This window comes from Globicephala melas, chromosome 8 (assembly GCF_963455315.2).
Source record: "Globicephala melas chromosome 8, mGloMel1.2, whole genome shotgun sequence".
NCBI classification, from domain to species: Eukaryota; Metazoa; Chordata; class Mammalia; order Artiodactyla; family Delphinidae; genus Globicephala; species Globicephala melas.
The window spans coordinates 48,218,656-48,288,543 of NC_083321.1; the positions used below are offsets into that span (position 1 = coordinate 48,218,656).

A 69,888-nucleotide genomic window follows, 5' to 3' on the forward strand; every position below is an offset into this window, starting at 1 on the left:
GACTCTGGATGGATTTGCTTCTAATTCAAGTTTTTCCTGATAGGTCCAAGGTAATCATTTTAAAAGTTTGCTGCCTCAGAGGGACCCACATTGGTCAAAACCACACATAGCATCCGAGGTGGCTCATAGGCTATTGGTTGCTCTAGAAAGCATCAGAAGGGGGATGTGATACAATAGAGAAGGGATGGATGAAGGGCACAGGTTGACTCCCCACTGATCAGGAGGCTTTGCAGACCTAGGAGATCAGGGATTCAGGAAGATGGTGTGTGGGTCACACTGCACTGTATGTGAACTGCACACTTTACTTTTTTCATCTTAGCTAAGCAGACTCCTCTCCCCATCCTGACCATCCTATCTGCGAACCTCTGATTACCTGAAGAGACTTCCCTGGATACTGAAGCCATTCTGTTCAATGGGACTGGCAAGACAAGTATTCTGATGGGCTGCTTGTAAATGAGCAATATTTCTGGATTCTTTTCATTTGCTCAAGCAGAAATCCGGAAGTCATCCTTCCCTTTATACTACCATAGCCAATCAATCAACTGATCACCAGTTTTTGTGAATTCTACCTCCTGAACATTTATTAAACCTATGCAATTTTTTCCATCCCTACTCCCACCACTATAGTCATCTCCTTCCTAGACTACATCAATTGCTTTCTAACTGGTCCCCACCCTGCCAGTTTTGCTCTCCTCCTATCTATCCTCCACTTAGCAGCCAGAAGTGATCTAAAATGCAAGGGTGAACATGCCCCTCTCCTGCCTCAAACTCTATGTTGATTTTCCATTGCCCTTAAAATAAAGTCCAAAACCCTAAGCCTAACATACAAGGCCCTCCTTGATTTGGTACCTGTCCACCTTTCCACCTCACCTTATGCCATTCTTCTCCACACCCATACCAGCCACCCATTATTGGACTTCCCCTTTGACTTGGAATCATTTTCTCTTCTTTTGGATAACCTCTATCTCCTTCACCCCTTCCCTTCACATAAGTGCCCTTCCATATGAAAGCCTTCCCAAACCTCCCCAGACCAAATTTAGTCCATTCACATAGCATCATGTACATCTTCAAAATACTCATCACATTTCTAATATGTTTAATATCTCTTTCCCTTGTTATTCAAGCTCCCTGAGGGCAAGGACTCAATATTGTTTCTTTACAAGTTCCTAGCACCAAGGACAGTGCCTCCCACATGATGATGATTTGTTGAGAGAGAATGATCAAATGAATGAGGACACCTTTCTTCTTCTGGGTAACTTTTACCTTTCAAGGACAAAGGTCACATGTTATACCCTCCAGGTTGGGTGACAGTCAAATCTGATTCATCTTTGGGTCCCTAGGACTTAGCTTGGGACTTGGTACATGATTCATATATCATAGAAGCTTGTCAATTCATAATAAATTCTTGTCCAGGAGGTGATAATGTTTGAAGCTGAACGATGGGTATATGAGGGTTCATTATACTGTTCTGTCTCCTTATGTTATATGTATTTGAAATTTTCCATAACAAAAAGTTAAAACATTTATATTCACCTCAAATCAAGTTAAAGTGTAGTCAAAGATGACCTTGAGGCTCCTGGCTTAGGCAAGCAGTAGATGGTGGTGCCACTCACTGGGATGGATAAAGTGGAGCTGCATCCAGTCGTGTGTGTGTGTGTGTTTGTGTGTGTGTGAGTGTGTGTGTGTTCGTGTTCGTGCACACATGCACTGGGGAGGGTTTTTTCACCCCAGCGAAACTTCTTAGAAGGCCAATAAAGGGGATGAGACAATGAATTTAGATTTGGACATTTTTAGTTTTAGGTACCTTGAGGGCATCTTGAGTCAGTTGCTCAGTACTTAGTAGTTACAATAAATTAAATCGTCTGCCTTAGAGGAATGAGCCAGGAGAGGGCTTCTGGATGGTAATATTCCCCCTCACTATCTTTGAAAGCCTCTGTGCCGCTGACCTGACCACTGGGAACTATCTCACTATCCAGGGAGTCTGTGCAATATTGGGCCCCATCATTCCTTCCTTCACACTTTTCATCCACATTCCCCCTTCTTCCTTCCCTCCTGTGAATTTCCACCAGGGAGCGATTCATTCTTCACATCTGCAAGGCCTTGGTGTCACAGTTTCATGTTCAGCAGCAGTGGTAGGGTGTTAAGAAACATCTGGGTTCCAGTTTGTCTCCCCCACTTACCTGTGACTGCAGGCAAGTCGTTTTACCTTTCTGAACCTCAGCATCTGCCTCTGAAAACTGAGGATGATCATAGTGGCGACTTCACAGGGCTGATGTGAGGACGAATGCATATAACGGGTTTAACACAGAGCCTGGCACCGTGTAAGCGGCCACTAAATAAGAGCTATTATTATCACCAACGCTGTGCCCTCATCGCTTCTCCACCAGGACGTCACGGAGTGTTGCCGCAAGAGCAGAGCAGGCTGCCTCCTCGGAGCCCCTCCCCGCGCGGCCGCGGCCCTGGCACTGCCACAGCCGCTCCCGCTCCAACCCCTCGGTGAGTCGCCCCGCCGGGGTGCGGGGCCGGGGCCCTGTGGGCCGCACAGGGTGAGTCCAAGGCCTCGTGGTGGAGGGCGGTGCCGGGCTGGGCGGGGGTCGGCGGAGGCTGGGGCAGCGCTCTGGAACCCTGGGACCCGGGCTCAGGGATGGCGGCCGGCGAGGGGCTTTGGGCCGCTGGACTCATCGAGGCCCGAGGGTCCCGCAGGGAGGGGCCCTCCGCTCGGCTGCCACCAGTGACGCCGCCGAGGGGCTCCAGCTCCCCGGCCCGCGTCCGGCCCAAGATGGCGCCCCTCCCCCACCCGCTGCCCCGCGCGCGCCTCCGCTGCTCCGGGCGCGGCCCCGCGGCCCGCGCGCTCCTGGGCGGGGGATGTTGTGATGGAGAAGCCGCCGCGGAGCCCGAGCCCTGCAGCCTGAGCCACCTCCGCCACCTGGGCCTGGGGCCTCCCCGCGCAGGTAGGAGCTGCCCCTGCCGGGACCCAGCCCGGGCGGTCGGATCCCGGCCTCCAGTGGCCGGCGGACCCCGCAGCCCGAGCTCCGCGGCGGCCCGCGTACCCCCGCCAGGCCCCATCCCCGCGCGCGGCCCTCCCACCGCGTATTCCGACTACCCTCCTGTTCTCCGCCTTACAAGGTCGGACTCTACTTCGGTCCTCACACCGTCCCCTCCCCGACCTTTACCTCCTGCCTCTCCGGGATGAATAGGGAGCGAGAACAGGGGAAGGGAAGCGAGGGGCGGTGGGGGGATGGGGGATGGGGACTAGGGGATGGGGGAGGGGAGGTCAAGGACTGGGAAGAGGACGTGTGGTGAGGTAAGCTCAGAGGCTGCACGGATTCCTGCAGGGTCCCAGGCCTGGCATCTGTCAAGCCGCATTCTGTTGCCCTCGGCGACCGAGGGGTGTGCCCTGGGGCCGCTGTGGCCCCCCTCGGCCAGGAGGCCTAGCACTGGCAGGAGCACCCATTAGGAGCAGTTTTCCCGCTGCCAATTCAGAGGATATTTCGAACCTATTGAATCTGCCTGTGCGTTTCTTGCTTTCCCAGTACCTCAGAGGCCCAGCTCTCTCCACTCTTTAAAGCCAGAACCTCGTCTACACTTGATGTCTTTATTTCCTCACGTCCCATTAATTCACTTCACTCCGTCTTCTGTCTCTGGCACCCGCGGAAACTGCTCAAGCCAAGGTCACTGGAGATGTCCATGTGGCCAACTCCAATGGACACTTTCCTATTATCCGCCTTCCATTTTCTAGTATTAGTGGTGTGTGTCAGCTCTCCTTGAAACGTTTTCCTGGTTTCTGTCCTGCAGCATTGTCTGCTCCTCAATCTCATCTGCTACCTCCTTCCCCTCTCTTTAGATGCTGGTGAGGCTCTTGGTTCTTTCCTGGGCCATCTTCGCTCATTCTGCACTTTCTCCTCGGGTCCTTTATTCACTCTCAAAGCTTCAAATTTCATATATATGCACACACACATATATATATATGCGCGCACACACACACACACACACACACACACACACACACACATATATGATTCTCGGATTTATACATCTTGCCCAGATCTCTTTCCTGAACTCCAGACGCAATATCCAACTGGCCTCATGACATCCCCTTGGAAATCCAACAGGAGTTTCCAGACTTACTGATCCCAAGCTGTATTATCTTTCCTATGTTCCCTCTCTACCCCTTCTTTCAAATCTGCTCCTCCTTCAACTCTCAGAAATGGATACTTTCCAATCAGCTACCCAAGCTGGAATCCTAGGCCACATTCTAGATTACTGTCTCTCTCTCTCACTCTGTACATCTTATGTCACCAAGTTCTGTTACGTCCACTACCTAAGTATTTTACAAATCCATTCATTTCACTGCATCTTACCCACTGCTGCCAAACTTAATCTAGGCCACACACCCCCTTTTTTCCTTGATTGCTCTGATAACATACCCTCTTGCCTACCTCCTCTTAATACTCTAACGTAGTGTTTTCCTTAAAAAAAAAACAAAACTATCTGATCATTTATTCATTCAACAAGTATGCTTTGAGCGCCTAATATATACCAGGTACTGTCAGGCACTGAATATATAATTACGAGCAAAATAGGCTGTGTCCTTGTCCCCATGGAGCTGACAGTCTAAGGGGAAAATCAGATAAGAATAAAATTACGAATGTAATAAATACCATGAAGGGAAAGGTGAATGGTGCCTTGAGAACACACAAGAGCACCACCTAAACTGGACTAGGAGGTAGGGAGAGAGGGTCAAGGAAGGCGTCTCTGAGAACATGACATTTGACCTAAGAGGCAAAGGAATTAGACTGAGAGGGTAGGGGAAGGAGGGTCCAGGCAGAAGGGGAATCATGTGCAGACACCTGATGGAAAGAGAGAGCATGATGTCTTCGAGGAATCAAAAGCAGGCCAGTGATGCTGGACAGCAGAGTGCCAAAGCTGGAGAGGAAGGCTGAGCCGGACAATCGAGGGCATGTTAAGAATTTTGATCTTAAAGTCTTTGTCCTTGGTGTGGACTCTTGACGGTAGTGGATGCAGAGAGTCGATCAAGTCCAAAAATTTTTCTTGGATAGAAAATCGTCAGTACCTGGGGATGGATTGAATGTGGGGAGTGAGGGAGAAGGTGGTGTCAAGAATGATATTGCTGGGCTTCCCTGGTGGCGCAGTGGTGGAGAGTCCGCCTGCCGATGCAGGGGACACGGGTTCGTGCCCCGGTCCAGGAAGATCCCACGTGCCGCGGAGCGGCTGGGCCCGTGAGCCATGGCCGCTGGGCCTGCGCGTCCGGAGCCTGTGCTCCGCAATGGGAGAGGCCACAGCAGTGAGAGGCCCGCGTACTGCAAAAAAAAAAAAAAAAAAGAATGGTATTGCTACTTCTGGTTTATAGAACAGAGCTGGTGGTCATGTCATTCCATGAGCCAGGATCCTGAAAGGACCAGTTAAGATGTGGGAGAGAGAAACATGAGTGGATATGTTGGTTTGAGAGGCCTTTGAGACATCCGAGTGGAGATGTTGAGTAGCAAGTTGAATGTGTGTGTCTAGAGCTCAGATGAGAGGTCTGAAATGAAGGTGTACTTTTGGAAAGCATCAATTTGTAGGGGGCACCTGAAGCTACGGGCATGAATGAATACCTGTGTCGAATATCGGGTGAGAAAGAGAAAAGGGCATAAGAACAAGCTGTGAGAAACTCCAGTGAGTAACGGCTGGCAGAGGATGAAGAGCCAGCAAAGGAGTGTAAGAAACCACCAGGCAGTAACTAGAGAGTAGGAAGAAAACCAGGAGATGTAGTGTGTGGAAGCCATGGATGAAAGCTGCATGAGAGGCCCATGGTGTCAGATGCTGCTGAGAGTACAACCAGGATGAGGACTCCAAGGGTCTGTTGGATTAAATGACACAGGGGTCATGTTGACCTTGGTAGGAGCTGTTACTGAAGCATGTTGAGAGTGGAAGCAGGACTGGGAATAGTTGAAGAGTGAGACCCAGGTGAGGACACGGCAGCCATGAGTGAAGACAGCTCTTTCAAGAAGTTTGCGGATGTGGGGGAGAAAAGAGAGTAGCAAGTGGCGCTGGAAGAATGTCAGGTCAAGAAAGACTCTGTGTTTAAGTCGGGAGATGGTGGATCCCGCTGAGGAGTGGTTGATTAGGTAGAAGAAAAACATGGATTAACAGTGGCATACAATTCCTGGAAAGGCATGAAAGGAAGGATTTAAGTGACAGGTGAAGCAACTGGTTTTAGGAAAAAGGAGGTAAAAGGATAGGTGCTGAGTTTGTAGGTTGGAGGATGTTCTCTGGCTGATAGCTGCCATTTCCTCCGTGAACTGGGAGTGCGTTGGGGGTCATCCTCTGAGAGGGAGGGATGGTGAAGGGGGTGGTCCAAGGAGAGTCGTGTTCTTGTCTCAGGCAGGTCTTCGCCAATGTCTCGGTCAAAGTAAGCCTCGGGCTCCTATAGTGCCCTGTTCTTTCCCCATCAAAATAGTCAATCACTTATTCAACAAATAGGGAGTGCTTCGAGTGCCAGGTACTGCCGTTACACTGCATTGTAACGAGGTGTTCAGTGACTGTTTCCCTGCTAGACTGTGAGCTCCTTCGGGGAACAGTCATTTCTTTATTATTCATCACTCTCCCCCCATGCCCAGCACAGTGCCTGGCATATAGTAAGTGGTCAGGTTAGAAGACCATTGACCTTGAGCAGGCCTCGCCTGGCTCCCCGTGTGGTCTCCTATCAGCCCCTTCAGGCTTAGTGGCCACTCTTTTAGCTCCTCCCCTGAGGGCTCCGCCCAGCTCCCTGCCTTGAGCCAGAATCCATTTGTCTCGTTCCATCCTTTGAGAGGCTCCAGGTATGGGTAGCACCAGTGAGAGGGGAGAGGTTAGGTGGTGCCCCTTCTTGAAGGTATTGGGCAGCTGGTCATCCTTTGACCTTAAAGAGTGAGGTGAAGGAGACCGCACTGCTTTGGGCTAGGCGCTCAGGCTTTAGCACTCTTCACACAGCAGAGCTTCCCCCTTCCCTCCCCCAGTGCTTTCTGCCCCCATGACTGCCCTGCAGTCACCCTGGTTCTTCACTGTCCCAGCCTCACGGGGCACGTGCCCTTCCCAGACCACACTTCCAGATGCTAAGGAGGTTGGTCCTGGCCTGAACACTGAGAAACCTGGCTCCGTACACTGCTGCTTCAGAGAAGGGCCTGGCACCCCTGTGATGCCCTGAGTGTGGCAGAGTCATGGGGTCTTCCATCTCCTGAAACTCATGGAGATGCCACTCAAAGGAAAAGCCTTTGAGCTAGGGTATCGGCTTAAGCTAGCTCCCTCCCTCCCTTTTTTCCTAGATCTCAGGCCTCACCTGTCCAGGACCCCATCCTACTTCCTGCTCAGGGACCCTTCATCATTCTCCAGCACCCTCCCTGACACTCCCATCCCCAGCCCATGAGGCCACACAAGCCTGTCTCAGTGTCTATCCCCAATTAGTTCTGAGCTTCCTAGTTCCTGTTCCTCTCACCCCTCCATCCTGACCAGGGGCCCACTCTGTGCAGACGCACAGCACACTCTCTTTGCTAATGGGTGCGAAGTTGAATGAGACAGGGTCTCAGATGTTCGGACAGAATGCAGTACTGGGTATGGTGAGCCAGGGAGGGAATGGGCACGTGAGGATGGGGATAGGGGACTGGACAGAAAAGACTTACTGCTTAGGAGCTTTGACCGCTGAGCCAAGTAGTGAAACATAAGCAGAGGTCCTCACACGGGGAGACGGGATTCCAAGCCGAGGGATCAGTGTAGACAAAGAGCCAGGGCCGTGTGAGTGTGACATGTTCTAGAATCCACCATACTTCCTGTGGCTGGAGTGTCAGGTGGGAAGGAGGCAGGACGGGGAGGAGGCCCGAGAGGTCATAGGCATTGGCTCAAGGAGGCTCTTGGTGATCTGCTAACGAGTACAGACATTATCCTAAAGGCAGTCCTGAGCCATCTGACTTTTTGAGCTGGAGAGTGACACAATCTGGTTTCCATTTCTGGAAGATTACTGTGGTTCTGGGCAGAGACAGGGCCGTCTGTCTTTCTCATTTATGCCGGTGGCCACGAGCTTTCTCATTGCCGAGGTGGAGCCATACTGAGCAGACCAGCAGGTGGTTACACGTGAGGCAGACATGTGGACAGGGACCTTCTCACATTTATTTCACACATGTGTGCATAGCATTGTGCTAGGGTCTGAGGGGCTAGGAGTGATGGAAAGGCGAGCTACGGCCCCTGCCCCAGGACCCGGCACTGCACCCGAGAGACGGCAGAGCTTTGCGGGGCAGCCTAAACACCTCCGGGCTGTCAGTGCTCGGGGTTGAGAGCTGTGCTGTGGAGACAGAGAACACTGGGGCCATGGGTTCAAGGAGAGAAAGAACCCAGGGCACACAGGCAGGTGGAGAGCGCTCAGGTAAGAAACTGAGGAGAAAGGACTGTGCAGCGGGAGTCTGAGGGGAAGGTGTGCCTGGGAGGCGGTCCGTAGGGGAGAGTTGCATGTTGCGGGGAGGTCAGGTAGGAAGAGACCTCTGAGTGAGGGTATCAGGGAGGGGAGGATAGTGTCTAAGAGGGTCAGGCGGAGACACAGTCGGATAACGGTTGGTCAGGGAGAATAAACTGTGAGGGGGTGGCCAGGGAGGGTCCAGGGAGTGAGCACATTATAGCGGGGTCAGGGAAGGAGAGAAGCCTAGCAGTGGAAGGTCAGGGAGATGGGGAGGGTGGAATGGGGCTTTGAGGGTGAGATCAGTCGTTAGGGTGATGGGCTTGGCTGATCGGAGGAGAAGGTGATCCACGAAGCGCTTCTGAGGATGCAGGAGGGGGTCCGAGGGGATAGGACTGGTGGACTTTCACTGTGGGACAGGAGACCTCACCTGAAGGGCAGGTGGAGTTTGGTTGGGGCATCGTGAGCAATGGTTGAGACACAGTAACACGACCGGAGTATGTTTTCTGAAACTGGCAGAGGAGATGCAAAATGGGGCCTGGGGCAGATGGGAGGGCAGATTCCTACACTGATTCAACAAATATTTATTGAGTTCTTGCTCTGTGTCAGCACTGTGCTAAGCCCTAGGCATACTACATTGAAAAAAAAAAAAACAAGAAAGACAAAATCCTCACCACCGTGGAACTGAAATTAGAGTCATGAGCAGACAATCATTGAACGAAGTAAATAATAAATTAGCTTGTCAGATGGTGTTGGGTGCTGGGGGGAGTTTGGGGATTGCTGGGAGGGGCCCCGGTGGCCTGCAGATTTACAAAGGGTATCCGGGGAAGGCCTCACTGAAAAGGTGACATTTGGGCAAAGACCTGAAGGGCTGGAGGGTCCAGATCAAAGACTCCTGCAGTGACCCAGGCATGGGGCATCATAGGGGCTGGCAGAGGAATTGGTACCCGAGGTGCGATACTTTATCGAAACAGTCACCAAAATGTTGCTTCAACTGGTCAAAGGAACCACGAGTTGGAGCTGAAGGCCCTTCCTTTATGACCTGCCTTCCTAGGACCTTGCCCTTGAGGGCTTGGTCTATGCTCATTCTCTCTTGTCCTCATGGTCTCTAGGATGGGGTGGGCTCGGGGGCTGATTGGACCCAGCGATTTATGACGATAGGAACAGAGCGTGGGGAGCTCACAGTGGTGGGGCTGTGCATAGCGGTGTGGCAGGAGGAAGGGGGCAGGCAGTGTCCAGTGTCCAGAACACACGAGCCAGTCCCTCACCATCTGTGCCCCTGGCACAGCAAGCCCCAGTTGGATGAGCTGGGGGTGGGGACGCACAGAGAGCCATTGTGTGGAGTCTCTGCAGTTGGGAGTGAGGGCAAAGCAGGGGCTGGCTGTGCTATCCCAGCAAGCTCAGCGCTGGGGATTTGGGGATGGGGTGGACTGTGGGCCTGGGCCTGGTCAGTGGGGGTGGGGTTTGAGCCGGTGGTGGTGGTGATGGCGGACAGAAGTTGAGCCCAGTTATTCTCCTGGGAAAATAGCTCAGCGGACACAGCGGTGTGTGCTGGTCTGCTGAGAGCAGGGAGATGAGGAGGTGCAGGGCACAGGCCTGGGACAGAAGCAGGGGTGCTGCTATCCTGACCTGGAGGCTCAACATGGTCTCCCCTCCCCGCCTGCAGGATCTGCCAAGGCCATGTCTGTTCCATCATCCCTGAGCCAGTCGGCCATTAATGCCAACAGCCACGGAGGCCCCGCGCTGAGCCTGCCCCTGCCCCTGCACGCTGCCCACAACCAGCTGCTCAACGCCAAGCTGCAGGCCACGGCCGTGGGACCCAAGGACCTGCGCAGCGCCATGGGGGAGGGGGGGGGACCCGAGCCGGGCCCTGCCAATGCCAAGTGGCTAAAGGAGGGCCAGAACCAGCTCCGGCGGGCCGCCACAGCCCACCGTGACCAGAATCGCAACGTGACCTTGACCCTGGCTGAGGAAGCCAGCCAGGAGCCCGAGATGGCACCCTTGGGCCCCAAAGGCCTGATGCACCTGTACTCTGAGCTGGAGCTCTCCGCCCATAATGCGGCCAACAGAGGGCTCCGAGGACCCGGCCTGATCATCGGCACCCGAGAGCAGGGCCCAGAGGAGGGAGAGGAGAAGGCAGCAGGGGAGGCCGAGGAGGATGACGAGGACGAGGAGGAAGACGAGGACGACTTGTCTTCTCCCCCAGGGCTGCCGGCGCCCCTGGGGAGTGCGGAGGTGCCCCCCGGGCCCCAGGCCCTCGCAGACGGCCCCCGAGAGCATAGCAAGAGTGCCAGCCTTCTGTTTGGCATGCGGAACAGCGCAGCCAGTGACGAGGACTCGAGCTGGGCCACCTTATCCCAGGGCAGCCCCTCCTATGGCTCCCCGGAGGACACAGGTACCTTGTGGAGCTTGCTGTGGGGAATGTGGGAGGGCGAGAGGGCGGGGGGGGGGGTCCCTCCATACAGAGGGCCAGCCTGGGCGTGAGTCACAGAGCCTGTATCCTCAGTCCTCAGCAGGCCACGCCCAGGTTTTCCTGAAGGACATGGCCCCTACGTTCAGAGAGTGCTTGAACAAGCACTAGACCCATCCATCCCACACTCCCGGTGGATGGTGGCCTAGGTCTGTGTATGAGGCACTTACCAGGTACTGGCACTGTGCTCAGCATTGTCGTGTGGAATCCTATTTTTTTATGCCCATACTACAGGTGACAAAATAGAGGCCTGGAGAGGTTTAGTCCTTTCCCAGGGTCACAGACAGTCTGAGATCACAGTAGAACTGAGATCTAAACCAAGTCCAAGTGCAGACCCGAGCTCTTGGCCCTACGCTGTCACCGATGCCTACAGCACGATGAGCCCAGGTGCACTCCGGGCTGTTATTTAGAGGCAGCTCCTCCCCACCGAGGTCTATTTGGAAAAGAATGGGGTATTGTGTGCAGAGCACCACACTGGACGTTGCAAGAGTACCGTTTAGTCAGGAATAAGATATTGACTAAAAGTTAGGAAGCAAAGGAAGAATAAACATATGCTTTGTTGGGGTGGGGGGGATAGATATTAGGACTCCCAGGATTGACCATTAAATGTGTCCCATTTAAATAAGTTGAGTCTCTGCATTTGCTAGTGTCACATAGAGATGCAGACAGCTGAGGAGCAAGGGGCAGAGATAATGGGCTGCGGCCACAAGCCTGGGCTGGATGTTAGTGTCAGGAAAGACTCCTCCCACACCAGGCAGCAGGCACCTTACCCAGACCCCAAACTGGGGGACCTTTGCAGGGAGCATGCAGTTCAGATGAGCCAAGGGCAGCGTGTCATCCCCTTTCAAAGAACTTACTATGGACATTTTCAGACATATACAAAAATAATAGAATAACGAGCCTGATTTACCCATGACCCAGTTTCAACAATTAGCAACACGTGGCTAACCTTGCTGCATCTATACCCGCACCTACTCCTGGGCCCCAGCCTAAGTTATTTTGAAGCAAATACGTCCGTAAATGTTTACTCATGCTTTTTTTTTTGTCTGCACCGTGCGGCATGCGAGATCTTAGTTCCCCAACCAGGGATCGAACCCATGCCCCCTGCAGTGGAAGCTCGGAGTCTTAACCACAGGACCACCAGGGAAGTCCCCACTCATTCATGCCTTTCTGAAAGATAAAACTCTTGAAAAAAAATCCACAATATCAATATCATGCCTACGGAAATTTAGCAATAATTCCTTAATATCATCAAATATCCAGTCAATGTTTACATTGCCCAGTTGTCTGATAAACGTTCTCCCCACTCTTTAAAAAGTTTTGATTCATTGCATCAATATCCAAATAGGAACAGACGTTTTTTCTTTTTTTTTTTTTTGGCGGTATGCGGTCCCCTCACTTTTGTGGCCCCTCCCGTTGCGGAGCACAGGCTCCGGATGCGCAGGCTCAGCGGCCATGGCTCACGGGCCCAGCCGCTCCACGGCATGTGGGATCTTCCCGGACCGGGGCACAAACCCGCGCCCCCTGCATCGGCAGGCGGACTCTCAACCACTGCGCCACCAGGGAAGCCCAGGAAGAGACCTTTTGATAGTCAATATGTCAAGATTTCTTTTGATCTATACATTATTCCTCCATCTCTCTATTTTTGCTCGGTGTTTTGTTGTTGTTGTTTTAATTGAAGCCACTGTGTTGTTTGCCCTGGGCTTTCCGTGGTCTGGATTTGCAGACCCTCCCTGTGTGGTGTTGAACATGTTCCTCTTTCCCTGGATTTCCTGTAAATTGACAGTGAATTCTAGAGCCTTGATCAGATTCAGATTTGAGGGGTTCTTTGTTTTTGTAAGAACACTTCACAGGTGGTATTGAGTAATTCTACCAAAGACAAAGTCTGATTGCCTGTCTTTAGGGGGATGTTAGCGGCAGTCAGTGGTCCTCGCCTGGGTCCCTTTTGCAGGGAACAGCTACTACTCCATTCCAGCTGGTTTTTATAGGGTTAGGTGGGGGGAAATGTAGTCTCAATGGAGCCAGTTCATGTAACTTTTCAAGGGAAACTGAAAACTAGATATTGATGTGAAACATCCCAATTTCTAAATGTTAGCAACCAAGTCTGTTTTTTAAAAAAGCACCATGCAGGCCAAACAAAATCTATCTGAGGTTTACATCAGACTGCAGGTTGCTTATTTGCAACCTCTGCCTTAGGGGATGTGAATCTGGGGCCAGATAATGGAGAGCCTGGCTGCTCTGGGGCCCCTGAATGGTCACTGTAGTGGCCGCTCCTATGAGCTTTCTGCGAGTGGGAGGACAGAACTGCTGAAGAGCTGGGAAGGGTATGCTGGGTGTGGGCAGTGACCTCAGCAAGCGAGCTGGTGTGGCGAGAGGATGGGCAAGGATCGAGCTCTGCTGGAGAAGGGGCTGCTAGCGGAAGGGGCTGCGCCACTGCCTCTTTTGTAACTGTGTTGCTATGACCAGGAAGGCCACAGAGGAGGTCTGGGCTCCTGTAGGAATGTGGTAGAATTGAGCAAACATTATTTTCTCCTTCCCACCCTAGGATCTCCACCAAGTTGTTGATTGCATGCATACGTATATGAATGAACGAATGATGACCAAATGATGAATGTTGAATCAATGAACTTTCCTACCTGTGTTGGGTTCATACTGGGAACCCACTGTGTTGGGTTCATACTCATTGCTAGGCCTTGTCCTAAATGCTAAGAATATATACTGCAGGGGTCAGATGTTCCTGCCCTCAATGGCACTCACAGTCTAGGGTGGAGACAGAAGTAAACAGGTTGTTTGGGCCCTGGGGTGGGGGACGTGCAGGAGGGACATCCCGCACCCTGCCTGTGTGCGTGGTTGGGGAGAGGGGGTGGGTCAGTTTTGAGAAGCGACCTTTACATTGATGCTGGAAGGAGGAGTGGCTGGTGCCAGGTCAAGATTGAGGGGAGGGAGGCTGGGCTCAGGGAGGATAAGGGGCGTGTCCCAGGCAGGGAGAGAGAGACCAGAGGTATGGAGGGTGGTCAGAGGTAAGGCTGAGAGGCAGGCGATTAGGGGCTCATAACAGCAAACAAACCTTGTAGAGGAATTTGGGTTTTATCCTGAGGGCAAGGAGAAAACAATTAGAGGATTCAACTGGAGAGAAGGTTAGCATTTTGGAACAATCATTTGGGATGTAGCCTGCAGCTCAGACTGGAGGAGACTAAACAGGGAGAGGGAGACCCTTCGTGAGGCTGCTGCACTGACCCAGGTAGAAGATACTAGTCTGGACTACGGGCGTGCGTGGGGGTGGGGAAAGGAGAGCGTTCCTGACTCCTGAGCAAATGACTGCATCTGGCTTAGCCTGGGAGGCATGCGTGGGTGAATGAATGATACACGAACCTCTGAGTGCGTGAAGGAGCGCCGGAATGAATTGGTGCAGGAGTGAAAGTGTACATTCCTGAATAAATGCGTGCTTGTGGAAGCAAAGGCCGGGGTGGGGCTGTGCTTGGAGGGAGACGTGCCAGGCTCCAGAAGGGCCTCCCAGATGGTCGGGGCGAGAGCGGCCCCTCCAGGACAGATCGGAAGGATGAAGCTCTTTGAAGCAGGAAGGTGCAGGCTGACAGGGATGGCAGATGGATTGGTGTGTGTGACTCAGTCAGAAGATGGTGAACTGGTCCGCAGATTCAAGGGGCCTGTGGCCCTTCAGGAAGAAAGGTGTGGGTCTGCGGAGCGCGGCTGCCCTGCGCGTGGGGCTCCTGGAAGGTTTGGCGGGAGAGCCCTGAAGGCGATGGAGGGTCTCTGGGGAAAAGCGGGCATTCTAATTCCCTAGGGCCTGAGGGGAGGGGAGGGTGGGGGGAAAGAGGCAGTAATGGGTACCTAGAGGCTGGATGGGCAAGAAGAGCCCCTCCTCCGTGGGCCCACCTCATTTGGAAGCTGAGGGCAGTGAGGCACCTCGCTCCAATGACTCTCACATCAGGTATGCAGCCCCCTTGGTGTAACCACGCCCACTCCCAGCCCTCCGTGCCTGTTTGCCCAGCAGCCTGGGTCTGGGGACTGCCTGTCCCTCAGTGCTGCCTCTTGGACCAGTCAGGATTCCTGGTTTCCCTGGTAACGGGAAGCACGTCAGCAGTCTGGGCGCTCCCAGCCGGTCCTGGTGCTGCGGTTGCCGAGGAGACGCTGCAGCCTAGCTGGGCCCTGGCAGGTGAGGGGGGTTGGTGCTGGGAAGCCCCAAGCCCAGCCTCAAGCTTGCCGGGGCCCAGCCCCTGAAGCCCACTCTCCGCTCGAACTGCTGGGCAGGTTCTGGGCAGGGGAGGGATCCCCGGGAGCCTTGAAGCCACACCCTGTTTGTACTGAGAGCTCTAGGCTTTGCAGGGCCCCAGGTAGCTGGGGGATTCCTGAAGGCCTGAGCCTCCTGGTGTCCCTAAGACTGGGCTTGACTGTGGCACCGAGGTGACCGCTTTGGGGTGGGATGGAGATTCAGGACTGGGGGGAGGGGACGCAGGATTAGAAAGAAGAGATGTGAGCAGGGAAGGCTGGGGTCTCATGAGCCCTACCCCACATCCCCACCCCAGTGGGGTCCCCTTACCTGGTGGTCCTGGCCCCTCCCTAGTGAGCTCCAGGCGGGGGAGGATCTTGCCTGGCAGGCGCTCTGCCCTGGTGAGAAGGGGGCGGGATGAGCTTTTCTCTGCAGCCCAGCACCAGGCTGTGAGCCCAGCTGGCTGGGCTGGAGGGGCTGTGAGGAGGGAGGGTGGAGGCAGGAGGGGCTGGGAACAAGCGCCATGTTCTCCCAGGACTTCTTCCTGGCCATCGTCCTGCAGGACAGTAGCCCAGGTGAGGGGCAGCACGGGCCCCGGGCGTGATGTGGGGCGGGGCTGGCAGGGAGCACAGAAGTGGTGGAGGCCTGAGCTGGGCTGCAGGGCCGGAGTGGCGTGGCTCTGCCGGGGGAGGAGGGGCTATGTCACAGGTGCGTGGTGTGTGTGCATGTGCATGGAATGTTCGCCTGCACTCGTGTGTGGCAAGGGTTAGGTTGTGGGTGTCTACGGAATCTGCACACATGTGGCAGAGGCTGACATATGTTGTGTGTCTGAATGTGTATTCAGTGTCTGTGTGGTACCCACACATGTTTTGGGGGTCATTGTGGGTGTGGTCTCTGCACACACATGTGGCAGGGGCTGGACTGTATCGCTGTGTGTGCGCGCTCCTCTGTGTATGGTGGCCGCATCAGTGGATGGCTGGAGTTTGTGTGTGTGTGTCTGCCCCTGCACGTGCGCGTGCACCCGTATGCGATACCTGCTGTCTGCGGGTATCTCCTGTGTGTGTACACCCTTGGGTTTGTGGTGGCTGCACAGGTATGTGGTAGGGCTTGTATATGTTGTATGTCTGTGTGCACCCGTGTGTGCAGGAGCCGCTAAGTGTGTGCACCTGGGATCCGGATATGTCTGACAGGAGGTCATTTGGGGTCACTCAACCTCCTTCCCTTCTCTCTGCCTCCCTCCTTCCCTCTGTTTGGCCATGTTAGCCAGGAGCAGAGCCCAGGAGGAGACCTGAGTCACGTCTCACGCTGGGGGCCCCCCATGCTGTGACTCCAGACTTCAAGCTCTAGGAGGATGAGGAACCTTGTGCTGGAGCCCTTCCCCTGCCCTTCCTCCACCATGGGGTCTTGGGAGGGGACTGGGCATAGCACCCATGATTTGCTGGTTGGGTGGGCAGACCCTCACCAAGACCCCCCACCTAGCAGATTCCTTTTGGAACCCGAACGCCTTCGAGACGGATTCCGACCTGCCAGCTGGATGGATGAGGGTCCAGGACACCTCAGGGACCTACTACTGGCACATCCCAACAGGGACCACGCAGTGGGAGCCCCCGGGCCAGGCCTCCCCATCACAGGGGAGCAGCCCCCGCGAGGAGTCCCAGGTGAGGCTCGCGGGCCTGATGGTTTTGACCGGGGGGGAGGGTGGCGCTGCTGTTGCTAGATGAGCCACCCACCCCTGGCTCCCACCCCTCCTAGCTCACCTGGACCGGCTTCACGCATGGAGAAGGCTTCGAGGATGGAGAATTTTGGAAGGTGAGTGAGGGGACCTCCTTCACAATGGAGGAGCTGGAGAAGGGGCATCATTTTGGTCCTGATTCCTCTCTCCCCTTCCCAAGGATGAGCCCAGTGAGGAGGCCCCGATGGATTTGGGACTGAAGGACCCTGAGGAGGGGACGTTGCCTTTCCCAGCTCAGAGCCTCAGGTAAGTGGGAAGGCATGACACAGTGGGCTGACAGTGGGATGGGTCTGTCTGGAAGGGACCGTGGGACAGCTCCCCGTCTGGGGGCCTGTACCAAGTGTTACCACCTGCCTCCAGCCCAGAGCCGTTGCCCCAAGAGGAGGAGAAGCTGCCCCCACGGAATGCCAACCCAGGGATCAAGGTTTGTTCAAGACCAATGCCCGTTCCCACGTTGGGCCCCCCTGTGTACAGGAATGCCCCTTGGGTCATGTTCTGCGGGCCTCTGTGGTCTCAGTACAGCTTGCCAGGTCCTGAGCTCTTGAAGTCTCAGCAGAGACCCCTGTGTCTGAGTGGGAGGCATTTCAGTTTTTAACTCAACCAGTCCTGTGGCCTGGCAGGGGGCCGTTCCAGGCTTGGCTCAGACGCTTCCTCGACTGGCAGGGGTCTCCTCTGAGACCAGCACCCCTCCTGCAACTATATCCTGTTTGTAGAGCCTCTTAGTCTTATATCCTCCCACCCACTGTGTTCTGAGTCAGGAACTCCTCTGGTCTCAGCAAACCTCCTTGCGTCCTGGGCTGGGGGCTCTTCCGATTTTAGCTCAGAGCCTCTATCTCCCGCCCCCTGTTTTGTGTCTGGCAGTGTTTCGCCGTGCGCTCCCTTGGCTGGGTGGAGATGACGGAGGAGGAGCTGGCCCCTGGCCGCAGCAGTGTGGCAGTCAACAATTGCATCCGTCAGCTCTCCTACCACAAAAACAATCTGCACGACCCCATGTCTGGGGGCTGGGGGGAGGTGAGGGCCTGAGCTGGCAGGGTGGCCGGGCAACGGAGAAGTGAAGGGAACTGTGAGGGCTGGGAGAGCCCAGCTGCCGCCCCAAGGGCTGGGGAGGGAGGTGCACACCCGCCAGGTGACAGCCTGTGAGGTGGACGTGTGACTCCACGTTGGGACCTTGGGAGACGCGATGGGGATGATAAAAGGAGTCTCGTTAGAGGTGACAGGTGGGACCTTTACTAGAGGGAGGCTGCAGGGTGGCTGGTCCGACACCAAAGCAAGGGCCCTCGAGCTGGGGCTCACCCTCCCTCAAGCTGGAAGTGGCAAAGCTCAGCCACCTTCCCAGCTGGGGCACCGCTGAGCGTCCGCTTCCTGGGCCTGCAGGGAAAGGATCTGCTGCTACAGCTGGAGGATGAGACACTAAAGCTGGTGGAGCCGCACAGTCAGGCCCTGCTGCACGCCCAGCCCATCGTCAGCATTCGCGTGTGGGGCGTCGGGCGGGACAGCGGAAGGTGGGAGCAGGGCCAGGGGTCCTGGGGGGGCGGGCAGTCAGAGTGGGGCCCTCCTCCCTAACTCTGCTCTTTGCCTCTCTTGTGCTGCCGGACCCAGAGAGAGGTACTATGCCTACTTTGCCTTGACCGTTCCTCTTCCCACACCTAGACCAGATGCCATGAAGCACCCAAGTTCCCCTATTCTGCCCTGCCCCTTCCTGCCCGCTGTGCTCGCCCGTCCTCCTTGACCTCGGCATGCTTGCCTGTCTATCCTCCGGCCAGGAGGCAGCGCCCGCAGCACCCCATCCCGAGGGCAGAAGCCCTGGAGGAGCTGCGATGGATGGGGAGGGCGTGGGTGGGGCGGAATGAGGCCCGGCACTGGAGGGCACTGGGAGACGCTGAGGTGCCCCTCCCCCCAACAGGGACTTTGCCTACGTGGCTCGCGATAAGCTGACCCAGATGCTCAAGTGCCACGTGTTTCGCTGTGAGGCACCTGCCAAGAACATCGCCACCAGCCTGCATGAGATCTGCTCTAAGGCACGGCCCCCTCCGCACCCTGGGCCAGCTGCCACCTTTGCTCTACAAGGATGTGGGTGGGGTCACTGAGGCGGGGTGGGGGGCTCCAGGGCCGTGAAGCCTAACACACCCTCCCTCGCTCTTCCCCTCCCCCTTTCCCCTTCTGCAGATCATGGCCGAACGGCGCAACGCCCGCTGCTTGGTAAATGGACTCTCTCTGGACCACTCTAAACTTGTGGATGTCCCTTTCCAAGGTCAGTGTCACAACCCTACCAGGTCTGCCTCAGCTTTGTGGGCAAGGGTGGGGTGACCCAAGAAGAGGCACGAGCTACTGGACAGAGTGATAGAAAAATGGAGGCTCAATTCTTTGGGTCAAATAAGTGGAGGGACTTTGGTTAAAGGGAGGCAGGGGGAGGGGGTGGAGGTAGGGCCTTGGCCGGGTGAATGTCCAGCTTATACCCTGGTGGTGGGGACTGGCAGTGAGCAAGGTCTGCCGCTATGATTGATCCTCTCCTTTCTTCCCCGCAGTGGAATTCCCAGCGCCTAAGAATGAGTTGGTACAAAAGTTCCAAGTCTATTACCTGGGGAACGTGCCTGTTGCTAAGCCTGTTGGTATGTGTGTCCCTTTTCACGCAGGGACCACCTCCTTGATCCCCAAACTCTGCTCCCACCCTCTGCCTCCCAGTGCCCCTTCTACCAGACCTTCCTCATGCTGATGTCTCCCTGCCCTTCAAAATGCATCCCACCTCCTGTACTTCTGTCCCAGCTGCACTCCGTACCCTGCCTTCACTCACTGTGAACCAGTGAACCGGGCATATAGGGAGACCCACTCCTGAATCCCACAGAAAAGCTTTGGTTAGGCTGGGAGGCGGGTCTTCGATGACTGGAAACACTGGAGCAGCCGGGGGCTGGGTTGGGTATGGGCTGTGAGCATCTAGAGAGGAAGCAGTGAGCATATCTGTCAACATGCTTTATTGCTTGTAAAGTACTCCCTTATGTGTCACTTAATCCTTGAGGATCCTGTGAGGTTGGGATTATGATGATACCCATCTTATAGATAAACCGAGGCTAGAGACTGTTAGGTCCACTCACGTTTCTAGTGCTTTTACGGTACCTGTTATTCACTTGTTCATTCACTTAGCAAATACCTATGAAGCCTACCATGTACCAGGTCCTGGGAGAACAATGGCCACAGCCCTGCTTTCATGGAGGTTACAGGAGATTACAGTAGAAAAAAAGAGGAATAAATCAAATAATCACATAAATAAATGTCAAATTACAAGTTGAGTCATTCGCTGAAAGAAAGTAGCAAGATGCTATGAAACTGTGTAACAGAGGAGCCTCATTTAGGCTAGGGAGTCCTAAAAGACTTGAGAAAGTGACATTTGAACTGAGATTTAAAAAATGAGTAGGATCTAATGTGGCCAGGTGGCATGGAGACAGGAGTAAAGTGGGAAGGATCGCTCCAGGCAGAGTGGACGGTGTGAGGACCCATCACGGGAGGCACCTTGGTACTTCAAAGGCATTGAGAGAAGGCCAGCCGTGCCAGATGAGGCTGGGATCTCGGCGGCAGTCAGGCCCTGCGAGACCTTGTAGGCCACGTTAGTGATTTGTTCTTCGTCCTAGGAGCGGCAGGGAGTTATAAGAGGATTTCTCTGGAGCGCGCTAGGCATAATCATTTGAGTTTTGTACCGCTCACCTTGGCTATACCAGTGGAGAAGGCTGCTCAGCAGGGGGAGGGGGACGTGGGGAACCCAGGAGGACCTTGCAGTAGTTGTGGCCAGTAATGAGAACATCTTGGACTGTGCTGGGGCTGAAGAGGAGTGTGTGGATTCAAGAGACGATTAGACAGTTAAAGTCAGCAGAGGCCTTGGTGATTGTTTGGATGCGGCGTGAGGGGCAGAGGCACTAAGACTGACCCCTGGCTTTCGGAGCTAACCGGATAGTGGTGCAATTCTCTAAAGGTAGGAAGCACTGGAAGAGGCCAGTTTGGGTTTGGAGGTTTGAGTTCAGTTTTCAGGCATCCTGAGTCTGATGTGCCTTCAGGAAGGTGAGTGGCAAACTCACATTGGCATCTGGATTCACGGAGGAGGGGTCTGGGCTGGAGATACAAGTGTGGGCACCACTGGGTTAGAGAGGTAATCAAAGCCACGAGTGTGAAGAAGATCGAGCCCGGAAAGTGGGCAGCCACTGCGAGAAGGCAAACGAGCCTGGGCCTGGCGGTGAGCCCCTCCAACATTTAATGGACAGTGGAGGAGCGAGGTCAGAGGGGAAAAAAAGAGACGGCTTGAAGAAATGCTTGGGTGTCGTGTCAAAAGACACTTAGGAAGAACTCGACAGTGTTGGGTGAATGGATAAACAAACACACAGATGAAAGAATGCCTCAGATAACGTAGCCCAGGAGATGGCAGACCAAGGACTCTAACCCTGGTCATCTTCATTTCTCTGCTCTTCCTCTCAAACCATCCTGACTAGTGACCAGCACCTTCCATTCAGTGAGGGAACCTTCTTAGAGAGGGTGGGGATTTAGCTGGGGCTTGAAGGAAGGCCTGGATTAGCAGAGAGGAGTGGATTGGATTCCGTGGCACTGCCACCGCAGGCGAGAAAGTCCTGCTGGGGGAGCAGGAAGGAGGTGTGGCTGAGCCCTTCACCTTTGTGCTAGTTTCCTCCTCTCCCTCACCCCCAACTTCATGCCTCTTGCAGTTACGACCCTACTCCCCTGTCCCCCTGCCACTCACATAAGTTCTCACCACGTTAAAGCAACTGTCTGTAGCCCTCGCCGGCCCCTCTGCCGTCCGTCAGCTCAGTGGGTCTGCTCTGCGGAAGCCACAGCTTTCACACAGTAGTCCCTAAACTCACTTCATGCTTTATTTTTGTTTTTTTTATAAATTTATTTATTTTTAAAAATTTATTTTTGGCTGCATTGGGTCTTCGTTGCTGCGCGCAGGGTTTCTCTAGCTGCGGAGAGCGGGGTCTCCTCTTCGTTGTGGAGCACGGGCTCTAGGCACGCGGGCTTCAGTAGTTGGGGTGCGTGGGCTCAGTGGTTGTGGCTCGCAGGCTGTAGAGCGCAGGCTCAGTAGCTGTGGCGCACGGGCTTAGTTGCTCCACAGCATGTGGGATCTTCCCGGACCAGGGATCGAACTGTGTCCCCTGCATGGGTGGGCAGATTCTTAACCACTGTGCCACCAGGGAAGCCCCACTTCATGCTTTATTTGTGCTCCCTTTTTAACCTCCATGAGTTTAACATTGGTCCCTCCTGAAGCTGCAGTATTCACTCATTAATCATTCGTTCATCAACGAATGACTATTGAGTGCCTGATTTGTGCCAGGCACTACTCTAGGTTCTTGGTGTTAATGAGCAAAACTGACCAAGATTCCTGCCTTCAAGTAGCTGCCATTCTATTCAGGATAGATAAAATAAGTAAATTATATAGGATGTTAGAAGGCTACAACTGAGATGGAAAAAAAGTAAGGACATTGGGCTTCCCTGGTGGCACGGTGGTTGAGAGTCCGCCTGCCGATGCAGGGGACATGGGTTCGTGCCCCGGTCCGGGAAGATCCCACATGCCGCGGAGCGGCTGGGCCCGTGAGCCATGGCCGCTGAGCCTGTGCGTCCGGAGCCTGTGCTCCGCAACGGGAGAGGCCACAGCAGTGAGAGGCCCGCGTACCGCAAAAAAAAATCAAAACCAAAACAACAAAAAAATAAGGATATAAGGGGGATTGGGAGCTTGGGGCTGGGTCAGGGTGTAGGTTTCAGTCCTGAGCTGTTACCAAATAGACTTTTTCCGGGCCACCTAGTTCCACTGCTTTCCCCGCCTGCATGCTTCTCCGCATCCTGGGGCCAGGTGCCACCTCCGCAGCTCCATCTGCTTATTAAGCAGTTTGATGTATGGTCTACACGCATGATCTTTGAGCTTTTCCATTGACTGGCATCAATGTCATTCACATCTGAGCCCTCTGCAGGCTGCCCTGGCCCTCCCACTCCTGCCTGTGTTGTCACCCTCCTGTGGCTTCTGGGTTGCTTGGTTATACCGGTTTGGGTGCATTTGCCCATGTTGCCTCGCTGGTGACTTGCTCAAGCATCTGGAATTCCTTCAGTAGATAATCCCTGTGCTAGGACTGGGGACACAGACATGAATGAAACTTGGTTTCTGTCCTTGAGGTGGCCACAGCCCAGTGTGGAGAAAGGGTTCCCAGCAGTTACAAGATATGCTGAGAGTTGTCCCAGCAACACCCTCTCTGCCCTACAGCAGGGAAGGCCTCCCAGGTGGGCCCTGGGGGAACTCTGAGGCGTGAGAATTGGGAGTTTCGCAGACAGTCAAGAGGGGAAGGGCCCTCTAGACAGGCTTTCCCCTCAGTTACAGTGTGTCCTTCAAGGGCATCCTCTTCTCTTACTTTGTGTTCCCCATCTGCCTCGCTGGGCATTCGCCAAGATTAGATGTTAATAATGCTACATAAATCGTTTGAAGCCCACGGAGCAGTAAAATATGAAGCTTGACAGATCGGATGAGGCCAGTTTTTGGAGTCCCTCATGCTTAGGAGAGGAGCTTGGCTTTGATGCAGCCAGAGGTAAGGCTAGCAAGGCCAAGAGGGAGGACTTTCGAGGAAGATCTGTTTTCTGCCCTCAAAGGGTCCATGTGTTCTGCTCCTGGTGGGAGCCCAGAGGCACTGAAAGGGGCACGAGGGCCCAAGAGCAGACCACAGAGGTGTGTGCTTTTGCGTTGGCATCGTTCACCCTAAGTTCTTCACTGCGATGGTACCCAGATGCCACAGCCAGCTCACGAGCAGTGCAGGGAACAGAACCCCTGCCCCACCATGCCAGTGTGCTCCTGCCTTGGTTCTCTGCTGAGTACAAGCAAAAGTGGGGCGCACGGGTGGAAATGTTTAGCAGCAGTTATAAGTAGAGGAGGTATTGTTACAAGGGAAAGTTGATTGATCTAAAGGCCAGGAACCTTGCGTTCCTTGGCTTTTGAGCAAGTCATAGAAATTACTGAGTACAAGTAAGATTTTTTTTTTTTTTTTTGCGGTACGCGGGTCTCTCACTGCTGGGGCCTCTCCCGTTGCGGAGCACAGGCTCCGGACGCGCAGGCTCAGTGGCCATGGCTCACGGGCCCAGCCGCTCCGCGGCATGTGGGATCTTCCCGGACCGGGGCACGAACCCGTGTCCCCTGCATCGGCAGGCGGACTCTCAACCACTGCGCCACCAGGGAAGCCCACAACTAAGATTTTGACAGCACTCTCGTTCCGAAACTAGGACTATAGGCAAGGGGCAGGGGAGAGGCCTGGTTAAGAACCCAGGCCCTGGAATCAGACTGCTTACCTTCAGATCCCCATTTCTTAGTGTGACCTAAGGTTTATTACCTGATTTCTATCAGCTTCAGTTTCCTTATCTATAAAATGGAGATAAAGGGATCTTTTGTGAGATTGTAGATGACATAGTGCACTGTAATGACTTAGCACTGGTATGACACAAGAGTAAACATTCCTCAAATGGAAATCTTTAAAACAAAAATGAAGGTTGGGTCTTGAGGACTGGATAGGACTGGCCTATAGGGGCTGATTTGGAAGGGATTGTGGTGTGAAGCGCTGGAATGTCTGAATGTGGAGAGCAGGGTATGGAGAGGACAGCTTTGGGGGGTCAGTCTGCCTAGGAGGCTGGAGAAGGAGAGTCAGTGAAGCAAACCAAGCTTAGGATTCAAGGTGGAAGAGGCTAGAAAAGTGCCAGTCACTGAAGCCAAGCAGGAGAGTACCAAGGAAGGGATACAGCAGCAGCCGGGGCTGTAGGCTAGTGAAGTGGGGATGGAACAAAGGCCCTGGGCTGGACTGGGCAGAGCTGGAAAGTCTAGCGTACAGCGGGGGTATCCTCTCTCCACCTCCGGCAGTGCCATGTTCATATCCTTACCTTTCAGGGGTAGATGTGATAAATGGGGCCCTGGAATCGGTCCTGTCCTCCAGTAGCCGTGAGCAGTGGACCCCAAGTCACGTCAGCGTGGCCCCTGCCACCCTCACCATCTTGCACCAGCAGGTAAAGACCTGGGTGGAGAAGGTATGGAGGGGCCTTGCCAGGGAGGGGAGACCGGGAATGAGGGGAAGGGCCGTCAGTAAGATGGACGCACCCAGTATAAGAGGGCCGGGCTATTCCTTTCCAACTGGCTCCCCTCCCCGCAGACGGAGGCAGTGCTGGGGGAGTGCCGAGTGCGCTTCCTGTCCTTCCTGGCCGTGGGCAGAGATGTCCACACGTTTGCATTCATCATGGCTGCCGGCCCAGCCTCCTTCTGCTGCCACATGTTCTGGTGCGAGCCCAATGCTGCCAGCCTCTCAGAGGCCGTGCAGGCTGCGTGCATGGTAAGCGGGTAGGGTGGTGGAGCGGTGGCCCCCGGCCCACACGGGGCAGGCTGGAGCGTGACCGCCCCCCCCCCCGCCCCCGCCTCTCTGCAGCTCCGCTACCAGAAGTGTCTGGATGCCCGCTCCCAGGCCTCCACCTCCTGCCTCCCGGCACCCCCAGCTGAGTCTGTTGCGCGGCGTGTAGGGTGGACCGTCCGCAGGGGCGTTCAGTCGCTGTGGGGCTCCCTTAAGCCCAAACGGCTGGGGGCGCACACGCCCTGAAGCCCTCTGCTCCCTCCACCTGCTTGCATTGGGCCCCAGGGAACTCAAGGGCACGGGGCAGGGAGGGGCCCTACAGGTTATTCTTAGACTTCAGGGCCCCCCCCCCAGAGCTGCCCCTCCCCAGTAGCTGGGGTTCCCTGCCTAGGGGCTGGGAGGGAGATCTAATCCTGCAAGGAAGTGACAATACTGGGTGGATGAGAAGAGGAGCAAGAAGCGAGACCAGCCCCAGGCTCTCCACCGCCACGTTTCCACTGGAGCGGGAGGAACTGGTCTAGGCCAGGCCCCATCTTCGCAGGGTCCTGCAGGGGCAGAAGGAGGGGACCGGTCCCGGCATGGGTCCCCTCCCTTTTGCTCCATGGGCACCTCTGCTGTACTGATATCACTAATAAAGTCTGCCCTGCTGAGCTGTGTGCCTTCCTGTGCCTGTACCACACCATCACTCCTGGTACCCTGATCCCTCAGTTAGGCTCGTTTCCAGGGCCCCCTTGACCTTCCTGCCTCAAAACAAGAAACTGGGACAGTCACAGCAGGGTCTGGAGTCCAAGTCTCTTGTTTTTATTTTAACAGCCTGGCAACCAGGCAGCAGCAGCAGTACAGGGTTCCTGGCTGGCCAGCACAGGCCTGGGGTGACAGCTTCTGTCTGGTCTTCCCAGGGCAGTGCAAACTTAGACCTCTGCTCCACGGCCATGAAAGGATAGCAGCCTCAGAGCAGCCAGCCCCGCTCCCATATCTTGCTAAACCAGATCCAGGAAAGGAGGTCTTGTTTCCGAGGTGTGCTTGGGCCCAGGGATAAGCTCTTCCACCAGACATTCTTCTCACCACAGTGGCCTTCTGGGGTTTTCGCTCCTTTTCTAAGACAAGCACTTTCCCACCTCTGGGCCCTAGGGGTATTAGCATAATGGTGGCCTTGGCCACAGGCTCTGGCCAGGAGGGAGGTTTGCGTCCGGCATCAGGTGGCGACACAGGGCAGGGCTGTCTGACCGGGCGGAGAGCTGGGCGCACAGAGTGGCGAGGCGGCAGGGTGTGCCACAGGGCTCTGAGGGCGGGTGGCCCTTATGGTAGAGAAACCAGAAGGTCTGGAAAAGCTGCGTGTCACTCCGCATGCGGTACACCAGGTCGTGCCAGGCGGCGGGCAGCACATTGGGCAGCCCATAGGTTTCCCGAGCCCTGTAGAGGAGCTGCCAGTGTGGTGTCGCTCCGGGCTCATTCGCCTGCGTCAGGTTCAGGATGTAGGTCTCGTGGTCCAGGACCAGGTGAGAGCTCCCGGAGTAGTTGCCATCTATTTGGTAGACACGGTACCCTGCAAGGAGGGAGGGCTGACCAGAGAGGGAAAGGGCAAAGGCAACTCCAGTGGGGAGGCAGAGCTTGCCCCTGGGCGGCCTTGGGCCCAACCCTCCTTCCTCTACCCCAACAACTTCCTCCCTCTCATCAGCTTCCTCTATCCCAGAGACCTCCTTTATCCCAACAACTTGCTTTCACCTCACTCACCAGGATTGAGGCTGATGTAGGTGGTGGCACTGGGCGCCAGGAAGGCAACCGATAGCGGCCGGCTTAGGGTCTCCTCATCATAGAAGATCTCAAACTCATCCACGTGGGTGTGGCCAAAGAACTGAGCAGCCAAGGTGTTCTCATACCTGGCCAGAAGACACTAATCATATTCAGAAGTTTCAAGCAAGGGGGAAGAGGAGACCTGGGGAGGACTGGATGCTTTCTTTCTCCATCCTTTTCAAGGAAGTAGCGTCCCCACCCCAGTGGGGCAGCAGGGATGGTGAGACGCTTGAGGGAGTTTCTGACCTTTAGACTTCACCCACTCGCCCCCAACACACCTCCCTCCTACCTCTCCACAATTCGGTAATAATTCCAGCTCCAGCTCTTCAGGCAGTGCCCTGGGGGAATGTGGCCAATTATATGCACCTGTGGGGAGAGTTAAGGAAGGTTATGAGGGCAAGAGGGGTCCAGGAAGCCCTGGCCAGGCTAGTTGGTACTCATCTTTCCTACAGTGGCTGGCACTCCTGGCCAGAGAGAGGGGGAGCAAAAGAAAGGACTTTCTAAGGGTGACCGTGAGCTGAAACCCCAAGGAACACTGTTGGGAGTGCCCGAAAATCAAGCTTCTCTGCTCACAGGTGCTCCGGATCCAGAGAGAAGTCTACTTGTGAAGGGCCTGCTGTTCCTCCCACCCTACCGGCACCTGCCCCACTGGGTTCCCACCACGCTTGCTCACTTTGTCTCCTCGGTCCTCAGCGGCCTGAAGCTCCCCCACCAGCCACTGGAGCTGTCCAGCAGGATCTGTGGAGTTGATCAAGAGCCAGAAGTTCTCACGGGAACAAAAATTCATATTGAGAGAGATGAGGCGGAGGCCGGGGCGTGGGGAAAGTGCATAGAACCCCCCAATTCTGAAACAAAGTGAACACGGGTCAGCATGCATTCATAACCCTAGCCCTGCATGCCCAGTCCTGTGTAGGGAATCTGGGTGAGGGCAGAGGCACCTAGGACGTCATCCCTACTCTCAAGCCCACGTTCTAGCTGAAGATCAGACAGCACTGATTATAGGGCCCGTGTGATTGAAGCAAGCGGCTCCGAGGACTAAAGGCTCTAGGAGACAGAAAAGTGAGCGAGAAGAGGCAAAGGCCATCCAGAGGGAAGAGGACCTAGGCCTGGGGAAGCTGGGAAAAGCTGGGAGGTTAGAGAGGGGAAGGCATTTTAGAGAAGACCGGACTACCACGGAGGAGGTACGCTGCTAGCCCTTCACCCTGTGAAGGAGGGTGGCTGGAGCTAAGGGTGGAAATGGAAAGTGGGGTCCGATTTGGAGGGCCAGTGAAGAGAGCTGAGGACTCAGCCTAGAGTAGTCACACATAATGCTAGGTTCCCTGCTCCCTTCACTTTCATCCATCTTTCTCCTCCCTTCCTGGGTTTCCGTGGGCCTCAAATACCTGAGGGTGCGAAGGGCTTCAGCAGGCAGCCAGGGCTCCCAGGCCTTGGCCATCGCCTCGTAGAGCCAGTGCGAAGACTGGTTGCCCTCTATGAAGGGGGGAGGGAAGCCATTGACGGGTGTGGTCTCGTGGTTGCCCACAGCAGGGTACACGGGCACCGGCCCCAAGAACTTCTTCACGAGGTCTGTGACGGTGGTCAGGGCCCGCAGCTGGTCCTGACGAGACTGCTGCCAGATATTGTGGGCAGGGATATCGCCCGTCCAGTACACCATATCAAAAGGGCCGGCGGGGCCCAGGCCACTCAACAGGCTCTCCAGGGTCCGCAGGGGCAGGTCACACTTGCTGTACTCGCCCCAGTATCCAGCACCTGGCCGGGAGGCAGGCGGCGGGCCAGAATCCTGGCGGCAGCACAGGGGGTTCTCACAGTTGGGGTCTGTGCCCTCCAGGTAGCTTTGATCCCAGTGCAGGTCAGTGAGGAAGAGGACGCGGCTGACAGGGGAGCCTGGGGCCGGGGGCTCGGGCGGCTGGGGCGATGGCTTTGGCACGGCCGGCAAAGAGACGTTCCAAGGTGAGAAGATGTCCCAGTGTCCGCAGGAGGAGCCCAGGAGCAGACCACAGGCCTCAGACGGGCGCAGCACCGAGCGCGTCCACACGTCCACCATGTCGTCCTGAAAGAGCTGGACGGCTGACTGGCACACCGCCGGAGGTGCTATTTTCAGCAGCATGCATATCTTGATGGCTATGGAGCCCACGTGGGCCACGCTGGCCTCGTTCTGTGGCGGGAAGAACCAGTGGCGAGAAGTCAGAAACAGAGCACAGGGACCAGGCCAACACCTGGATACGACCCGTGGGCCTCCACATCCACACCGGGGCTAGAATGGACTCAGTACCACGTGGTGAAGAGATGTCGGTTCACCCCTGCCTCTCACAGACACTGCCCTGACTCGGGCGTCACTAGGCCGGCACTTCCTTTTCAGCTCAGTGGCATTTCAAGCCTTTGCTTGCGCAGCTCGCTTTCTCGGGCACTGTCTGCTGAGTGCTCTGGAATTTGGGCTGGGCGGAATGACAGACTGACCAGGGTTTGGGGACACACACGAGGAGAGGGCCCTGATGCCCCAAGGAGCCCCACGAAGCACGGCCACCAACCAGCGCTCCTCACACCCCCATCAGGGTCAGTCAAGGCAGCCCAGCCCCAACGAGTCCCACACCTCTGGATACTCCTTGACTCAGGTCCCCTTTGAGTGAGCAGCTGGTCCCAGGCACCGGAGGTGCCAGGTGTAAGGCGGAGGGGATTCAGTCAGGCACGCCAGGGTGGGAGTCCAGCCCACCCCCCAGCAGCCGGCCCCTCCTACAAGTGACTTCAGCTCCGGGGCTTCTATTCATTTGTAAAGCGGAGATAACCACAGTCATGAAACCACCTTTCAGGCTAGATTCAGCCTGTGTAAAAGGGTTGGCACGGTGCCCAGCATGTAACTCGCGCTCTTTCCTTACTTCAGAAGGTCACAGTGGAGGTAGTGATGGTGGTGGTGTGCAGCCGCGGGGGGCCCCAAAGGGGGGCAAATTCAGTAAAGGCTTGTGGAGGACAGCCTCTCCATCAGCGATGCTCTTGGGGACCCCGGAGCGCCGGCCTCAGCCCCAGCCGCCACCGCCAGCCCTCCCTTCTGGCCTGCACCTCCCGCAGCCCCTTGAGCGCTCACCTGCAGCCTGATGTCGATGGCGGTGAACAGTCCTTTGCAGGCGGAGCAGGTAAGGTTCCACCAGCTAAAGCCTTCCCGGAGCTGGAGCGCTAGGCGAATGAACTTGGCGGGATGGCCTTGGGCGGGAAGAGGGTGGGCCCCGGCAGGGTCCCAGAGAACCTGGGAGTCGGACAGGGCCAACGCCAGCGCCAAGCCCATCCACAGAAGCCTCAGGCTGGGGGCCCCCGAGGACCTGTCCAGTGCCTGCTCCCGGCCCGACCTGGGGCGGCCCTGGCCGGAAGACACTCCTTGGCGGGGCATCGCCCGGCTTCCTAGACCAGGCAGGTTCGCGCACCCGGCCCCGGATGGCGTAGGCCCTGGTCGGCTCTTAGGATCCCTGGCGGTGCCAGGGACACCGATCAGTCCCCGCGGCAGTCGGCTGACTGCTCGGCGACAAGCCACAAAGCAGCTCCGCCCCTTCCTCTGCCTCGGTTCCGCCGCAGCTGATCGCGGTGGCTGGCAGCCTGGGCAAGCCTAGCGAGGCGGAGTGGGCCGGGCGCGCCTGGGACCCGCCCAGGATCCCGCCTGCGATTCCGCCCAGGCTCTGCCAGCTGTGCGAGGCCCCTGTAGCCGCCCAGCTCTTGCGGAAGCCGATCCTGTGTGGCTGGTGAGAGGCCCCTCCTCTCTCCAAACCTGCACTCAAATTCCTGGAATAGCTAAGTGCCTGGCCCACCGGGCTTTAAACTGGGGAAGTGGAGAGGGCGTGGGGGGTGTTGGTGGCCGGGAGCACCGCGGGGCGGGGATTCTCACACTGTTACCTCTCCGGCCCAGAGGGCTCCGACCCTCAATTTCTTATGTACTGCCACTGCTATCCACACCCTTGAGTCGCCCTGACTGATCATCTTTTCGACTCAGACTTCTCCAGATGGAAGGGGCCCTGGGCTCATGCGGGGACACCCATACCTTCATTATATGGATGAGGAAACAGACTCAAAAATGGTGAAGTGGCCAAGAAGGGGTAATGACTATACAGACAGGAACAGGGATTAGAACTTGGGTCTCCCACCTTCCTGTAACCATGATGGTGAAAGCTATCATTTACTGAGCTCTATAGGATGCCCCAGGCACTGAAACAGGTACTTTATAATGACTAATCCTCAGTTCTAACGACAACCCTAAGAAGTAAGTATAATACTATTATTACCTCCATTTCACAGATGGGGAAACTGAAGCATAGGAAAGTTGAGTGGCAGAATAGCAATTAAAACCTAAACTGTGTAACTCAGTGCTTCTCCAGGATCCACAGGTCTACCAAGTCCTGTCAGTGCTTGCCTTTGAGAATTTTTTTCAAGTGACTCCCCGCCCCTCCCACCCCGAATCATATCAGATAGAGTAATTATGGTATAATAGAAAATATATTTGGTCTTATCTCCAGATTCTGGCACTAAGCTCCTAAAACCTTTTGAATTTCCTGAGTGATAAGAGTGTCTTTTGTTATTTATACAAGCCCCTTTCAATCACACCTGAATTTATGCTAATAAGGTGAGTTAAGGTGGGACCCCTGAATAGCCTCAGGATGGGGCTGGTCACCAGAAAGAACTGATCAGAGAGTGAGATGTTTCAGTCTCACCCCCAGTCTTCTGGTTGGGGAAGGGGGTTGGAGACTGAGCTCTATAAAAACTCTCGCAGAGCTTCTGGGTTGGTGAACATTATCAAGGTGTTGGGAGGGGGGTATACCTGCAGAGGGCGTGGAAGTTCTGTGACATTCCGCCACGCGTGCCTTGCCCTATGCATGTCTTTCAGGCTATTCCTGAATTATACCCTTTGTATTAATCAGGACATGTAAGTAAGGTGTTTTCCCGAGTTCTGTGAGCTGTTCTAAGCAAATTTTCAAACCTGAGTAGAGGGTCATAGAACCCTAGAACTTACAGCTGGTTGGTCAGAAGTATAGGTGGCAACCTGGGACATTTTGTAAGCAGATAGGTTAGGGTGTCCCCAGAGGAAAAGAATCAGATGTAGCTTTTTGACATGAGAGAAGCCGTTTTTGGCCTAAGCCATTTTGTGATCTAAGCCTGGCACAATGCCTGCCCTTCAAGAGGTCTCAGTAATAAAGATCTTAAGGGAAAAAACAAGACTGTTAGCAGGCAAGAGAAGTAACCATAGCAAAGAGACAACAAATCCGTTGCAAAGACTCCCAGTTCTGTTTCAAGATCAGCCTGAAGCACTTGCTTGAGCTGTTTTTCAGAATTTAAACCCCTCCTCTGAGTGAGCACCCAATTACCAGAGCCACTGGAACCTAAGGGATGATAATGTTGACCTTTTCTGACTTCAGTCCACTAAAGCTGGGACTCTCTCGACCTTTGCCTCAATTCTATGCAGAATTCCCTTGCTCAGGCCCGTTCGTGAATACGTATGAGCCCTTTGCTTAAAACTTCCCCAATCATGCTGTTCAGGGAGATGCTGCTTTGGGAAAGATTCCTGGTGTTCACCTTACTTGCTACAAGTAATAAACCCTTCCTTCTCCTAATCTCTGGCTCCTTTGTGTCTTTTGGCTTGACATCCACTGAGAGGTTAACCCAGTTTTCTGGTAACATTGTGACTGGCCGCCGGAGTGGGGACAATCTTGTGTTACTGAACTCTTTAATTTGTGGAATCTGATGCTAACTCCAGGTAGATAGTATCAGAATTTAATTGAATTGTTGTAAAATTAGTTGGTGTTGGAGAATTGGTTGGTGTCAAAGAAAGCACCCGCAGAACTGGTGTCAGAAGTAGGATTTGCTAGCTTGGCCCTAGCTCATGGAAACAAGTGGTTTGGGAAGAGGTAGGATGAAAGGGCAGAGGACGAGGAACCTTGGATTCCTGGGTGGCCACATAGGCACCCATGGTATGAAGCAGCAGATGTGCTGTAATCAATTGCAAGAGGTAAATTTTACCAGTGGAATTTAGAGATAGATCCAATTCCTGGGGCATTGGTTCACTAGGTACTTGAGGAAATGGAAACTGATAAGAAAAAAACAAACTATGTAATCTCTTGGTTATTGATATCTGTAGTAGCCAAAATGAAAGTAAGAGAGAGTGCTGGCTTGGACTTTGATTGGTCTGAGCTTCGGTTTCTAGCCTCAGAGCCACCTGCACAGGGAAAAAATTATGTGGGGATGACAGCAGGTACCTCTAAGACTCTGGTCACCAAGACGGTAGTACATGTTGGGAGAAGACAAAACCAAGAAACTGCTAAAACCGGGAGATATAATGTGAAGGAGTTGTTATATTTGATAGATTAGTGTCATCAACTTCCTAAATAATCTTCGCTGAAATGGATTGTGAGAATGATTAATTTGGTGACAGTATCTTTGCTTTTAAATGCTACAGAATGGAAGAGCATGTTTGGGTTGATACAGGACCCATAGCTTACTAGGGAACAATTACAGACGGTTATATGATCCAGACACACAGCAGGTTGTTCCTGAGGCAATGGCCAGGCTGTTGGATTGGATAAAGGCCACTGTAAGGTCTGTTTACCCTGATAAGGGTAATTATTCAGCAACCCTCATAAATGTCAAGTGGAACACCTCAGCTAAAGCAGCTGATCTGCTTCACATGCAGGCCACAGTGGAACTGGCTTTATGATGACCTGAGTATTCACCCACTGACTATACCCATTACCCAGGACATGGGAAATGCTATGGTTAAGCAGGCTCCTTTTGCATGGGCATCACTTTTGCATTGACACCTCGTGTAACTTTACTGCTACATAATGGAGCACCAGTCCAAGAAGTCATATTGAATTTGTTATCTTCCCTTCATGGGTCTTACAGATGCTAATAAAAACATTATATTAATTAACAAGAGAATGGGGAGACATGGATGGGAGAATCCAGGGACTCATCCCAACAGGGTGGATATCTTTAGATGGTTATTAAGAAAGGGATTTCAAGTAGCCCCATTTCTCCTCAACTGCTACTGCTCTGCGTCTCTGTCCTTCCTCATGTAGGACGCTGATGACCCTCAGGGCCCACATTCTATCTGTTCTCCAAGACCTTATCTTCCAAAGTCTCATAAACAAAAAGTGTTGCGTATCACTCCAGTTCTACAAGGCTCAAGCACTGCAGTTGCCTAGATAGTTAAGATGCATGTTTAAAGAATAACTTCAGGGACTTCTGTGGTGGTCCATTTTGTTGACTCAGCACTCCCAGTGCAGGGGGCACGGCCCTGATCCCTGGTCAGGGAACTAAGATCCCATGTGCCGCATGGCATGGCCAAAAAAAAAACAAAAACAAAGAATAACTTCAATGAACCAAGATCCTTGCATCTTCCCATACATGGAAAAGAACTAAAATAATTAACTTGAGATGCCTGTTCTTGTGATTAGCAGCAATCTTTTGATGTTCAACTATATGTTTGTTTTTTCCCAGCAAAAACCTCATCTATACCCTGGCTCCTCCCTTACTTCTTTGGAGCAATTCCTCAGAGCTATCCTAGAGACTGTCTCCTGGGCTATAGTTCCGAAGTAAGGTCTTAACTCACAAATTTACATTGCGCGTTTTTCTTTCAGTCGACAGTCTTATCCTTCACTCATATCCCATCTCCTTAATAACACCATTCCTTTTTAAAAAATTAATTAGTTAATTAATTTATTTTTTGTCTGCATTGGATCTTTGTTGCTGTGCTCGGGCTTTCTCTAGTTGCGGAGAGTGGGGGCTACTCTTCGTTGCGGTGCGCAGGCTTCTCACTGCAGTGGCTTCTCTTGTTGCAGAGCACAGGCTCTAGGCACACGGGCTTCAGTAATTGCGATGCAGGGGCTTAGTTGCTCTGCGGCATGTGGGGTCTTCCCGGACCAGGGCTTGAACCTGTGTCCCCTGCATTGGCAGGCGGATTCTTAACCACTGCGCCATCAGGGAAGCTCCAATAACACCATTCTTGATCACTCCCTCCTTTTTCATTTGCCCAGTCCTCTTTTCACAGTGTTTGCACATATATTGTTGCCTTTGATGGAACCATCACTTGCTGCGTATCAAGCATCCTTATCCTTCTGGATAAGTGATCAAAGGCCCCTCTTCCTCTGACATGGATGACATTTTTCTCCAGAAATCAGATTCTGAGAAAGAGATTGACATTCAAGAGGTTTGGGAATTCCCTAGTGGTCCAGTGGTTAAGAGTCTGCACTTTCACTGCTGTGGGCCCGGGTTTGATACCTGGTCGGGGAACTAAGAGGAACGGCCAAAACAACAAAAAGAAAAAGCAAGGGATTTATTAGGAGGTGCTCTTGGAATCTACAGCTGTGGAACGAACGGGAAGGTGGCGGGATTGAGCAGGGGGACAAGTGGAGCTGTGATGCTGTCTCTGCAGAAGACCCAGTGGATTTTATGGGAGTGTTGAAGCTGAGATGACCCTTCAGAGTTATCCTGAAATAGGGTGAGGGGCAGCTTCATTTGGGGAAATCCCAGTAGCTGATCTCAGGACGGCAACTGTTACCTATCGTTTTCCTCTTCTAGACCTTTTAGATTGCCTTAGCTAGCACTCCTGCTGATTTCAGTGGCTCACCTGATGATGCGACCCAGACTTTTCCCTTCAGGGGTCTGAGCCGTGGCATCCATGCTCTCCTCAAGTCATAGCAGCTGCACTTGTCATTACTGTCAAACAGAGCAGAGCAGGGGAGTATCAAGAGGCTCCCAAGTGGACCAGCTGGTGCCAAACACATTCCCTTACGTCTCCTTTGTGTAACAGCCATCCTGCCTCCCCTTATTTATTTATTGGGTTGGCAAAAAAGTTTGTTCCTGTTTTTTGTAACATGAAAACCCAAATGAACTTTTTGGCTAACCTGATATTAGGTGATTTATGGCTGTGCTGCACGGCTTGTAGGATCTTAGCTTCCGGACCAGGGATTGAACCCGCACCCTGGGCAATGAAAGCGCGGAGTCCTAACCACTGGACCACCAGGGAACTCCCCCCATCCTGCCTCCCCTTGTTCTTGTGATCAGGATTTACTTTGTAGTCCACATGGCGATGCCTCTTCTTGCCTGATGGTCCCTTCACACAAGGAGCCCAGAGTTCCGATACAGCAGCCATACTCCTTCTCCTGTTGGACACGTTTTCTGTTTGGGAGCCAGGAACTCTCAACATGAGGTCGTAGAGTTGTAGGGGCAGGAAATACCAGTTGCCCAAGCGGATCACAGGAGTGATGGTAAGCACGCCATTCCTGTTTCCCTCTCCCCTTGTTTCTAGACTCATGTGTTCTGTCTGTTGGGCACACAGCTCCATATAAAGGTTGTTGTGTTAAAGGAGACACTGCATGCTGGAAGATGGTACTTGTTTTTGCTGCTAGCAGCTTAGGCACTGTCAGCTGTGTCAGCCTTGGTAAGTGGGAGCCCTTGCTATTGGGCCTATGCTAGTGGGCTTCTGTTGGTTATATGCTGCCACCTAGCCTCGATTTTGGGGGGAAAGTACTATCATTTCCATTGCTATCCGTGCGCACAGCTCAGTAGCGGCATTTCCTACCATTGGTCTTGGCCTATACAGGAGAGCCATGACGGAGATTCTTAGTGATGCTGGCGCCCTTCTCATCACGCATTCCTTATTGCTTTCATGAATTGTGTATCCTCCAGGCTGCCCCAAGGAACATAATTATTTAGTGGGTTTTCCAGCCTGATATATCCATTCTCAATGCCCACTTTCTGAGCCTTTTGTTTATTTTTATTTTCTGAAGACATTTATTTATTTTTGGCTGCATTGGGTCTTTGTTGCTGCGTGTGGGCTTTCTCTAGTTGTGGCGAGCCGGGGCTGCTCTTTGTTGCGGTGCGCGGGCTTCTCATTGCGGTGGCTTCTCTTGTTGCAGAGCATGGGCTCTAGGCGCACGGGCTTCAGTAGTTGTGGCACGTGGGCTCAGTAGTTGTGGCACACGGGCTTAGCTGCTCCGCGGCATGTGGGATCTTCCCAGACCAGGGATCGAACCCGTGTCCCCTGCATTGGCAGGCAGATTCTAAACCACTGCACCACCAGGGAAGCCCTCATTCTTTTTTAAGACTGAGCAATTCCCTTATCCTTATAGTTACTATTTCCCTCACGTTTCTCAAAAGCCTGATGCATTTCTTGCCACTGGTAGACCATCCCAGTTCAGTACGGTCTCTCCAAGCTCCACCTGACCACTGATAGGGTCCTCATTGTCAGCTGGGTGGTGAGTGATCCAGCTGATCCCAAATCCCATCCCAGCTTTTTCAGAGACCCCTGTTACCAACCGTTACGGGTTGAGTTACCCAAGAATCAGACCCTAGGATGGAGATGAACTTGCAGCAGGTGTACTAGGGAGCGGTCTCAGGATCACCACCTGTGGCAGAAAGGAAGCAGAGAGAGAGGATTAGCTTTGATGCATTCCCTTCAGAGGCCGCAGCTGACCCTACAGTGAACTCTGAAGCTGAGATGACCCTTCAGGATTGTTCCAAGCTGAGGCAAGGGGATTGGATCTTTTTTCTCCTCCAAAACAGATCAGTCATAGGATGAGGGCTGCCCCAGAAAGGGGGTATAGCCTTGGGCGAGGTGGCTGTCCCAGGTGGAGCCTCCTATAGTGCCTCATCCTTGAGGGCCATGTTCTAGCAGCACCCCAGCAGCTGGAGGAGTGAGTCCTTCATACCTGAAGGGGAACCTGGGGGCATAACACCACGTCCACCACGCTCTTATTCCCAATGTCTGTCTTAGGATAGGGCACAGAGACAGCTGGGATATACTGTGGCCTAAGAGTCATTATGAGTGGGGCCCTGCAGGGCTGGTAGTGAGAGTGGTCAAGGACAACTTTATTCTCGATTTTCTCCAGCCTTTAGAACCACTGAAACCTATTTTTGAGGCTCCCAGTCTCCTGGACAATGGGGAGAACTTGGAGAAGGGAAGGGGGGCCACAGTGTTTAAAGATCTAAGGCTCACACAGCCCTTGCCACCATTGCAAACTGGGTTCCAGTCTAGGAGAGTGATTGGCAGAGGGATAATATGGGCTGCCTGGTTGGGACTGTGAACTTCCTAATTAATTTGGGCTAATTTGATCCCATTTAGGGTACCTAATGTTCCATTTTGTCAGGAAACCTGTTCAGATTCTATACAGGTAACCAGTCGATTCTTGGGCTGCTTTCGAAACTGCAAATTAAGTCTGTAATTCATCAGCAGCGAAGAACTGATGGCGAAATGTCTTCCTCTTGTGGAATTTTTAGGGAGTACCAGAGACCCTGAAGAAATGGTTTCTTCTGACAGGCAGTTCCAACGCAGCGAGTACAGAACCCGCTGTGGCAGGGCAGTGACTAAGGGTTTGGGCTTTAGAATCAGGCTGCTAGGTTAGAATCCTGGCTCTGCCACTCGCTGGTTGTGTGACCCTGCAAAACACGTCACTTTCTGAACTTCAGTTTCTTCCTGTGTGACGTGGAGATAATAGTACAGGGTTGTGGTGAAGATTCAGTGAGCTAAAGAGTACTTAGAGCAATGCACAGCAATACAGTGTCATCTGCCGTCTGTATTGACGATCATTGATTTAATTTAATGAGGTCCAACTCCCAGCCCTCCCCGGCTTCCCACCCCCTATTCACGGTGTCCACTGTCAGGGGAAAGGAACTCTGGCTGCAGTGAGGTGAAGGCCAAAGGAAAGAATGTGGGAAACTTTGAAAAATCGCCCCCACCCCATCCACCTAAGATGTAGGGAACATATATTTAACAGACAGTAACAGCTCCTTTTATAGCCAGGAAGTCATGCATTCATTCACTCAAAACACATACACACATACACACTGATTTGTCAAAACAAAACCCTCATTGAATTCAGTCTCCCTAAAAAAGCCCTACTGTATAGTATTGTTATTCATGCAGCCTTCCGGGGCCTAAATCTCCCCAACCCTAGACTTCTCATCAAAGGATTCATTCAATACAAACAATTCTCCTCTGAAAGGAGAGGGATTAATTCTGCATCTAAGAAAAATATAGTTAGAAATTTCTCTATATTGTTATACAGTTGACCGTCGTATCCGTGGGAGATTGGTTCCAGGAGCTTGGGAGGTACCCAAATCCACTAGATGCTCAAGTCCCTTGTATGAAATGGCATCGTACAATGAGTACAGTCCGCCCTCCATATGCGCGTGTTTGGCACCCGTGGAGTTAACCAACCACTCAGATGGTTGAATCCGTGAATGCCAAACTCGTGGATACTGAGGACCGATCGTGCTGGTAACTGAGCAATTCTAATCAGTCGGACGAGTGCTTCACCGGTTTAAGCGAGCGGAGTCGTGGGAGCAGAGAGGAGGAGTGTCCCCTGCAACTGAGGGCCCTCGCGGAGGTTTCCAGAGGAAGAGATTTGTGTGCATAGATGTAGGAGGGCTGCCTCTCGCACCGTCCTCCGGCGAGGGAGGGCTGGGCAGGGTCGGGAACTGGGAGAGAAGATGGGAGCCCTGAGAGGGAGTGGGACTTGGAAAGGGCCAAGAGCTGAGGCTGCAGAGGCCGGCACAGGCTGAAATTAAGAGGATCGCGTTAAAGAGTTTAGTCTTAATCCTCAAAGGAATGGGTGTATTTATTATTAATTTTATTCCTTCCTTCATCTGGCCAGCTGGCCATTCAGGTGACAAACACTTTGGGGGAGTCTACTCTGTGCCCCGTGTTGTGCCAGGGAGCATGAGACACAGAGATGACTAAGACGAATGGATAAAGAAGATGGGGCACATATATACAATGGAGTATTACTCAGCCACAAAGAGAAACGAAATTGAGTTATTTGTAGTGAGGTGGATGGACCTAGAGTCTGTCATACAGAGTGAAGTAAGTCAGAAAGAGAAAAACAAATACCGTATGCTAACACATATATATGGAATCTAAAAAACAAACAAAAAATGGTCATGAAGAACCTAGGGACAAGACAGGAATAAGGACACAGACCTACTAGAGAATGGACTTGAGGATATGGGGAGGGGGAAGGGTAAGCTGGGAAGAAGTGAGAGAGTGGCATGGGCATATACACACTACCAAATGTAAAATAGATAGCTAGTGGGAAGCAGCCGCATAGCACAGGGAGATCAGCTCGGTGCTTTGTGACCACCTAGAGGGGTGGGATAGGGAGGGTGGGAGGGAGGGAGACGCAAAAGGGAGGAGATATGGGGACATATGTATATGTATAGCTGATTCACTTTGTTATAAAGCAGAAACTAACACACCATTGTAAAGCAATTATACTCCAATAGAGATGTTAAAAAAAAAAAAAGACAGCAGCAGCTCCCTCAGACAGCTCTGTGGACCCGTAGGAAGATACAGATAAGAACGCACAAAAATACAATAAAAGTCTCTCAGTGGGGGCTTTCCCGGTGGCTCAGTGGTTAAGAATCCGCCTGCCAGTGTAGAGGACATGGGTTTGAGCCCTGGGCCGGGAAGATCCCACATGCCGAACAACTAAGCCCATGAGCCACAACTACTGAGCCCGTGCTCTGCAGCAAGAGAAGCCACCACAATGAGAAGCCCACACACCACAATGAAGAGTAGCTCCCGCTCGCCACAACTAGAGAAAGCCCCCGTGCAGCAACGAAGACTCAACGCAGCCAAGAACAAATAAATAAATAAATTTATTAGAAAAAAAGAAAAAAAAAAAAGAATGGTTGCTTAAATAAATTAGACTTGAGGGTATAAGTAAAGAACAAAAGGTATGAAATATTATGCAACAAGGGGAAATTTTTGAAAGTTTAGATGAAGGGCACTTTTGAGAGGAGATGCAAGAGAGGTGGGTGGCCAGAGACCAGATCTTGATCTTAGATCTTAGATCTTAGCTACAATCTGGACAAGTGAGTCCCTAAAGGATCCTTTAATCAGGGGTTTGTCCCCATAAGCTATGGAGTTGCAGTGAGGAAGGGCCAGAAGATCAGCTGGTGAAGAATGGTGATAAGTCAAGTTAGAGATGATGAATTTTGAAAAGTGGCATTGAAGAGGGGCTTTCTGCTGGGCATACAGATAGAAGAGATGTTTGAAAGCGGCCTCAAAAGAACCAACTGGACACTGTGGGGAGGGAACTCCTGATACCTTCCAAGCAGCCACATCAGATCCATAGGTAAATAAGTGAAAAAAGTGAATACTCGAGTTAAAGACAGCAGGGTTTCCGGCTTGGGAGATAGGCAGATGGAGCACATGTGTAAGTGTTGGACCGGGACAAGAAAAGAGATACTGCTTCCCTGAGGCTGAAGGTGCTGTACTTCAGCCTTGTGTAGGGGGAGGAAGAAGACAGAAAGTGAAGGGATTTCAAAGTCCCTGTGGCCTCCAGCGGGTAGGAGTTTGAGGCCGCACAGGCCTTGGTCTGTACTGCCTTCTCCCTCATCTAACAGGTCCTAGCGGCTGAGGTCTCAGCTCAGCCACTCGGGCAGGGCACTCACAGGGTGCGTCTCCACACAACACGCACGTCAGGCACCCAGCCTGAGACAGTTACCCAATTACCGGGTGTCTGCGAGGGCGCAGCTTCCGTGTCACCGCTCTGTCCCCATTTCCTGGAATGGCGCTCCCTGTGTGTTTGTTTCTGAGAAAGGAGTGAGGCTGAGGCGGGGGTCTGGAGGAGAATGTTGACAGTACAGAGATAGCAGAAGGACAAAGAATTTAAGGAGAAACAACCAACCTTATGGACAAGTGTGCCTGGAAATCCAGGTCAAAAGGTACAGACTTCCAGGGCTTCCCTGGTGGCGCAGTGGTTGAGAGTCCGCCTGCCGATGCAGGGGACATGGGTTCGTGCCCTGGTCCGGGAAGATCCCACATGCCGCGGAGCGGCTGGGCCCGTGAGCCACGGCCGCTGGGCCTCTGCGTCCAGAGCCTGTGCTCCGCAACGGGAGAGGCCACAACAGTGAGAGGCCTGTGTACCGCAAAAAAAAAAAAAAAAAAAAAAGATACAGACTTCCAATCATAAGATAAACAAGCACTGGGGATGCCATGTACAACAGGATGGCTGTAGTTAGCCCTGCTATATGGTATATTTGGAAGTAGTTAAGAGAGTAGTTGCTAAGAGTTCTCATTGCAAGGGGGAAAGATGCATTTTATTCTTCTTCTTTTTTGGCATCTACATGAGATGAGGGATGTTAACTTATTGTGGTAATCATTTCACAATATATGTAAGTCAAGTCATTATGCTGTACACCTTAAACTGACACAGAGATATATGTCAAATATATCTCAATAAAACTGAAAAAAAAAAAAAGACTGGGAATCCAGATATGGATATGGAAAAAAAATGATCCAAAACCTGAGAAAAGATGAACTCTCATGCTATTGCCTGGATGGTGAAGTTGAACCACTTGGATAGACTAAATGGCAAAGAACTTTGTTGTTTGATCTGATTGATCTGGTTAACAGTTCCTTTTAGAAAGTTAGAATTTAACCCTCTCAGTTGCCCATTAGTCTTGTCATGAGCCTAATGATCTTTAACCAAACGTATTTTTCTTGCATCTTATCTAATAATTTTATCTACATACTCCTTTTTCCTCCAAAGAAAAAGTTTTTTTCAACTGGGTTTCTTGGAAGCCTAGATCCCTTGAGGGAGAGCTTAGAATAAAACTTTAACCCTTGATTAAATCAACTTGTCTGAGAAGTTGCTTTGACAAGACCATTGCTTGGCTTTGTGTAAGACCCCCCCCACTCTTCTGTTACACCTGGGTAGGCACCATACCCCGGTAAGGTGTTTCAGAGACCATCTTGGAGATGGGAGAATGAACAGGGAGGATTTCAATGTTTTTAACGGCCAGTTTTCTTAAAATTGAAAAAGTAATATACACACATGTTAAAAATTGTTTTTAAGTACTTTAATGGGTATACTTTAGGTAGAGGATGCCTTCTTCCTACCCCAAACTCCTGAGCCTTTCTCTGGAGAGAAACATGACTACTTCTCTGTGTGTTTGTAGAATGTTCCTGCCATAACGTGTGTGTGTGTGTACATCTGTGTAACAGAATGTTGAATGGGACTCGTTTTTTTAATAAATTGATTTTATTATTTAATTTTATTTATTTATTTTTATTATTATTTATTTATTTATTTTTTGGGCTGCGTTGCGTCTTCGTTGCTGCCCCCGGGCTTTTCTCTGGTTGTGGTGAGTGGGGGCTACTCTTTGTTGTGGTAGGCGGGCTTTTCATTGCGGTGGCTTCTCTTGTTGCGGAGCACAGGCTCTAGGCGTGCGGGCTCAGTAGTTGTGGCACATGGGCTCAGTAGTTGTGGTGCACAGGCTTAGTTGCTCTGCGGCATGTGGGGTCTTCCCGGACCAGGGCTTGAACCTGTGTCCCCTGCATTGGCAGACAGATTCTCAACCACTGCGCAACCAGGGAAGCCCGAGTGAGACTTCTGATATCTAAATATTTTGACAAACGCTCTAGCCTTAGGCAATACACATACCCAAAGGATTACTTAAAAGTTGGCTGAATAGATCCTTTGACCTTCACCCTAACATTCACCTTCAGTCTATTTAAAATAAGTCTGAAATTCTATGAAAGTTAAAGCATAAGGGGCAAGTGCTATGGTTTTCTAAGTATGTTTGTGTGTGTGTGTCAGATGGGAGGAGGGGCGTGGTGTTCCAAGAAAACCACTCAGAGTGATTGGGAACCTGGTAACTTTCTTGGGGAGAAAGTCTTGGGAGAGTTGCAGAAACATATACCCAGTGCAATCTCAATGACGTTATCAGGGCAAAGTGTGGTGAGAGAGTTCTTGGAAGAGCTGAAATGTGACACAGAGTCTGCTGCCTTCTTTCCAGCTATGTCTTTCAAGTAAACTCATGTACAAACATGCTCTGGGGACTCTGGCGGAGCCAGCTGTGAGAGGTGAAGGAGGTGGATGGAGAATGAAAGAGCTATTCACATCTTCTTTCATCACTACATGTCCCCAGGCCACAGAACTGGCCTAAGCTGGAAGTGCAAGGTTAATGGGGGAAATCCTGAATTGGAAATGTCTTGAATTTTGATTTAGGCAGAACAGAATCATTTCAATACCTCGAAGTGAGTTTAGTTTTATTTTATTTATTTTATTTTATTTATTATTTTGGCCTCACTGTGCGACCTGTGGGATCTTAGTTCCCTGACCAGGGATGGAACCTGTGTCCCCTGCAGAGGAAGCGTGGAGTCTTAACCACTGGACCACCAGGGAAATCCTGAGTTTAGTTTTAATTACCAATGTGAGACTCTTTCCATCTGAAAGTGACCAGAAATCTATGAGATCTGCTTGAGACATCATGGGAAGGGTGGTGTGAAAGGGAATTCAGTGCAGCCTGTGTGAAGGCAGTGGTAGGAAAGAAAGCTGAGACATGATTGTACTTCACTGAGGTCAGTTCATTCAATATTCCATTGCATGTGTGTTTATAGGCAACAATACAAAACACACAAAGGAAAAAGGTACATTGTTTCTTTCACTTAGCAAAGTATCTTTTCATGTCAACATATAGAGCGCTAACTTTGGGGTGGTTCCAGGGAGCCAGTTAATCACAGGGGTCCTCACTGGATTCTGAGTGGAGGGAGAATGGCCAGAGGCAGATGGGGATGGAGGGGCACCCTCTGCTTTAACCTGGTGCTGTGCTGGAGGAGGACGCTGAGGCTGGAGGCCAGCATGAGACCTCCTATGAATCTTCTCCTGAAGCCACCCTGCAGCAAGATTCAGACTTTGGGACAATCTGTGGGGAGAACTGGGGCTATAGAGCAGTTCTTTACTCAGCGAGGAGCATCGAGGATCACAGCCTGGCCCATAGCCCATCTATTGGGAGAGAGCAACACACTTTTTTACAGGCAAATTCCTATGAATAAATGATTTTTGAAAAAAAAATTTTTTTTAATGATTTTTGAGTACACGTTCTCATATATTCATTCATTTACAAATCACTTCATATAAATTTACTGTTGCATTATTTTTCTTTAAAAATTATTAAAATATAAATTTAAGAGAAGGAAATAAATAAAAATAGATACCTCTTCTAATAGTCTCATATTTTATTCTCGCATCTCAGTGGATTGATCGGTGCACTGCCTGGGATGTGTATACTCTGCTGCTCCAGAAGGAGGAGAATGAGAGTGGAGAAAGAGTGTGTTCCGTGTGGGCCTGCAAGTCCCATGTGAGAGCAAAAGCCAGAAGACTGGGCTGTGGTTTAGCAGCCACTTGCCTCATTTCACCAACTGAGTCACGAGTTTGGTGAGAGGAGAAAGAGACCTGAAGTATTCTTTCAATAGAGTTCTCTTGTGGAGAACGTGTTACCCAAAAATTGGGTTCACCTCTTGGTGGGTGTCGAGCTAAAAGACACAACCAAGGCAAAGATTGGGAGAAGGAAGGATTTATTACCTGCAGCAAGTTAGGAGAACCAGGGATCTTTGGGAAAGACTAGGGATCTTTCCCAAAGCAGTGTCTCCACGAACAGCAAAATCAGGGAAGTTTCAAGTTAAGGGCACATGCATATCCATGAAGGGGCTTGGGTGACTGAAGAGTCCAAGCTTTAGTTGAGAGAAGTCATGAGGGTCAGAAAAGGTCAACATTTCATCCCTTAGGTTCCAGTTGGTCTCGTGGTTGAGCACCTGAGGAAGGTTTAAATTCTGCAAAACAGCTCGAGACAGTGCTTTAGGGTAGTCTTTGAAACAGAACTGGGAGCCTTTACAGCTAATTTGTTATCTTTGCTATTGCTACTTCTCTTGCCTGATAACAGTTTATTTCTGCATTCTTTTGTTCCTTTAAGATCCTTCATTACTGAGACCTGTTCAAGGGCTAGCATTGTGGCCAGGCTTAGACCACAAAGTTTAGGTAAAAAATGGCTTCTCTTATGTCATGAAAGCCATTCCTGGTTTTCTTTCCCTGGAGACCCCCTACCTTATCTGCTCACAAATGTAAAAGAAGTACTTCCCCTCTATGAAAACTTGAAGAATACTGTAATAAGCACCTTCTACTCTAAAATTTAAAAGCAGTTTAGTATTCCACTATAAATAATCATGAGATATCCTGGAATATTTTTCTTTATGTGTGTGTGCGTGTGCGTGTGCGTATGTGTGTGTGTGTGTGTTTCCTTTCTGCATATTCTTCCTCTAGACAGAGGGTGGGCAAACTACTGTCCATGGGCCAAATCTGGCCCATGGTTGTTTTTCTGGGACAGTCTATAAGCTAAGAATGGTTTTTACACTTTTCAATAGTTAAAGAGGGGACTTCCCTGGTAGTGCCGTGGTTAAGAATCTGCCTGCCAATGCAGGGGGCATGGGTTCGCTCCCTGGTCTGGGAAGATCCCACATGCCGCGGAGCAACTAAGCCCATGTGCCGCAACTACTGAGCCTGCTCTCTAGAGCTTGCGAGCCACAACTACTGAGCCCACGCACTGCAACTACTGAGCCCATGTACTGCAACTACTGAAGCCCATGCGCCCGGAGCCTGTGCTCCACAACAAGAGAAGCCACCGCAGTAAGCCTGCGCACTGCAACGAAAAGTAGCCCCTGCTCGCTGCAACAGAGAAAACCCATGCGCAGCAACGAAGACCCAATGCAACAACAACAAAAAAAAAGTTAAGGAAAATCAAAAGAAGAATAATACATTGTGACATATAAAAGTTACAGGAAATTCAAATTTCAATGCCTATAAATAAAGTTTTATTGGAACACAGACACCCTCCCTAGTTTATGACTGTCTATGGCTGCTTTTACACCAGTATGGCAGAGCTGAGTAGTAGCAACAGAGGTTCTATGACCCTGGAACCTAAAGTGTTTCCTATTTGGCCCTTTACAGGAAATATTTGCTGCCCAGGGCTCTAGACGGTGGGAAATACATATTACCTCAAGGAAATTTAGGATTATGCTAGTAGGAGGAATGCAAATAGAAGCAAAGGGCTAATGTTTAGAGTAGTATGTGTATGTGTGTATGTGTGTGTGTGTGTGTGTGTGTGTGTGTGTGTATAACTGGGTGTAGTGTTTATTTTCAAACAAGCTTTGGGGAATAAAAAGGGAAGGGGATCAAGGCATGGAGTTTATGCCATTACAATAGATAGGGAACAGAACAGGGATAGGCAGGTAATTCAAATCCCACATCCTTGCCCTGGAGAAACTAGGTAAGGATCATGGGGACTTCTGATAGCAAGGAGACGGTAGTGATAAGGTAGGCAGGGAGTCTGGACCGGGAGTGACTCTTATTCCAGGGTCAGCACCAAGATGCCTGAGCCCGTACCACCTCCATCAGCCAGAATCAGGAAGCTGCGCAGAAGCCATGCCCTGCGGACGGCCTGTCTACAGTCACACGACCACCCCATGTCACCAGTGTTGGCCGACGATCTCCCAGTCATCATTGGGAGGAGGTTCCCCATCCACTATGCGTGCACGTTACTAATGATGAAGGTTACCTGTGTGTGTCCTGAGACAGTGCTGCACCCCAACCATACTGCCCCATGCGGACACCCCACTTTCAGTGACTCAGGATATTTTGAGCTCCACTGAAGCAGATGATCAGGTCTCTGACACCATGGGTGGAGTGAAATGCCAGAGGGACCATCCTGTACTGGTGTGGGGCTGAGCGGGGCAGGGGGGTGGGTGGGTGGGGTGGGGGGGCAGGGGTGGGGGTGTGGGGGGGTGGAATCCGGTCCACAACCTATGGATCATTTACATTTATTAGCATCTCTACTATCCATAGAAGTTAAGCCATGGTGGCACTTTTCAGCCAGAAATCAGGAATTTAATTAGAAAACCGATATATATAGTTGTGCGGACATGTGCAACTGAGTGGTGAGCCTGGATGCGCTCACCACTCCTCACCACTGCAATAGCTCTCTGGCTTTATTAATACCTTCAATCTGTCATTATTTTTTTCCCTCTTTTATCCACCCCTCCTGGCTTCACGTTCTTTCTAGATCATATTCTATAATCCAACATTATAATGATTCTCCACAGACACCTGCAGCTCCCTAGCTCCTCTTCCCACTGTCCTTTTCATCTGGCTTTTCTACTACTGAATCCTAGGGGCTGAAATTGTTATAGAAAATTCTGTAGGGGAGAAGATTGATATGATGATAAATTCGTAATCCACAGCTTCACATGGCCCATCAGTGCTGCTTGGCAGTTTTTCTACTTTCCTCTAGTCCGCTTGCCCTAATTTTTTCTACAGCTTGTCCCATAACTTTGTAAATCCTTTATAAAAAATTGAATTATAGTTGATTTACAATGTTGTGTTAGATTCTGGTGTACAGCAAAGTGGTTCAGTTATATATACATATATATATAGACTTTTTCATTATTGGTTATTACAAGATATTGAATATAGTTCCCTGTGCTATATAGTAGGACCTTATTGTTTATCTATTTTATATATAGTAGTTTGTATTTGCTAATCCCAAAGTCTTAATTCATCCCCCCCTTCCGCCCACCCCTGCAGCCTTTCCCCTTTGGTAACCATAAGTTTGGTTTCTATATCTGTGAGTCTGTTTCTTTCTTGTAAATAAATCCATTTGAATCATATTTTAGATTCTACATATAAGTGATATCATATGATATTTGTCCTTTTCTGTCTGGCTTACTTCACTTAGTATGATAATCTCTAGGTTCATCCATGCTGTTACTATTTCATTCTTTTTTATGGCTGAGTAGTATTCCATTGTATATATGTACCACATCTTCTTTATCCGTTCATCTGTTGATGGACATTTAGGTTGTTTCCATGTCTTGGCTATCATAAACAGTGCTGCTATGAACATGGGGGTGATTGTATCTTTTCAAATTAGAGTTTTCTCTAGATATATGCCCAGGAGTGGGATTGCTGGATCATACAGTAACTCTATTTTTAGTTTTTTAAGGAACCTCCATACTTTTTTCCATAGTGGCTACACCAACTTACATTCCCACCAACAGTGTAGGAGGGCTCCCTTTTCTCCACACCCTCTCCATTTATTTATTTATTTATTTATTTTTGCGGTACGCGGGCCTCTCACTGCTGTGGCCTCTCCCGTTGCGGAGCACAGGCTCCGAACGCGCAGGCTTAGCAGCCATGGCTCACAGGCCCAGCTGCTCCGCGGCATGTGGGATCTTCCCGGACCGGGGCACGAACCCGTGTCCCCTGCATTGGCAGGCAGACTCTCAACCACTGCGCCAGCAGGGAAGCCCCCTCTCCATTTATTGTTTGTAGACTTTGTAAATCTTTTTGTATCTCTGATTCATCTGCTCCCACACCATAAGTTGCATTTAAGGATTTTGTCTTCTATTTCACAGATAATTTAGGAGCCACCACAAAGAAACATCCTTGTTTTTGCTATAACAAATTAAAAGTCTACTCACATCTATAGCTATCCTCTCCCTTTCCCTTCTGTTGTGTCCTAACAGCCACAGCGAACATTTATATAGCACTGTATTGTGTGTGTATCTACTCTTACACTATTTGACAGATGATGAAACTCGGGTGCAGAAAGGTTAAGGAACTTGCCTAAGATCACACAAGGTGTTGAGCTCAGTTCTGAATAGAGGAAGTGTTCCTCTTTCTACCAAAGGCCAATACTTCTTTTATTGTTCTCTGTTTCATCCCATTCATAGATTCAAGCACCACAGAATATGGGAGAGTGGCTACAGGAGAACAGTAACAGTCTCCGCCACACTCTCCCGCTCTTCCGGTTGCCGAACCCAGGTTCGTGTTCCCAACGAAGAGTGAGGCCAAATGAACTGAAACGTTGGAGTTTGGAGCAGAGAAAGGTTCATTGCAAGGGCCATGCAGGGAGAACGAGCCGTTCGTGCTCAAAAGGCCCAAACTCCCTGCTGGGTTTCAGGGAAGTTTTTATAGGCAAATCTGGGGAGAGGGTTGCAGGGGCTTCCCTGGTGGCACAGTGGTTGAGAGTCCACCTGCTGATGCAGGGGACACGGGTTCGTGCCCCGGTCCGGGAAGATCCCACGTGCCGCGGAGCGGCTGGGCCCGTGAGCCGTGACCGCTGAGCCTGCGCGTCCGGAGCCTGTGCTCCGCAACGGGAGAGGCCACAACAGTGAGAGGCCCGCGTACCGCAAAAAAAACCCCAAAAAACTACAAAGTAACGTGGGTTGATAGCCAAAATCATGGTTCTGCTCCCAGCTTCAAACAGAGCCCCAAACTCTAGATCTTATTTGACACTCAGTCCTCTGTCTTATTCTCCTTTAGGATGACCTTCCTGGTTTTATGCTATTTCCCCTTAGACCATGCAACTCTGACAAAACCAACGTGCAACACAGTTGCATTTTGCCTTGCACTTCCTCTTGAGCAAGGCAGCTAATTTCAGCCTCTATCACCTAAAAATATAAGAAAGTTCACTCTCTAATGTAAGGATACATCCCATAACAGAGTCTTCTGCCTGCCTGGCTGCCTGGCTCAGGACTTTACCTCTTGGTAGTTCTTGGTACCTTTCTTATCTTTCTTGAATCTAAGCCAAGAAGGTAGTATATTATTTTCTGCAAGTTTTTTTCCTTTTTATTTCTCTCTTTTAAAAAAAAAAATCTCTTATCTATTCCTCCTTTTGACACTGAGAAGCTACCAGTAGCCAATAATGGACTTTCTTTTGCTTTTTACCTACTGCAGAACTCCAGCCAAAAGCAGGCTTCCTGCTTTAACTTTCCTGTGTTAAAGCAGACGCTTTAACACATGAATCACACAAAGATACTTGGGAGTCTCTGTGGCCAAAAGCCTGTAGTCCCCACCTCACTGAAGAGCTGGCTGCTTTCCCAGAGCTGGGCAGCTGTGCAGTGTGGACAGGGCAGGTGACCTTCCAGAACTTGCCGGGCCTGTGATATTCTTTCTGTTGAAATCTAATTTGTCCCTTTCACCGTTTCTTTGGATGCAAATGGTGGAGTTCTAATTTTTATTTGCTGCCGTCAGAGATTTACTCTACAATGTCTGGAGGGGCTTACAAAATCTGATTCTAGAGCTGGGCTCTAGTATCTTAGCAGCTAAGAATGGGGAGAGGAAGCCTGGAAGGACCAGAAAATTTAATCAAATTATCACATGACCCTGAGACAGGTACTATAATTATCCTCAGTTCATAGGAAACTGAGACTTACAGAGATTAAATGACTTGAATAAAGTCATGCAGCCAGTGAGTGGTGGAATTAGGCTTGGGACTTGCTTCCAGGTTGTCCAGTGCCTGGCTGTACTCTCAGTGATTCCACTGCACTGCCTCTCTCTGTCAGCATTCCACTGTGAAAATCTTGCCAGTCACACAAGCTATGAGATGTTCAGATTTCTTCCAATTTAGGAAACAGTAGTTCTCAGGGTGCCATGTAAACCTCTCAGATAGTGTGCCTTAGGGACGGGACATTATTGCAAAGGTGGGAAACGTGTGTGACACTGCAATGCCTACCAATAACATAATGAGTAACTTTACAACAAATAATTGAAAGGTCTTTTCTCTACTCCTTGCCTGGGTAAGAAGACAGCAGGAAGTGTAAGAAATGACTAAGGAAGTGATCCGATTCCTTAGCTTAAGGATGGGGCTTTGGCTGTCTCTCCCTGGACAGGCAGATTTGTATCACCATAGTATGAAGATGTAAATGAAGGGCGTGTGGATGGGAAGTTGATGATTTGAGGAAAGTTAAAAATAGTGCTGTGGGGCTTCCCTGGTGGCGCAGTGGTTGAGAGTCTGCCTGCCGATGCAGGGGACACGGGTTCGTGCCCCGGTCTGGGAATATCCCACATGCAGCGGAGCGCCTGGGCCCCTGGGCTGTGGCCGCTTAGCCTGCGCTCCGCAATGGGAGAGGCCACAACAGTGAGAGGCCCGCCTACCGCAAAAAACAAAAACAAACAAAAAAATAGTGCTGTGGATAGCTCAGAAGCCATTTGATTCGGGAAGCATAGTAATGTTGCAGGACAAATTTGTGTTTATAGGACTATTAGGACTCTATTTCCGTACTTGTATATCAGGATAAGTAACACTAGCTGCTATAAGTAACATCCTAAAATATCAGTGACTTAACCTGATATAAGCTGTCACTGTCCAGCGTGGATCTGTGGTGAAAGAGAAATGAGGGGGACCCAGGTAGATAGAGGTTCTATCATATTCAACTCATGACTCCTGAAGTTCCTGTAGATGTGGAAATCCAGACATCAGATGGGGCAGGGGGAGGCGGCAGCTGGGGGTGGGGGAGAGGATAATGGGCTTGGAAGCAGTTTTATGCACCAAGTTTGGAAATAGTACCCACCGTCACTGCCCACATTCCTTTGGCAGGAAGTGGGAAAAGGAAGCCTGGGGAACCTAGTTTGGCTGTGGGCCGAGGAAGGAGGGAACAGGGCTCTTGGAGAGCACAATGTGGAACTCTTCAGCGCCAGGTCTAATTAAACTTATCTTGGTATTCCCTCTCTGCACTCACCCCCCTGCACAGTGTCTGGCCCACACAAGCTCAGAGAATGGTCTGAATTTTTGAATGACTTAAGGGCTTGAGCTTAGATAAGAATTCAAGCTTTCTACTTTTACTTTGGTGTTCTTTAACTACTTGTACTTACCTGACCCAGACTGTAAAGAAAAGGTCACTGTGTTCAGGGCAGGGAGGGGTCAGTATGGGCTAAGTGATCAAGAAAGGCTTTGTGAGGGGACTTCCCTGGCGGTCCAGTGGTTAAGACTCTGCACTTCCAGTGCAGGGGATGTGGGTTTGATCCCTGCTTGGGGAACTAAGATCCCACGTGCTGCGTGGCGAAAAAAAAAAAAAAAAAAAAAGGCTTCAGGAAAAGCAGTACCTGAACTGCGCCCTATGGGGTGTACAGGATTTGGATAGACCAAGCAAGGGGGGGCGGCATCCTCCAAAAAAGTTTCCAAACATAGATTTGGACTCAGACAACCATATTTATTTATATTTTCTATTAATTAAAATTTTATTAATTTTTTATAAAGGTAACACATTCACATGGTTCAAAATTCAAAAGGAACAAAAGGATACAGAATTAAAAGAAAATCTTCCCCCTACCATGTTCCCCTTCCCAGAGGCAAACATTATTACTAATTTCTTTGGTATCTTTCCAGAGATGATCTTTGAATATAAAAACAAATATTTGGGAGTGCCCATCTCTTAACAATTTCACCATAACAAAGCATTATCTTTGCTAATCTGATCGGATAAAAAATATTTCTGAGCTGTTTTAATTTGCACCTTTTATTTTTATGAGTAAAGTTGAGCATCTTTTTATATTTAGGGCCATGTGTATATTCATTTTTTAAAAAAATTTATTATGTATTTTTGGCTGTGTTGAGTCTTTGTTGCCACGCGTGGGCTTTCTTTAGTTGCGGCGAGCAGGGGCTACTCTTCATTGCGGTGTGGGGGCTTCTCATTGTGGTGGCTTTTCTTGTTGCGGAGCATGGGCTCTAGGCAAGTGGGCTCAGTAATTGTGGCTCGTGGGCTCAGTAGTTGTGGCTCACGGGCTCTAGAGCACAGGTTCAGCAGTTGCAGCTCATGGGCTTAGTTGCTCCGCAGCATGTAGGATCCTTCCAGACCAGGGCTCGAACCTGTGCTCCCTGCATTGGCAGGCAGACTCGTAACAACTGTGCCACCAGGGAAGCCTGCTTACGGTGGTTTTTGCAACACAGAATTTCTATTTTACATTGTTAAAATTTTGATCTTTTCTTTTATGGGTTATGAGTTTTGTGACATATCTAGAAAGATCTTCTATACTCCAGGATTCATTTTAGAAAAATCCTGTGCTTTCTTCTGAAGGGAGAAAATAGGGACTGTGGCACACAGAGATCCTGATACAGATTTAGGGTGACCCAAAGGGGCAGCACTCCTGGCCCCAGCCAGTCCCAGGCACCAGAGGAGACAGCAAACTTTGAGGAAGGCACTCCAAAGCAGGGATCCCCTGAGTCGTGGGATTGGGGCAGGGGCCTTGCTTGTAGGAGTCTAAAGGCCATACTAGAAAGCAAAGATTCACTCCTGACCAAGAAAAAAAAAATTAGATAAGGGGAATCTAGCTGTCCACAAAGTGCTAAGGAAGATCTGCTGCCTATATTGGGATCTGTTTTTGGTCAGCTTGAACCAGGCATCCCTGCACCTCCTGAGGACCAGGTGATCTCAGCCACGCCAACAGCCTCGCAGACTCTTTCTATGCTGATGATTCCAGATTTATATATCCAGTTTCTGCTGCTGAGCTCAGACATGTCTAACTTAACTAAGTCTAAAATGGAACTTTTGATCTTGTTTCCTGGATTTGGCGGTGCTCCAGTCTTCATTATTCGTACCAGAAACTTGAGTCGTTTTTGGCTTCTAATTTCCCTTCTTTTTTTTTTTGCGGTACATGGGCCTCTCACTGTTGTGGCCTCTCCCGTTGCGGAGCACAGGCTCCGGACGCGCAGGCTCCGCGGCCATGGCTCACGGGCCTAGCCGCTCCGTGGCATGTGGGATCTTCCCGGACCGGGGCACGAACCCGCGTCCCCTGCATCGGCAGGCGGACTCTCAACCACTGCGCCACCAGCGAAGCCCTCTCATTTCCCTTTATCTCTAACTTTTATTTATCACCAAGTTATGTCTACTTCTCCTCCAAAGTCTATCCTAAAACCTGCTGCTGCTAAGTACTTCTGCAGCTCCCCTCTTAGCCAAAGCCACTATCGTCTCTTGCTTAGATTGCTTCAAGATATCCTAACTGGTGTCCCTGCTTCCTCTCCTGCTCTCAACCCCATGCTCTGTTTCCCACAGTCAGCTCCCTCCACGTCTCTCTTCTCCCTCTTGCCTGCTTTTCACTTTATGTGCAGCTGTGTCGGTGTGGAATTCTCGGAACACCCCCCGGCCCTCTCTGTGCATTTGTACCTACAGTTCCTTCCTCAAATACCTTCCTATCTTTTGACCCTTTGGCAAACTCCTACTCGTCCTTCAAATCTCAGCCCAAATGCCTCTTCTGTGCTGCTGTACGCTGCGCACCAGACCCCAACCCTCCTTTGCATGATTCCATGTAGAAGCTCATTTAATGTTTGCTTGAATAAATAGATGGACTGGAGTGGCATGAGGACTGAGGAGGGAAGGGCCTGAATTGTGCTGGGGTCTGGAAGAAAGAGAGACAGGGAGAGTCTGCACTAGAGAGATAGGAAGACAGGAGTACAGCCATTTGGGGAAAGGATTGGGGAACAGCTTTGGACAAAAGAGGCCTTTCAAGTTAAAAAGACAAAGTCCCTGGGGACCTGAGCCCTGGAGACAAAAACCAGGCTCGCAGGAGTAAAAGATTAACTTTATCTCCATCACACTAACAAGTATACCTAGTTGCCACAAGACAAGAAGCTCAACTATAAATTTTAACCTTACGTGTCCCTGCGCTTTCTTGCAGAGAATGCTCATGCATTCCATTCCCCTCACAGAAGCACTCCCAATTCCTGAGAGCCACCACGGAGTCACCTGCTGCTGGTCAAAGAAGCTTGACGATTTCTGGAAATTTTCAGTGATCACAAGATCTCTTTTGTTACAAAAGCAACTTGCCCCTTCTGTGGGAGTTGGCATTTTGTTTTTTTCTGCCTTCTTCCTTGTGCACAAGTTATCTCTTTTATTTATTTATTTATTTGGCTGCGTTGGGTCTTTGTTGCTGCGCGTGAGCTTTCTCTAGTTGTGGTGAGCGGGGGCTACTCTTCGTTGCGGGGCGTGGGCTTCTCATTGCGGTGGCTTCTCTTGTTGGGGAGCACAGGCTCTAGGCGCGCGGGCTTCAGTAGTTGTGGCGCACGGGCTCTCGAGCATAGGCTCGGTAGTTGTGGCGCATGGGCTTAGTTGCTCCACAGCATGTGGGATCTTCCCGGACCAGGGCTCGAACCCATGTCCCCTGCATTGGCGGGCGGATTCTTAACCACTGCACCACCAGGGAAGTCCCACAAGTTATCTCTTTAAAATAAAAAGCTTTGCTTGCCTAAGAGTCTTGTGGAAGTGATATTCATTTCTATGGTATTGCTGTCCAAGAATCTGAGAAGGGCCCCGGTAACACTAGGGTCTGGGGTAGGTGTCAGGCCTAGCGGGATGCTGGGTCTGAGGAGCTCTCAGCTTTCTAGGACTGTGATGGGACAGAGGCCCTGTTTGTGAGGGAGAAGGGGTGAGGTGACCCAGACGTGTGACCTGGCATTGGGAGCCAGGAGATGTGAGCCTCAGGTGGGGGCGGGTGGGCTTCTCTGCTCTGGACAGAATCTGATCCTCTCAGGCCAGGGTTCCTGGGATGCGATCAATTGCCTCAGCAGGGCCCACTCTCCTCATGAGACCTGGGCACAGCTGTGGCCACGTCTGAAATAGGGACCCAGGAGCAAAGGCAAAACAAGATGGAAAGCCCTGGTGACCAGAGGCCCCTGTCTTGGCCTCTCTGGAGACTGGGGGGAAGGCGGAAGGTAGCTGGGAAACCAGGTGGGACCTGCTCAGCTCTTGGGGGCCAAGAGCATCCCAAATGCCACTCTGTATGCCCACTGGGCTCTGAGTAAGGGTCGCTAGTTACTGAGGGGCAGAGGGTCCTGAATGAGGGGACTCAAGGTCACTGAGGGGCCCCGGTCACTGAGGCTTGATCGAGGGGCTCTTGTCACCAGGACTCATGAGCTGCAAGTCCTGGTCATTGAGTGGCCTGAGAGGGAGGCCCTAGTCACTATGGGGCTTGAGTGAGGGGTTCTGGCCATTGAAGCTCAAGTGAAGGTTTCTGGTCATTATGGGGCCTGAGAAAGAGGCCCTGGTCTCTGGGGGAGGGGATTGGGTGCTGAGTGAGGGGCCTGATCCCTGAGGACCTGTCCTGGGGGCCATGGCCACTAAAGGGCTTGAGCGGGGGGGCCTCTGAACACTGAAGTCTGAGTGAGGGGCCCTGGTCACTGGGGGCTTAAGGGAGAGGACACTCTGTTAATCCTAAGCTGAGGTGCATGGGGGAGGCTTCCCAGGGCCCCCAATCTGTTCAGCATGTTCCCGGCCTGACCAGCATGGCCCATGAGAGCCAGTAGATGGCACTGTGGCCTCACACATGGCCTGATCTCAGACTGGGGGGCCGTCCTCGGGCAGGTAGTCCTTGGGGTGGAGAAGCTCAGCTGAGATGGGCTCAGGCGCAGCCTCCTTCACCAGATTCAGGAGCTGCAGGGGCGGGTCGGAGGGGAGGTGGGGAGTTAGATGAACTCTGGCCAAACTCCCTGGGGTGATGGCCCAAGGTAGATCCCCTGGAAGCAGAGAATTCTGTGCTGTGGGTTAGGAGCCCTGAGTGTGTTTCGTACACCAGGAGCCAGGACAGGCTTGATCAATAGCTCCGGAGCCCAGAACAAACTCTACTCCAAATCTGGCCACACATACCCAGATATATTATCCCCTCTGGATTGGTTCAGATGTCCCCGTCCATAAATCCCAGGCAAACTAGGATCCACCCTGAACATTAGAGAGGTTGTTTCCCAGAGCATTTGGTGTCCTGTAAAACCCAGACAGAATTAGTCTGTACCTTGTCATGGTCAGAACTTGTCAGAGCCCAGAACTGGTTGATAGCACACATCCCAGGGCCTCGTCATGTTCCAGAACTGTGTCACACTCCAGGGCCTTGTCATACCCCAGATACAGTTACAGAGCAGTGCTCTGTCATCCCGTGGTTAAAGGCACCCTGCGGGACCCTGTCACCCTTCATACACAGAACAGCCCGGGGCCTGAACTGTCAGTCTTCCCAGGGTGCTGTCACAGCCCATGCTTGGCCCTGAGCTGTGATAGTATCTGCGATGTGACAGCTGAGCTGTGACATATTGAGTACATGACCAAACACTGAAATGTGCCTGGATTTGAGTGATGACAGGGGCCTGGGCTGTGACTTTATTCAGAGAGTACAATAACTGGTCTCAAAACCTGTACCTGTGAGTCTGGCCGTCATCAACAAGAGTTCATGATTGGCATCTATAATGATCATGGTGACAAGTGCTGAGGAGGGTACAGTGTATAAAGCAGTGCTTTGCCAACTATTTGTGATGGAAGACCAGTTTCATTTTTTAAATTTCCATTTTGGATCCACTACGGACCGACACTTTTGTAAAGTGCAATTAAATTGCTAGAAAAATGAAATTGAAAAGAGCCATACAAGGTGAGTTACATCATGCCTTCCCACTGTATTTCTAACATCACAATGTTTGTATGATACTGGAAACTGTGCTCATATGTTATGTAAATAATATGAAACCGTATATTTTTCAAAGTTTTTTTTTTAAACTTTGGGGAATCTTGTTAAGATGTTAAAGGAATAAAAGAGCTGAAAAAAAAGAAAAAAGCCATATAAAGTATAAGCCCATATTTTAAAAAAATAGAGGTTTTATTTTGGAATAATTGTAAATTTATAGAAAAGTTGCAAAGAGAGGAGAGCGAGTTGCTGTATAGTCCTCACCCAACTTCCCCAATGCTAACATCTTAGATAACTGAAGTATATTTGTGAAAACTAACAAATTAACATCGTACCATTAACTAAACTATGGACTCTCTTTGGAGTTCAGCAGTTTTCCTGCTAATGTCCTCTTTCTGTTTCAGGATCCAATCTGGGATACCACACTGCACTTTTTATTATTAGGTTCCAATGACATATAATTATTCTGTCAAACTGATATAAAAGTTTCTAAGCACTTCATCTCTGAACTGTCTCTTCATGGACTGGTAACAATCTGTGGCCTGGCCCTGGGGTGTCGGCCACACCTCGAGCAGCACAGGAATAACGAATAGTTGCCATATTTATTGTGACACATCAGGGGCGTGTGAAGGGTGGACGTGGCCGGCGTGAACAACTAAGGCACAGGGTACAGAGGAAGGAAAGATGGTAGCCAGATGGGTGGGCCTTGGGCATGGCCTGTGTGGAACAAATAGGAATGGGAAACTTTAGGGAAAGAAGTCCCAAAAGATACCCAGCGAGGCTGTGATCCTGCATCTGTATGCACTGTATTGAACTTCGGTGTGATGTCAGCAACAACCCTCAGGTCCTGATGAGTATTTATGAGCTCACTGAGCTATGCAGGTGTCTGGGTGGTGAACTTAGGACTTGAAAAGACAACGTTGTATATGGGCTCAGAGATTCCAAAGTCTGACCTGGGCCCCTGCCAGTCTGAGGAATCTGGCGAGTCAGCATAGTCTTAGGACCAAATAAGCAATGGCCCATAGTCAATATTTCATAAATATTTGTTGAATGAATTATTGGGAGGAAAATATGTGATTTTTTTCCTTTGAACAATTTTGAGTATAGTTAACACAGAACAATACAGAATGTACAGTCAAGTGTCAAAATAATCGTTGCTTGGAACTGAAGAGGTTGCCTGGAAAAAAAGATGGCCCTGATGGACATGAATTCAATATACCATAAAGTTGGAATCAGAAATTTATTGGTAAAGGAAGAAATTTATTCCATACATGGGCTGGGAAAACTGGCTAGCATAAAAAAAAACCATAATCTGTCTTTTCCTCACATTGTATACCAAGAACTTTCCAGATGGGCTAAAGAGCTTTAAAAACCTCGGAAACACTAACCTATTTATCAAATATCTGGAAGGAAGGAATTTTCCATCTTAGAAGCAACAGAAGCAGTCACAAAGGAAAAGGTTAACTGATGACTATATAAGTATTGTAAACTTTTGCATGTTAAAAAAAAAGAAAGGTAACCCAAATAAAAAGACAAACAAACCGGGGAAATATTTGCAGTCAGCTGCAGCAAGAACTTTCATAAACTGATTTTAAAAGAATACACGGAGGCCCCAGTGAATAAATAGAGTGTGTGACCAGATGTTTTCCCAAAAAGGAAAGACGTGGAATGGTGTTTAACCATAATAATGAAAGATAACTCCAGGAGGAAGAGGTCCGTGGTGACCTGAAGAGTCAGGGGAGATCTCACAGGTGAGGTGCAGTGTCAGCTTATGTGAAGGTAGGCGCTTTATGGAGATGGAGGGAGGAGATGTCACACACTTGGGTGGCATTTCCTGCTCACTAGCCTCTCCCGGCTCCCCTCTGACTTTGCAGGGCTTTTGAGGCCGAGAGCTGGACACTCTCCTTAGTGTCTCTTTGGCCACCATTATCCATCAAAAGGACTTTATTCACAGAAACAAACCACCACGGAACCTCAGGCAGGCCTAGCAGGGGGATGTTCTGGAGCGAGAATTCTGTGGCTGTAGGCATTGGGAGCTGGCTGAAGACCCTGACTTTCCCCATCTCACCTATCCCAGCAATCTTGGACTTTTCTGACTTAAAAACCAGCTACCAGCACACCTTCGCCCCCAACGCCTAATCTGAGTTAAACTGTTCCTTTTTTACAATGCTCTTGGGAATGCGAACAGAACTGTCATTAATTTCTCTGAAACACAGCTCAAACTGGCATTTTCACTTTAAAGTCTTTTCTTTCTATGACTTTTAATAGCAACATTCCATAAAAAAAATTAAGCAAGCAATGCATATTCATCGGAGGAAATACACACGTAGCTGGCAATTCTGAAAGTTTTTCTGAAGAACTGAGAGGAAGAAAAAATTAGAAAATATAAATAGTTCACCAACAGTCACATTTCCAAGCAGAGCATGAAGATACCACGATAAGGAGACCCTGCCCTACCAGTAGACTTTCTGAGCCTGTGGGCTGGCTTCCTCTCCAAGTTCCCGACCTGACTAGGTCGAGGCACCTTGATTCCTTCCCCATTAGAGAGGTCTCCTGACGTCCTTGTTGCCTCCAGGCTGCAAAAGCCAGACTCGTACTTGCAGCTCCCTCCCGCTCAGCCTCCCACTTAGCTCTCTTTCTGGTCTAAGAATGTGACTCACACTCAGCTGCATGCAACAGCCACCCTCAGTCGTTTCTCTGCCCACCGTGTGGGATGGATGACATCCCTATTCAGACACACTCTCAAAGGTTAAACCCAATTTTATCTAAACCCAGGAAGGATTTGGGCAGGAAATGAAAGACAATGGTAAAAATAACCATTACGTCTCAATGCAGTACGATGATTTGAAATTGGCACGGCTGTTGGTGTGTTAGCAGTCTGCCCGCTCTAGTCTGCTGCACATGTAGCACAGGCTTTGGAGATGCAGTTCCTGGGTACTGGCTGTGATGCTACCTCTTCCTCTCCCAAATTAGTGAGGGTGACATCATTATAGGGATAACCTCAATACTGGGTCACCACTAAGTCTCACGCATATATTTTTAGAGCAATTATTGCGTTTAGTTGTATGTCTATTTTCCCAACTAAACTTATGTGTTAGTGGCTGTATCCCTAGTGCCTAGCACTGTGCCTGACGTTGACCAGTGGACAGGGATTGAATGAATGACTGAATGAACCCATTTTGCTGTAAAGCCTGTCTGCGTCTTGCTCTGATTCTAAGAAATCCCACTCTCCTTCTAGTCCTGTCTCCCAGGTCAGTGCCACCAGCAGCCCTTTGCTGCTACGTTTTCTAAACTGTTTGCTTTCTCGGTGGCCTGTTTATGTTTGTCTAGCCTGCCAGTCCTGACACCTTGGCCCTGTTTCCTGGTCTCCTTTTTTGTTTTTTTTATAGATTTATTTAGTTTTATTTATTTATTTTTGGCTGCGTTGGGTCTTTGTTTCTGCCTGCAGGCTTTCTCTAGTTGTGGCAAGCGGGGGCTACTTTTGTTGCGGTGGCTTCTCTTGTTGTGGAGCATGGGCTCTAGGAGCACAGGCTCAGTAGCTGTGGCTTGCGGGCTCTAGGGCACAGGCTCAGTAGTTGTGGCGCACGGGCTTGGTTGCTCCGTGGCATGTGGAATTTTCCTGGACCAGGGCTCGAACCCGTGTCCCCTGCACTGGCAGGCAGATTCTTAACCACTGCGCCACCAGGGAAGTCCCTTGAGAGCTTTATTTAGAGTGAGAGGTTTCTCCATCTTTCTCGTCCCCTCAGCAGGAGTTCTAAGTTGGCTCTTCAACTAGATTTTGACTCTTTGACAGTATATTTATGTCTTATCCACTTTTATGTCATTCAGAACATGAAGTACAGGCATGTAGTACAGGTCTAGGTACATGTTAGGCCCACCTCCTTTGCAGCATGTACTACGATTTTTATTAAATAAGTAACCATACAGTTTGTCTCACATCTGTATCTCCCATTTGGAGGTAAATTCCACAAGGTCAGGAACTCTATTTAATTCACTTCTGAATCCCCAGCATGTAGCATAGGACCCAATACCTAGTACATCTCAATAAAGATAAAAATGATAAGAATGAATGAATGAATGAATACAGGAATTAGTAGACTGAATGAATGACCAATTATGACTTTGATAAAAAGAGGATGGTTTTGTTTCTCTGGAAGGAAGCCTTAGACACTGAAGGCTCTATTTGTGAAAGGGGAAAACAGGCCTTGGGGCAATTGGAGGCCAAAAGCAGTGTTTAATGCTTAAAGCGACCCATGGGCAACCTGTTTAAGTGCAGGGTAGCCCAGCTTGGGCCAAAATAGAGGGAACAAATGGCTCGGGGAGGGCTGAAAATGGGAGTGGGAATTCGGGTCACAATTTCCTACACCCTACCCACCAATTTCTCCCATAACTGTATTTACTTTGGACCCTGAACCACGTTCTCAGAGGATTTGGGGTAAAAGTGGAAGTCGGTTTGTTTGTCTGTTATACCATTCATGTGGGTTAGTGTGTGGCAGCAACATTTCAAAGAGGATTATTGCTAATCACTCCCAGTGCAGGTGGGCTGGGGCAGAGGTGGCCAAAGCTGACCTTCTGGGGGACAATCCCTGCGACTGCTCCAATTAGCCCAGCAGGCTCACACCTCCTCCTGAGATCTGGGCTCAGCTGCGGCCCCTGTCTGGACAAGGGGCCCAGGGACAAGGCAGGAGGCAGATGTCCTGGAGGCAAGAGGCTTTGGCAGCTTCTCTGGGGACCAGAGGGAAGCAGAAGGTGGATGGGTGACCTGAAGAGACCCACTGAGCTCTTGTTATGTCACTAGACCTTAATTAAAGCCCTTTGGTCACGAAGCCCTGAACGGTGGGCACTGGACCCCCAAGGGAGTGGGGCTGGATCCAGAATGTTAAAGGTCTAAACATATTAAAGATTATGATTGGTCTCCATATATCCTTCAAAGTAAAAACAGTTAAGCCACAAAATAAGTGCAAAGAAGGTTTTAATTAGGTTTATCTCATGAAGGTCATATTGATGCTTTTCTGCAAATGTTGAATTCTTTAAAAGAAACTTTTTTTCCATTTTGTTTTGGTGTTTCCACTTTAGTAATGCCGTAAGGTCTTTCTTGTCGGCCTCTTGAGGAATCTGTCCCTGACAATGTGTCTGAGGGAGGGGCCCTGGCTGCTAAGGGATGGAGGCAAGACCTCTGTTAACCGAGGTATCTCTGTGAGGATCCTGGTCACTGAGGACCTGAGGAAAGGTCCCCATCACTGAAGCATCTGAGTCAGTGGCCCTGTTTACTGAGGGGTTTGGGGGAGGCATCTGGTCACGAAAGCCTGAAGAAGAGTCTCTGGTCGCAAATTCTTGAGTGTGGTCAATGGTTCCGAAGTGAAAAGCTCTACTCCTTGAGAAGACCAAGGAGGGTGTTTGGATTCCAGAGTTAGGGTCATTGAGTGTGGAGTTCCCAGCTTTGAAGAAAGGGCTAACCACCAAGACATGCCTGAGGGCTTTTGGTCAATGGAAAATATAAATAAGAGGCTCCCTCCATCAAGTCTGGGCTCACGGACTTCCCTGGTGGCGCAGTGGTTAAGAATCCGCCTGCCAGCGCAGGGGACACGAGTTCGAGCCCTGGTCCGGGAAGATCCCACATGCTGCGGAGCAACTAAGCCCGTGCACCACAACTAGTGAGCCTGCCAGCCACAACTACTGGAGCCCGCGCGCCTAGAGCCCATGCTCTGCAACAAGAGAAGCCACCGCAATGAGAAGCCCGTGCACCTCAACGAAGAGTAGCCCCCGCTCGCTGCAACTAGAGAAAGGCTGCGTGCAGCAACGAAGACCCAACGCAGCCAAAGATGAATAAATAAAATTAAAAAAAGAAAAGTCTGGGCTCACATAGGTGGGAAAAACTGCCCAGTGTGGGGTGCAATAGCTGAGATTCCAGAGCCAGATTAAAGCGCAGTGGCCTTTAATTCCTTCTCCTTCCTCCTTCAGCATGACCTGCAGATCTTCCAGTCACCAGTAGATGGCACTGCAGCTTCACACGAAGAGGGGGCTGCTGGCTTGGATCCCAAGGTGGGGTCCAGGTACAAGCAGGTGACACATGGGAGTTAGAAGAAATTAGTTGCCCCTCCCCGCCCAGACTCCCTGGAGGAAGGGAGGAACTAGGCTTTGATGGACAAGGGAGAGCCCCTAAACACAGGCCACCTAGAGGCTGAGTCCTGTTAGCACCAGCCCAACTAGTTCCAAATGCAGAGTGACTTTTTAATGTTCATTTGCTCGGCAAGTGTAGGTCCAATACATAAAGAATTTGTGCTAGGCACTGAGGGTACAAGGGTGATTAAACAAGGTCACTGTTGTTGAGAAGTCCATAGTCTTGGAGGCGAAAAATGAATATAAACATATTAAATTAATTTAAATGTGATAAGGACTGTAACATAGGGATGTAGACAATGCTGTGGGAGCCCAGGGGAGGAATGAATATAGAACTTGGGGAAGAAAGAGGTGGCGTTGAGCAGAGTCTCAAAATAGGGACTGGGATTTTGTTTGTGTGGCACAAATGAGGGAAGGTGTCTGGGGTGGAAACAAAAGTATGAGTAAAGGGCTTCCCCGGTGGCGCAGTGGTTGAGAGTCCGCCTGCCGATGCAGGGGACACGGGTTCGTGCCCCGGTCCGGGAAAATCCCACGTGCCGCGAAGCGGCTGGGCCCGTGAGCCATGGCCGCTGAGCCTGCGCATCCGGAGCCTGTTGCTCCGCTACGGGAGAGGCCACAACAGTGAGAGGCCCGCGTACCGCAAAAAAAAAAAAAAAAAAAAAGAATCAGGAGGGTTTTCAAGTAGGCAGGTGACGTATTCAGGTTTCTGTTTAATTACTCTGGTAGCCAAGGTATGGTGTGGATTAGAGGAGGAACAGACTGTATGCAGGAACCCAGTTTGGCAACCAAATTAGAATTTATGAGAGTTCAGTTAAAAAGGGATATAGGGAGAAGAAAACAGATTTGAAGGGTATTTTAGGAGGGAAGGTAAATAGGATTTTGTGCCAAAGTAGATGTGAAAGATAAAGAGAATAAAGAATTTAGGGAAACAATAAATGTTGACATTTACTAAGAATTTAACATTTATGGTAGTGTATCTCACTAATCATAACAGAATTCTATAAGGTCGGAATTATTACCTCCATTTTCAGCTGAAGAAACTGGAGCTCAGGGAGGCTATGTGACATGCCAAAGGCCACACAGCTAGTTCTGTTCCCTACCTGGTTTTCCTATCTTCAGTCTTATACCCCCCAGGTCACCCTCCACACGGCCACCAGATTGAGCTTCAGAAAATCCTTCCTTAAAACCTTCCAATGGCTCTGTAATAAGTATAAGATAAAACAGAGCCCAAGCATTTCACAGCTGTGCCCAAAGTTCTCGGCCATCCAGTCCCTGCTGCCCTCAGCCTTTCTCCAGCGCTTTCTAAAGATGAGGGAGACAGGGCTGCTGGCAGCTCCCTAAAGGGCATCCCTTTCTTGCCCGTATGCACTTGTGTATGTGGCACGCTGCTGCTGTACACCCCACCCGGAGACCTTCACACGCACTGCACCTATCACGTGCACTATCTGACCAACTCCTACTCATCCTTCAAGTCTCAGCCTAAATGTCACTTCCTTAGGGCGGCACTTTGAGACTCACCCTCAACCCCAGGAGCTAAGGTCTTCGTATCATGTATTGTCACAGCATCTAGTACTTTTGTTTCACAGCATTTATCACAATTATAATTAGTGACTTAATATCAGTCTCTTCCACTGGACTACAAGCTCCTTGACAGGAGGGCCCTACCTAAGGGTATTCATCACAGCTTTTTTGTAATAACAAAAATACCAGGAATGGAGGATTGGTTCAAGAAAATGTGATGGAATAGTCCTTATAATGGAATATTATGCAGTCATTAAAATGAATACAATTCATGCCACCCTCCCTCAAGTCCCTCCCAGTACCTGTTGACAGAGGATGAGAAGACTCAAGGCTGATTTGCAGAAAGCTCTGCACAGGACGCAGCCACCAGGCAGAAGTGGGCAGGAGGAAGGAAAAGCCATCCTTCCCACTGCGTGGAAGATGGGAATGTCATTACTCATCATTATACGTTAATAATCATTCCCCAAATGTTGGCTTCCTGACACCAAGATTCTTTCACTACCCAGGTCAAGGCCATTTTCATTAGATTGGAAAACGGTCATTTCACATTTCTCACAACACACAGCAGAAAGAAGACAAAAATGTGTCCTGGTGTCATCTAGGATGATTAATCGTGACTGCTATTGAAGAAAAGTGCTTTCCCCCCAACTCTCTACAGTTTGTTTATATGGCAGGAGCTTCTCCAGAGTAATACCCTTGGCCTCTCTCCCCAGAAGAGGAGTTAATAACTTAGTGGAATGGCAAATTTGAGAACAAACTGAGCATATTAGTTCAGCACCTCCATGTCTCTTTTTGGGAGTCAGGCCGACCATAGAAGCATGCATACTGTAGGATGTTTTAAACGGACTTGCCCCAACAGGGAGACCTCCGTTTTCTAGAATGATCTATGACCGGGTAAGACTCTATTTCTGGGGTTCACCATTGGAAAGCTCATTTATCCAATGATACGAGCCACCTTCTCCAATATTAACTTTACCCAAGTAATATAGTGACTTCTACTTTTTAATTGGTTTTGAACTCAGGAGAGGGAAAGAGGGACCTATTTATTGAGGATCCACAGAACGTCAACATCTGATTCACTGGACCAGGAGCCTTAAGAAATAAACAGGGAGTAGAATTTGGGGACCCAACTAACATGTGAAGAGGCTTTTGGTGAGGCCGGGGTCTGTAGCTTTAGGTCTGGACTTCAGTAAGCATGTGCTTGTGGCTGCAATGTTTTGTGGAAGCTTACACTGAGCCATGTGGAGGGTTTTTTTTTTTGGATGGAGTTGTTTTTTTTTTGTTTGTTTTTTAGTTTTATTATTTGGTTGTGTTGGGTCTTAGTTGCGGCATGTGGGATCTTCACTGTGGCATGCGGGGTCTTGCACTGCGGTGCACAGGCTTCTCTAGTTGCGGCGCGCAGGCTTTTCTCTAGTTGCGGTGCACAGGCTCCAGAGCGCACAGGCTCCGTAGTTGTGGCACACGGGCTTAGTTGCCCTGGGGCATGTGGGAATCTTAGTTCCCTGACCAGGGATCGAACCCACGTGCCCTGCATTGGAAGGTGGATTCTTAACCACTGGACTACCAGGGAAGTCCCTGGCTGGAGTTGGTTTTTATCCATTGTAACTGGGCAGGCAAATTCAGGTTTTCAGTGCCAGATATGTGGGGTCTTATCCTCATCCCAACTCTCGGGACTTTATCCACAGGTGAGGATCTTTTTTCATAGAGGCAGGACCGTGGATTGGCCTTAGGGGTACAGGGGGTGGGTCTTTCCTGCCTTCAGCCAAAATGCCTCTGTCAAAGGACATGTAGGTGACCTCAACGTTCACAAGGACAGGGCTTAGCCAGACACGACTCTGCGGGGTAGGGAGGTTAGGGGGAGTGGCTCAGTTGCCACTGGCCTCAGCATATGCCTGCTACACAGGATCTAGCAAGCGCGTGCTGGTCGCACTGTTCTCAGAAGAGACACAACCACAGCAAAAGTGGGAGTCTTGGGTGTACTGTGCTACAGTTCATCCTTGAACTACTCAGGTATTAGACTCAACATATGTGCATGGGCCATGTGGGGTCCACAGTGATGCTGGTGGGCTGCGGTGACTTAATAGACAGGAGCAGCTGCAGCAAGACTTTAATCATGGAGAAAAGAGAGTCTTTGTGTATATGAGCCTTTCAGACATGGGTGGGGGTGTGCAGAACGATTAGTTATCAGCTGTATTATTCATCAGTGCAGACAGGCTGCTCCATATATGATCCAAAATATGTCGTTTAGAAGTGACTTCATCTAAGAAAGGGAGCCATGGAGGGACTAACCTCCTCTTACCACACGTTGAGAAGATTGAAATGGGTTAATAAAAAAGATAAAAGGAGATGCATCTAGCTCTAATTGCTCTTTTTTTTTTTTTCCTGGCCGCACCATGGGGCACGCAGGATCTAATTTCCCCAACCAAGAATCGAACCCGTGCTCCCTGCAGTGGAAGCGCAGAGCCCTAACCACTGGACCACGCTAATTGTTCTTAAAGAGGGTACCAGAACACGGTGAGATGTCTGAGTTATTATTAGCTCAGAAACACTAATTAGATCCTAAATAAATTTAACAAGGTAAAAATGTCTAGATTTCAGAGCTGACTGGAATGACTTCTTCTAAAGGAATCTAAACTTAGGAAACTATTAAGAGGCAGCTTCTCAAAACGAGAGAGAAAGAGAAATCATAGTATGAGCAAATTAAAGAATAAGTTGTAATTTACCTTTCTTGTGTGCCAGAAATAGTTTTTTGACTTTATCAGTTTATCTGCTGAGACCAGTAGCCAAGAACATTCTGATTCACCTCTACCAGGTTTTGACTACAGTACCTTCAACTGTATGAGAATTAAAGACACTTGGAAAAACACAATCACATAATACCATTGTGACACTCAAAACTTATTTCCTTAATATTTTTAATATTCAATTAGTATTCAAATATCCTAAGTTATTGCATAATTTTTTTCAGCTTGTTTTTGGAATCAGAATCCAAATAAGACCCAATCATTAATATTAGTTTATAGGTTTCTTAGATGTTTTTTAATCTATGTATTTCCCTTGCATCATTTTTTTTCTTTGAAACTTATTGGTTGAGGAAAGTGGGTTATTTGTCCTGTAGAATGTCCCACAGTACGCATGAATTGCTATGTTATCACTGAAGATGTTTCTCTGTCTCACATATTGCTGGTGAATTGGTAATTATATCTGGAGACTTGATCAGACTCAGATCTGATTTTTGATTTGACCCCTCTGGGGCAAAGGGGTCACTTCTCTGGTAAATTTGGGACAAATGAGTCGGGCATACTCAACACTCTGACTCTCTTTAGCCAGGTTCCCCAGGACACACACGCTCTGCTTTCCTCTTCCATGAAGTAAAATTGAAAGGGGTCCTCCCTGAATGGGTTGAGGGATGGGGTGGGGAAGAGGGAGAGCTATAGTTTTCTTGCCCAGAGTGGATGGGTTAGTTTCCCTAATCCTGGGAATCGGGATCAAGAAGCCCATTTACTAAACGATACAGCCACCCTTGCCAATATCAACTTCATCAGTAGCACTGTTGTTCTTTTGATCTCTCATTTGCCTTATTCTTTTGAATTATTTCTCAGTTGATTCAGAACTTTGGCAGGCAATGGAGGGGTATTATTTATCGGTGTCCCTAAACTCTACAACAACCATTAAGGTTACACAGACTAGCTACTTCTATTAGACAAGCTTCTGTGCCTGCCTAGCACTGTAAGAGCTGGCCCTGTGTACCATGTTCATCTCATTCCCGAACTGCTGGGCAACAGTTGATTGTATCTGCCCCAAGGCTACCGGTTAGACGCTCATTCTCTTTATCTCTCAGGACATTCAACTAAGACACAATGACTAATATTTGACAGAAGGCACTTGAGCTGCGTTGAGATGGCTATTTTCTCTCCCTGTGCATTGCTGATAAGAGGGAACAGAGAGTGAGCTTCAGGGGAAGCAGCGTGGAGGAGGCATGTGGAAAGGAGTGGAGCTGAGAGATCAGGAGGCCTTTGAGAATCAGAGGGAGAAAGCTGGCCCTCTGACCCCCTTGTTCTAGTCCTCCAGGCTTTTCTTGTCCTTAGATGCTGTGAGATGGTCACTTGATCCTATGTTTACAAGGAGGGAATTATACTCACCAGACTTGCTGAAGAGAGAGCACTGTAATTTTTTTGGAAGAACTTTCATATCAGATTCATTTGAGGTAGAAGCT

At 50.3% G+C, this 69,888-nt stretch overlaps 2 protein-coding genes across 11 annotated transcripts; one reads left to right on the top strand and one right to left on the bottom strand.

Annotated features, from left to right (window-relative positions):
* Positions 1–2,346: 2,346 nt before the first annotated feature.
* On the top strand, positions 2,347–25,859 carry APBB1 (amyloid beta precursor protein binding family B member 1). Of its 9 annotated transcripts, none has more exons than XM_030831221.3 (14): positions 2,347–2,496; positions 10,089–10,817; positions 16,600–16,778; positions 16,873–16,929; positions 17,013–17,098; positions 17,213–17,276; positions 17,714–17,863; positions 18,227–18,354; positions 18,756–18,870; positions 19,019–19,103; positions 19,378–19,461; positions 24,759–24,874; positions 25,018–25,194; positions 25,288–25,859. In XM_030831221.3, the coding sequence occupies exons 2-14, from the start codon at positions 10,103–10,105 to the stop codon at positions 25,453–25,455; spliced, it is 2,124 nt and encodes a 707-aa protein (XP_030687081.2). In that variant the 5' UTR covers positions 2,347–2,496; positions 10,089–10,102; the 3' UTR covers positions 25,456–25,859. The 9 variants fall into 9 exon arrangements, with proteins under 9 accessions (XP_030687081.2, XP_030687080.2, XP_030687078.2 ...); XM_030831220.2 differs by having other exon boundaries at positions 2,391–2,546; XM_030831218.2 differs by lacking the exon at positions 2,347–2,496 and adding an exon at positions 2,808–2,951.
* Positions 25,860–25,981: 122 nt separating this feature from the next.
* SMPD1 (sphingomyelin phosphodiesterase 1) lies at positions 25,982–30,607 on the bottom strand. Of its 2 annotated transcripts, none has more exons than XM_030831222.2 (6): positions 30,083–30,604; positions 28,386–29,158; positions 27,677–27,848; positions 27,293–27,369; positions 26,944–27,089; positions 25,982–26,755 (listed from the first exon to the last, which is right to left on the bottom strand). In XM_030831222.2, the coding sequence occupies exons 1-6, from the start codon at positions 30,380–30,382 to the stop codon at positions 26,346–26,348; spliced, it is 1,878 nt and encodes a 625-aa protein (XP_030687082.2). In that variant the 5' UTR covers positions 30,383–30,604; the 3' UTR covers positions 25,982–26,345. The 2 variants fall into 2 exon arrangements, with proteins under 2 accessions (XP_030687082.2, XP_030687084.2); XM_030831224.2 differs by having other exon boundaries at positions 26,511–26,771; positions 30,083–30,607.
* Between the last annotated feature and the right edge of the window lie 39,281 nt (positions 30,608–69,888).

Excerpts from the sequence above, each read along its gene's own strand:
- APBB1 (XM_030831221.3), top strand. The coding sequence starts at position 10,103 with ATGTCTGTTCCATCATCCCTGAGCCAGTCGGCCATTAATGCCAACAGC. Across the intron at positions 16,779-16,872 it reads GCCCCCGCGAGGAGTCCCAG|CTCACCTGGACCGGCTTCAC; the intron begins GTGAGGCTCGCG and ends CACCCCTCCTAG. Across the intron at positions 18,871-19,018 it reads TGCATGAGATCTGCTCTAAG|ATCATGGCCGAACGGCGCAA; the intron begins GCACGGCCCCCT and ends CCCCTTCTGCAG.
- SMPD1 (XM_030831222.2), bottom strand. The coding sequence starts at position 30,382 with ATGCCCCGCCAAGGAGTGTCTTCCGGCCAGGGCCGCCCCAGGTCGGGC. Across the intron at positions 29,159-30,082 it reads CCATCGACATCAGGCTGCAG|AACGAGGCCAGCGTGGCCCA; the intron begins GTGAGCGCTCAA and ends TTCCCGCCACAG. Across the intron at positions 27,090-27,292 it reads TATTACCGAATTGTGGAGAG|GTATGAGAACACCTTGGCTG; the intron begins GTAGGAGGGAGG and ends TCTTCTGGCCAG.